The 72089-nt window shown below is 33.7% G+C and overlaps 1 long non-coding RNA gene across 1 annotated transcript; it reads right to left on the bottom strand.

Moving 5' to 3' along the window:
* Positions 1 to 25295: 25295 nt before the first annotated feature.
* Positions 25296 to 28865, bottom strand: LOC105377385 (uncharacterized). Its single transcript, XR_939098.1, has 3 exons — positions 28817 to 28865; positions 28576 to 28690; positions 25296 to 25450 (listed from the first exon to the last, which is right to left on the bottom strand). It is a non-coding gene; the product is annotated as an uncharacterized LOC105377385 (long non-coding RNA).
* Positions 28866 to 72089: the final 43224 nt, after the last annotated feature.

Here is a 72089-nt window from a genome sequence, read left to right as displayed (position 1 = left end):
ATGCTCAACTGGCATGTTTTGTCATTCAAGCCTTTTGCCTTCTATTGATGGCTAAAAAATATTGATAAACTCATTAATAAAAAAGCAAAAAATAAATAAAATATATTTCTGAAAATGTTCACAATTGCACATGCCTTACAATCTAAATATATTGTCTTGAGTATTTTTAAGCATATGAAATTGCATTGGTTTAACTGATATCTTCTAAGAAAATATTTATTTCAAATAGCAACTTAGCATGTTTACTGTTGTGGGTTTGTGATGAGTAGTTAAGTGTCTATTGAAATTCTTATACAATTTGGTTTATGTAAGTCATAGACAAGAAAACTGTTGTAAAAAAAAATGGGGTTTATTCAGTCGAACAATATAAGTTGCCTGAATGAAGATGTGTAGTTAGAAAAGATGTGGAGATCTTATAATATTCAGATATGTTAGCTCAAGGGGGAAGCTATTCTAGACCTGAAGCACCATGACTCTAGATAAAGATATGCAGATAAGTCAGCACTAGGTACATTAATTTAAAGATTAAGAAGCATTAGTTCACATAAAATTTTAAATGTATCTCCCATCCATTCTTTCTTAATTTGCTCCTTCTTCTGTTCCTATTTCCATGGATAAATGAATTTGCTTGCTCTGCTTTATTGAATTAGGATAAAAAAGTTAAGGGAGATAAGTGTCAAGTTACATTGGAAAGAGAATCCAGTCTACTTTACTAGAATCTATTACTAAATATAATGTTTGTGTGCTCACAACTACATATCCAGAACCAATTCTAGAAGTCTGTGGCTGTTAACTGATAAATTTATCAGGAAGAATTGTTTATTTTCAAATATCTTACCTAAAAGGTTGCCATTTCAAACTGATTTTAATGAGCAAATAAACTGACCATTTATAATATTGATATCTTGGAAGAAGGCTACATGCCAGTTTCTCACACCTTAATGCTGATCAACAGATTGCTACTTTTTTTAAGTGGTAGACAAATTCAATTGAGGGAAATGTGTTATAGTGAAATATTTAAAATATTTTATATGAACATGATGTACATAGACTGAAATAATCTATCTTGGAAACCTTTGGACAGCTCAAAAGCAGTATGAGATCCTGGATATATGGCAGGACACGTATTAAAGTAAAAGCAGCAAAATTCTCCAAACTTATTGATCTGTCTCAGACACTTTGTTACACAGCTTATAAATATATTTTGAAATGTATCACAGTGTCATAAAATAATATGGAGGTTATTATTTACTCTTTCCTTGGTGACATAAATCTGTGAGTAAATCCAATTAATCAAAACTAAAATATTGAATATCTAGTATTAAGATTAGAAAGAAATTTTAGGAAACTTAGGTCAGAGGAAGCAGAAAAATATTAAAGTCTGCAACATGGTATCATATAAATAAGAAATCCAAAAGTACAAATCTAGAATAGTGAACAAGGCTGGAAATGTATATATGTGCATACTTATATGTTGGTTCACTCTCCTTGCTATACTCAAACCCAGGATTTAAACAAAACAAAACATTAATTTCATAGAATTACAGTTAATTTCCAAGTTTGATTCATTTATATTTAATACATAAATTGTTCAATTTTTGTGAGGTTTCAGTTTTGAGAATTTTCTATTTCTTTTAGTCTGAAAGGTTTTATTCCATTGTGTCTTTGATTTTTTTTTTCCTACTGGAACACTAATCATTTTTTGTTTTAAGGGTGTTTACGTCGTTACTTTTATACTTTTAATCTCTGCATATTCTAAAATATTCTTGTTTTTTTCTTAACAATATGAACCTATTTTAATGCATTTTACTTCAGTTTTTACTCATACCAATGATGATTTAAAACCATAAAAATTTTACATATCTTTTTCTTTATCTTGGTCAAGTCTAAATGAATAAAAGCCTACCTTATAGGCTAGACGTCAAAATTTTATTAAAATGATATCATGCTTACAAATGTGTGTCAAGGGTACTGAAATTTTTCTATTTTAATTTGACAGATGTACACACATATATATGCTTTATGCATTGTAAATATATATAAATACGCTTTATTTGGATTTAATTTACATATAATAAAATTCACTCAGGGTGTAATGATTCTTAGTATTTCACAGAGTTAATCAATAATCATATTCAATTTTAGAATGTTTCACCACACCGAAACATAACCTTCTACCCCTTAAGCATCATACCCTCTTCCCTATCTCCTGCTTTAAGTAATCACTAATCCTCTATTGACTATTTTAGATACTTCATGTAAGTGAGTTCATTAAAAATGTGTTTTTTATAGTTGAATATGTTAATTGAGCATAATGTTACTTTTATATAGATTTATTCTCTCTTCCCACTTTTGTACCATTGCTGTTATACACGTTACATGTAAATGTCTTACAACTCCAACGATACTTTGTTATAATTGTTACTTCATTTAATTTCAGGCCTGTTAAAGAAGCTGAGGGAAAAAAATGAAAGCAAGTATATATTTATAGAGTTTTTATATTAATTTTCTTATTTACCATTTCTACTTCTCTTCACTTGTTCTTATGAATTTGAGTAACCATCTGATGTTATTTCCCTATGGAACTACAACTTAATTTCCACCTACCTCCTTTGTGTTGTAATTGTCAAATATTACATTTTTATTGATAGAGACCTAATAGTAAGAATACTGGCTTTAATTCTTTTTAAATTAGTTAATAGAAGAAAAAAAATTTGCATTTATGCTATGTCATATCGTTAAATTACATTTACCGTTACTCTGTTTCTTTGTGTGTCGATTTAAATTGTCATCTTGGGTCATTTGCTTTATACCTTTAGAACTTCTTTTATTAATTCTTATAAGGCTCTGCAGCTAGCAGTGAATTCTCTCAGTTTTTATTTGGAATTAACTTTTTTCCTCTTTCAATTGTAAATATAAGTTTGTTTATGTAACATTTTTGGTGGTGGTTCTTTATTTTCCTTCAGCACTTTGGATATGTCACGTCATTGCTTTCTGGGCTCTATTAACTTCAGTAAACTGTTAATCTTATTGAGGTTCACTTTGTTTGATAAGTTATTTTTTTCTCTTTTTGCTTACAAAATTTTCTCTTTCTCTTTCAACATTTTTACTATGCTATGTGGTTGTGGACCTCATTTTATTTATTCTATTTAGAGTTCATTTGGTTTTTCATATATGTGTGTGTGTGTATGAATATATGTGTATATATGTATGTGTGTATATATCAATATATTATTACTTTTAATGATAAAAACTGCAATTACTTTTGCACCAACCTACTATATATAAATATATGCATATACTGTATAATGTGTATGCATATATATGAATATATATATGAATATATGTGTGTAAACATATGCACATATGCACACACATATAGTCATAAATATACACACGCATATTCATATATATTCATATGCACATACACACACTTTTTCACCAATTTGTAATCTGTAAAACCATTATTTCTTTAAATATTTTTTCTCCTTTTCTCCTCTTTATGACTATTTGCATTACAAGTACATTGCACATTTAGTAATATCCCACATTTCTTTGAGTCACTTTTTATTATTTTTTTCTGTTATTCGGAGTGCAAAATTTCAATTGATTTTTTCTTAAAGTTTTCTGTTTCTTTTGCCAGTTCAAATCTACTGTTGACTCACCATAATTTTTTTTTTATTTTATCTACTGTATCTCCAAACTCTAGCATTTCCATTTGTTTCTTTTTGTTGGAATCAACACCAAAAATAACCACTTTTCTTTTTCAGTCATTTCAATAATGTCTTCTCGCAGGCATTATACCACAAGACTTTCTTTAAATATAATCCATTAATTGTAATATTAAAAGGACGTTGTCATATAACAAAGTTTTTTACTGGCATTTGTCTCCAGTGTTGGATAGGGAATTACCCAGGTGAAAAAAGTGTCTTCGTTATTCATGAACAAATTGGATCATGACTCAGTATACACTAATGAAGTGACTTATGCTGAGTCCCTAGATAGCTATAGAATGTGGTTTTATCAACAGATAAACAATGATTGGAGGGCTGGGACTTTTAGCCAGCTCAGGCTCTGTGGAAGGAAAGGGCTGGAGATTGAGTTCAATCATGTGACTAATGATTCAGTCAACCATGCCTAGGTAATAAGACCTCAGTGACAACTTTGGACACTGATTCTCAATGAGGCTTCCTCATTCTTCTGCATTGGTGAGCACAGTGATGTACCAAGAGGGTGATACATTCTGATTCCAGAGAGAGAACACACAGAAGTTCTATATCTGAGACCCTCAAAGTTCTTGTCTAATGCGACTGTTCATTTGGCTGTTCCTGAGTTGTATCCTTTATAATAAAACTGTAATCATATGTATGGTGTTTTTCTGAGTTTTATTAGTCATTTAATGAATTATTAAACCTGAGAGAGGTCTGGAAACCTAAATTGATAGCCAGTCAGTGAGAAAAGCAGGTGGCATGGGGATCCTACTTAAAGATGTTGTTCAAAGTGAAGTTAATCTTGTAGTGAAATGGATTCTTCACTTGTGAGCTCTGCAATAACTCTGGATGGCTAACGCCCAAACTGAATCATGGTAAACCAGTTGGGGTTGATGTCAGAATAGAAGCATTCACAGGTTTCCCCCCTTCTATTGCCTCCTAGTGACACAGCCAGTGGGGAGGGGGTACCTGGAGAAACTCCAAAAAGCCTGCCCACCTGGGTGGAGCCTCAAGAAGTTCAGGATGTTTGTAGTAGGGAGGAGCCTGGCCCCTCCTTTTCCTGTGTGGAACCTGGGATTCCGTTTTTTTTTTTTTTTTTTTTTTTTTTGAGAACTGTTAGAGTATTTTTATTTTTATTTTTATTTATTTTTTTATTATACTTTAAGTTTTAGGGTACATGTGCACATTGTGCAGGTTAGTTACATATGTATGCATGTGCCATGCTGGTGCACTGCACCCACTAACTCGTCATCTAGCATTAGGTATATCTCCCAATGCTATCCCTCCCCCCTCCCCCCACCCCACAACAGTCCCCAGAGTGTGATATTCCCCTTCCTGTGTCCATGTGATCTCATTGTTCAATTCCCACCTATGAGTGAGCATATGTGGTGTTTGGTTTTTTGTTCTTGCAATAGTTTACTGAGAATGATGATTTCCAATTTCATCCATGTCCCTACAAAGGACATGAACTCATCATTTTTTATGGCTGCATAGTATTCCATGGTGTATATGTGCCACATTTTCTTAATCCAGTCTATCATTGTTGGACATTTGGGTTGGTTCCAAGTCTTTGCTATTGTGAATAATGCCGCAATAAACATACGTATGCATGTGTCTTTATAGCAGCATGATTTATAGTCCTTTGGGTATATACCCAGTAATGGGATGGCTGGGTCAAATGGTATTTCCAGTTCTAGATCCCTGAGGAATTGCCACACTGACTTCCACAATGGTTGAACTAGTTTATAGTCCCACCAACAGTGTAAAAGTGTTCCTATTTCTCCACATCCTCTCCAGCACCTGTTGTTTCCTGACTTTTGAATGATTGCCATTCTAACTGGTGTGAGATGGTATCTCACTGTGGTTTTGATTTACATTTCTCTGATGTCCAGTGATGATGAGCATTTTTTCATGTGTTTTTTGGCTGCATAAATGTCTTCTTTTGAGAAGTGTCTGTTCATGTCCTTTGCCCACTTTTTGATGGGGTTGTTTGTTTTTTTCTTGTAAATGTGTTTGAGTTCGTCATAGATTCTGGATATTAGCCCTTTGTCAGATGAGTAGGTTGCAAAAATTTTCTCCCATTTTGTAGGTTGCCTGTTCACTCTGATGGTAGTTTCTTTTGCTGTGCAGAAGCTCTTTAGTTTAATTAGATCCCATCTGTCAATTTTGGCTTTTGTTGCCATTGCTTTTGGTGTTTTAGACATGAAGTCCTTGCCCATGCCTATGTCCTGAATGGTAATGCCTAGGTTTTCTTCTAGGGTTTTTATGGTTTTAGGTCTAACATTTAAGTCTTTAATCCATCTTGAATTGATTTTTGTATAAGGTGTAAGGAAGGGATCCAGTTTCAGCTTTCTACATATGGCTAGCCAGTTTTCCCAACACCATTTATTAAATAGGGAATCCTTTCCCCATTGCTTGTTTTTCTCAGGTTTGTCAAAGATCAGATAGTTGTAGATATGCGGCGTTATTTCTGAGGGCTCTGTTCTGTTCCATTGATCTATATCTCTGTTTTGGTACCAGTACCATGCTGTTTTGGTTACTGTAGCCTTGTAGTATAGTTTGAAGTCAGGTAGTGTGATGCCTCCAGCTTTGTTCTTTTGGCTTAGGATTGACTTGGCGATGCGGGCTCTTTTTTGGTTCCATATGAACTTTAAAGTAGTTTTTTCCAATTCTGTGAAGAAAGTCATTGGTAGCTTGATGGGGATGGCATTGATGGCCAGAAGGGAAGCACTCTAGCAGGGACTCTGGCGTGGTGATAGTCCCTGTTTCCCCCTTATTTTTCCCCTTTGTACTCAATAAGAGAGAGTTCGAGACCAGCCTGGCCAGCATGGTGAAACCCCATCTCTACTAAAAATGCAAAAATCAGACAGACCTGGTGGCAGGTTCCTGTAATTCCAGCTACTCGGGAGGCTGAGGCAGGAGAATCCCTTGAGCCCAGGAGGTGGAGGTTACAGCAAGCCAAGAACATGCCACTGTGCTCCAGCCTGGGCGACAGAGCAAGACTCTGTCTTAGGAAAAAAAACAAAAACAAATACAAAAAATCCTTGTCTTACTCACCATTCAAATTTGTCTGAGAGCCTGAATTTTCAAGGCCATGGGACGAAGAACCCCATCTTTAGCTGAACTAAAGAAAAGTCTGGCAACACTAGTCAGAGTTTGTTGTTTGCATTACTGATAAGGTATTTATTTACTGAGAAGGCAAAAAATCAAAGAGTAGAAAGTGGTCACTCTATGTTAAAAAGGCTATTTAAAAATGAATGAAAAAGTATTTTGAGGGAAATGGGTGATAAGACAATAGCCAGCAGGACTTGGGAAAGTTGAGACATTTGTATAATGAATGAGATGATAAAAGAATATTATAAAATTGGCAAGGATGTGAGACTCTAGAAACAAGGTATTTAGAATTGTTGCCACTTTTTGGGTAATAGAATTTCCCCTTTAAAATATACCTCTCAAAAACACATCAAAATATTTAGAATTCTATTTTTAATTCTTTGGAGAAACTTACTAAAAGAGGCTATATTAAAACCCAAACCTCATTTCAGGAAGTGAATCAGGATCTACAAATCAACTAACAATTTCTTTGTGAATTCACTGTTCATATTCTTCACTCCTTCACCCCTCATGTATTTTGGACAGTCTAATTTAGAAGATGACTGAAAGTTTTCTCTCAATTCTCTGGATATTCTTGTATGAATATCATGAAAACAGGCTATATTAATCCCTTTCTACTTAAATTTAGCATCTCTCTAATAAAAATAAAATAATAATTAGTCTATGCTAATTTTTATTACAGTTGATAATGCATATGAAAAACTTTTTGTATTTTATAAATTATCATATAAAAATGTTTTTGTTTTTTATGTTTAATGGGAAGTTGCCACAGTCTTTGAGCCAAAAAGATAGTCAATATATTTAACATTAACATTAAAAACTGTCTGCATTTTACTATTTATTCACATTGAGTTATTTTATAATTTGCATTTGGAAACTGATCTTACATCATGATGTGGTAATAATAAAATGGGTATTGAACTATGGATTCAGGAGAAATAAGTTCTAGTGTTGGCGCTTTTACTGCGTGACTTTGGGAAAGTTACTTTCTTGTCTGAGCTCCATTTTTCTCATGTCTTTAAACAGACAAGAACTTGATAGACAAGATATTTATATATATAACAAGCACATTGAACATGACTCAGAATATGATTAGAACAAAAATTTATTTTTGGTCTCTCACTATTCTTCAAAAATATATTCAACAGAGGAAAGGTGTTTCTTTATCACAGTAGGATTCTGACACCCCTCGAAAGATTGTTCCAAGGGAGAACACATTCTTGCAACACAGCCTCCAGTACCTTATATAGCATCATCTTTGTAAGAGGATGCCCATCATACTTCATTTAGACTTCAATGTCTCAGCACTGGACAGCCTTCATAGGCAAGCACTTTCCATAATGTTCATATGCTTTGACCTCATACCATGTGCCACTCCCTCCTGCATCTACACCTTCATCACTTTGCTAAAACTTGGATTACTATCACTGGCCCAGTCTCTCATATTGAGGTCCTCTCTAAGTGACTCATGCTCCAACACCACATGGCAGGCTGCCACACTATCGGGATGCCCTCCTCTTCTCTTCAGTATGCAACATCCACATCTGGGTGCCCTCCTGGACACAGGCCTTCCTCATCCCACACAGGTGCTGAAGCCCCATCCCAACTACCACCCATTCTTTCCTCACTTAGGCACAGATGCTCACTATTGTTATACTTACCTAAACGTTGTTGAATATAATTTTTCAGGACTGGAGGAAAATAGAAAAAAAAAAAGAAAGACGAGTAGAATGAGAAAGAATAACAGGATAATCTGGCAAATACATTTTAATTATTTCAATCAAATAAAATTTAAGTCTTGTTTATTTACCCAAACATTTACCAGTTCTTACTGTTGTTCATTTCTGTATATGCAAGCTTATATCTGTAAGCATTTTTCTTCAGGTTGATTATTGTTTTACCATTATTCTCTGGACCTTTAAAGTTGGCATTGCATCATTATCTGTCTCCATTGTTTCTAATACAAAGTCAGTCACAATTCATATTACTGTGATTCTATGGGCAATGCACATTTTTTCTCTTTCTTCTTTCAGTGAGTTCTGTTTATCTTTGATTGTAGATATTTTGATTATGTTGTAGCAGGATTTTTTAATGTACCTGGAGTTTTGTTGAGCTTATTGGACTTGTAATGGCATATAGGCAGAACGTAAAATTTGATTTTTTTCCACCAAAATTGGAAAAATAATTAACATTATTTATTTATCTGCACCATTGCCTTTCTCTTTATTTTATATTGAATCCAATGGTATGTAAGTCAGACTGCTTGATATTATGCAAAAGTAAGATATTTGTGTGTGTGAACTACTTGTTTTCTTTCATATTCTTTACATAGTTTCATTTCAATAGATCTGTCTCTCATTTCAAGCTTTTTCTGCTCTCTCTCATTTGTGGTAAGCCCATCTCTTTATTTTTTCATTGTGTTTATTGCATTTTTTCATTCTAGACTTTCCATTTTTACTTTACTTTTTTTTTTACTTCCTATTTTTATAGATAACTACCTTTTAGTCAACAATTATGGCCTCATTTCCTATTAGGACACTAAATATTTATGAAGATCACCTCAGATTTATATTCTCTCAGTGGCTATTTCTTTCAAATAAGGAACTTTTCCCCATTCCTTTGTATATAAGAAAATGATTGATTTTCTGGCTTCCTTTATCTTCTTCTTAACTGTGTTGATCTTTGTTCCAGTAGCCGAATAATTTTTGAACTCCGAAACCAAAAGATGCATTTTGCAACAGCTATAGCTGTTCAGCTCCTGCAGTCTTTTGCTGTGGCATTTTACTGAGAACCTTAGAATTTTTCATAGGCATGGACAGTTTAGGTGTAATCTAAGGATTTGTGCAGAGCTTACATGTATACTTTGGGGATCCTTCAGCTAGAGCTCCTTTCTCTATGGGATTTCTTATCTCAAAACCCAGCCTTTCTGGCTACTTTCTAACTCCATCTTCTGATACTTCAAGCCATTGTCTGAGGCTTTCTACTTTAGTTATGGGCACTAAGCAACTTGGAATGTAGAGTTCCCATAGAGGACAAGTCGTATTAACAGTAACTCTCACTCACTGTAGCCCCTTGTGTCAAGGGGCACATAACCTCAAGTTTCTGTCTTTTCGTTGTCATTTTCTAGTAATAATGCCGGATAACTATTGTATTTTATATATATTCAGTTCTATAAATATTTTAGCTTCTTTCACCTCTGTTGTTACATGGAGATATGTACAGAACCAATAAAGAAAATAGTTGAAAGATTTTGAAAATCTTTTTTGTATTCTTTTTCATTATGGTGTAAAACAGAGGAGGATAGCAAAAATGACTTTTCTTTAAATCCTAAAATTAAACCAGGGAAGAGGATACACAAAAGCAATAATATAGAATGATCCCCTTCCCCCAAAAAAAACCCTACGCTAGGAATTGAAGAGAAATCATAAACCTATGAGCCTACTGAAGTCTGTGACAACTCCAACGGGAACTTCTTTAAAATATATTTTCATCTTCACCTTCAAATATAATTCTTCTTCCTACCTGGAATCATGAATGATTTGTTTACTTTTCTTTCTTGGGAAGGTTGAAAATTTCAAAAAATGATTCCAATCAATAATGGAAGTTTAAGTTTTTCAACTTTTATTTTAGGTTCTGAGGTACATGTGAAGGTTTGTTACGTAGATAAACACGTGTCATGGGGGTTTGTTGTACATATTATTTCATCACCCAGGTATTAGGCTCAGTAACCAATGGTTATCTTTTTTCTCCTTCCCCTCACTACCATCCTCGACCTCAAGCCGACCCCAGTGTCTATTATTTTCCTCTTTGTGTTCATAAGTTCTTATCGTTTAACTCCTACTTATACATGAGAACATGTGGAAGTACAGGTATGGAAACCACTAATATATTAAAAACACTCAGGGCTTGGGCAAAAAACACCTGTGTTTGAATCTCAGCACCAATAATTTTTTTTTTTTTTTTTTTTTTTTTTGAGACAGAGTCTCGCTCTGTCGCCCAGGCTAGAGTGCAGTGGCGCCATCTCAGCTCACTGCAAGCTCCGCCTCCCGGGTTCACCTCATTCTCCTGCCACATCCTCCTGAATACCTGGGACTACAGGTGCCCGCCACCACGCCCGGCTAATTTTTTGTATTTTTAGTAGAGACGGGGTTTCACCGTGTTAGCCAGGATGGTCTTGATCTCCTGACCTCGCGATCTGCCTGCCTCGGCCTCCCAAAGTGCTGGGATTACAGGCGTGAGCCACCGTGCCCGACCAGCACTAATATATATTTTTTTGTTGCTCTCGGAAAGTCACTTAGCCAGTCTGGGTCTGTTTTCTGTCTTTCTGGGTTTATATAATGAGGATTGTTATTATTTACCTTGCAGGGCCACTTTGAGCATTAAGTGTGATACATAACATGTAATAAATAGGACCTGTCCAATAAATGTTAGTTACTATCTCTCAAAAATAAAAGAACATGTGGTATTTGGTTTTCCGTTCTTGCATTAGTTTGCTAGGTATAATGGCCTCCAAATCCATCTATGTTCCTGCAAAAGACATGATCTTATTCTTTTTTATGGTTGCATAGTATTCCATGGTGTATATGTACCACATTTTATTTATCCAGTCTATCACTGATTGTCATTTAGGTTGATTCCATGTCTTTTCTATTGTGAATAGTGCTGCAATAAACATTTGCATGCCTGTGTCTTTATGGTATAATGATTTATATTCCTCTGGGTATAAACCCAGTAATGGGATTGCTGAGTCAAATGATAGTTCTGCTTTTTAAAAAAAATTAGTTTTTACTAAATGAGCAGTTTTTAAATTTTTTTTTATTTCAATCGATTTTTAGGGAGCAGGTGGTGTTTGGTTACATTAATAACTTCTTATTGGGGATTTGTGAGATTTTGGTGCACCCATCACCCAAGCAGTGTACACTGTACCCAATATGCCCAATGCATAGTCTTTTATCCCTCATCCCCACAAGTCCTTTCCTCTAAGTCCCCAAAGTCCAATGTATTCTTATGCCTTTGCTTCCTGATAGCTTAGCTCCCACTTGTGAGTGGGACTGAGTTACTTCACTTAGAATAATAGTCTCCAATTCCATCCAGGTTGCTGCAAATGCCATTAACTCTTTGAGGAATCACCATACTGCTTTCCACAATGGTTGAAATAATTTACACTCTCATCAACAGTGTACAACTGTTCTGTTTCCTCTGCAACCTCACTAGCATCTGTTATTTTTTGACTTTAATAATAGCCATTCTGACTGGTGTGAGATAGTGTCTCATTGTGGTTTTGATTTTCATTTCTCTAGTGATCAGTGATATTGAACTTTTATTTCATATGCTTGTTGACCACATTTATGTCTTCTTTTGAGAAGTATCTGTTCATGCCCTTTGTCCACTTTTTAATGGGGTTGTTTGGTTTTCTCTTATAAATTTGGTTAAGTTCCTGATAGATGCTGGATAACAGACCTTTGTCAGGTGCATAGTTTGCAATAATTTTTCCCCATTCTGTAGGTTGTCTGTGTACTATGTTGATAGTTTCTTGTGCTGTGCAAAAGCTTTTTAGTTTAATTATATTCCATTTGTCAATTTTTGCTTTGGTTGCGATTGCTTTTGGTGTCTATTTATGAAATATTTGCCTGTTTCCTATGTCCAGGATGTTATTACGTAGGTTGTCTTCTAGGGTTCTAACACCTTTTGGTTTAATATTTACGTCTTTAACAGCACCTTGAAAATTACTATATTCTCAGAACATACTTTTATGCTTATACAGCTGTGAGAAACATAGGTAGGATTGGTTGTTTTATAGTTACAGTTTTCACTATTTTAGAATTCCTAAATTGAATATATCACTAAATAAAATGTATACAAGATGGAAAGCTTATTTAAATTGCTTTATTGAGCTCTGCATGTAGTATTCATTCTCTCTAAATTTAAATAAAGCATCTATCTGTTCTTTTATTCAGATATCTCTGACTAAATCCTCACACAAAATACAGATAAACACAATAGATGCATGCAAGTTATAAAAGTTCAATTAAAAGTCCACCTTCTATTCAAAGGTGATATTGAAGTTGAAGCATATTACTCAAGAGGTTTTTTTTTCACAACCACAGGATGTGATTCTGTTTAAGTTTAGAGCAGATGTTTTCTGATTCTAAGCGTTACAGGGGACTAATCTGTATTTATGGGACTATAGTGTTTGTTATTGTCCACTACATATTGTTCTGAAAATCTTATTTTTTTAAGTAGCAATCCAGAAGGAATTCATTGTGGTTAAAGCATTTGATTTTGTGATTTTTAAGGATTTTCTGAATTTCAGGACTGTTAATTTTGTTCATATTTTTCCATTTAAAATATTCACATGCTCAAAAGTAACTTAAAATGAAAATGTATATTGTCCTTTTTTATCTTTTAGAAAGCATCTCCAGGAAGGTATGCTCTCTGGGAAATGATCTTACTGTTTTCAATCATCTTTATTTGAGAGAATTATTTTCAAATGATTAATTACTTTTAAAAATCAATAAAGTAACCATAATAATAACATATGCAATTTTTAAGCCCTTACTTTAATATTTAGTTAACGTATTTTCTCTCATTCTTACAAAGTAAATCTGCCATAAAGTGTATATGTCAATTTTACAGGAGATATAAATAAACTTACAGAGAGCATGTAACTGTCCCAAAGTCTCATAATTTAAAAGTTGTTTAAGTAGAATTTAAACTCGGACCCATTCAAATTCAAAGGCAAAGGTCCCTTCCATGAATTCATACTAGATCACATATGAAGCACAATTCCAACCTTTGGCAGATTAAGTATGAGCAGCACACCAAAGAAATTAAAAACTGGTTGCTCTTGTAACATTGTTCTCCTCTACAATGTTTTATAGGTTTCTCCTGTTATTATTTCTGTTGAATAGTGAAATGGAGAAAACAGAAAGAGGCAGAGCCTAGATTTCTGAGTACTTGCCTGAGTACTTTTCTTGATTATGGAGATAGGTATCTGACAGTATTTTTTATGAAAATACCAGTGATGTATTTTTTTTCGTCACTGATAGAACCTGACTCTCACTGACATCACCTGACAGAGAGTTGAAAATTATCTAGATGCATCCTTGAAAATGAGAAGATGATATGATGTCATGGCAATTTTGGCACTGTCCCTAACCTGAGTGGCATGCCCTGCAAATTGCATCCTGTAAGAGAACAGGATGTTTGTTTTTGTTGTTGTTTGTGTGTGGATACTAAAATGCAACTATGTGGTACCTGTGATTTATTTTTACTATTGGAGATTTGTGTAAGGAAACAACATTTTAAAAGATGATCATGGAATAGGAGAAGTAGAATACATGCAAAGTTACATGTTACTATAAGTAAATAAAACAAATTTCATAGTATCTATCTATCTATCTATCTATCTATCTATGAATGGGTTTTGTATTTGTATTGTAGAGTTAACCCCAAAATGGAGCCACCTGTCGACATTATTGAATGGTCTTAAACAGCATTATACTGTTCTTAATTTTTTCTTCCTTTTATGACAAAAAATAGCATCATTATTTCTTTTTAATTTTTATGGGTACATAATAGTTGTAAGGCATCATTATTTCTGATCTATGCCTTAATCTTCAGGATTAATTCTTTAAAAAATGGCTTTAAAAATCAAATTACATAACAAATGATAATAATGTTTTGAAGAACATATAATAGTTCCTCCATAGTCATTTCTATACCTTCACATATAATGATAAGATGTCACTATGGACAGACTAGAAGTTCTGTGTTAAACTTGACCATTAATTTTTGGTTCTAGCATTAACTTGAACAATCTATGATAAATTTTTTATAAAGGCAGCTGACGCTCTGAAATAATTTTTCTATTTTTCTAAGTCACAGAGTGCCTTCTCTGCCAGGAAATATGTATCTACATAGCTCAATTAAAAATTTAACACCCCCTTATTCCTCAGAGTGATGCTTTTGTTAAATTCTCTTTAACTGTTATCCTTAAACTTAATGGTTCTTTTTTTCACTCTTATCAGTTACACAATGTCACTATTCTTTCACAGCTAACTGATTCCTCACCCAGTCTTGCTTTTTCCCTGAGGCACTGATATGGGAAGATCATAAATTCTCTCAATGTAAGGAATTAATTGGCTAAACAATACATCCAGCCTAGAAAACTCACCTGCCCAGCTCTGCTCCTGTTTGCATATGAGAGTTAAGACCACTGTAGAGAGGAAGTAGAGAACGGCGTTTCTGTTCTTAGTGAAGTCTAGCCTTGTTAGTTTTGAGACTTCAAATAAGTTAATGATCTGGACAATATCTGTTTCCTCATGTGTGTAGACTGAATATAGCATTTATCTATGTATTCGGAGTCATTAAATATGATTATATGTGTAAAGTGTTTAGCACATATTTGTCACATTCATTGTTTAATAAATATTAGATGACATCATTGTTGCTGTTATCTTATATCAAGTTCCAAAGGGAACTTGTATCCTAAGAACCCTCTGGGATACATCCCAAATTTACTGAAAGTCTTCTGTAACTTAAGATACTGAACTAAATAATATGATGCAATTGTTTTCTATAATTTAACGTTAAATATTTTCTGAAGTTCTGGTTCTTTTTCTAGAGTCTGTATGTTTACTATTGGCTTAAATGTGTTTTTTCATAATTGCAGAATTTAAAAATATATCATATATTTAAAGGAATAAGTTTATTATGATATAGCCAACTACAAACACACCTACATACAAAATCACAGATACGTTTTGTTTTTTGAGATGTGCTAGCACTGGTTCTGCCTTCAAACAGGGAAGAAAATAAGATAGTATCAGAGGTTCTGCCAGCACTGAACACATAAACACGTGCAACTTCTATAAACTAATAAGCAGTACATCTTGTTTAAATGCATTGCAAGAGCAAACAGGCATTTTGTTTACTTACTGAGATTTGAATGATGAATGTTTTGAATGCTTCGGGACACACTCTAATTACATCTCTATTCCTTCCTGAAGAGCAAGATAGAATATATGGGGATGTTGAATTATAACATTTAAATTAATAGCAAAATTATTAATATATTGTAAAAAAATATTTATCATAGTAAATATACAAACATAGCAAAAGGGCAATTTCTCCCTATTCTGAGCTGACCAATGATCACTGGAAATGGAAATGGCCTCAGGCTTGTCACCCCTTCTTTCTCCATGTAGGGGGTCATTTTATCTTCTCTTGATGCATATAGGTTACATGAAGGAAAGTGTGAACACCTGGACAAAACAGACTTCCCGGTAGAAAGGAGAAAGAATGGATACTGATAGGCACACAGTAAGATACTTACATACACAATATGCTCATATGTTTACAAAAAATATATATTAGATCTCTTGTTTTGTTGGGTTTTGTTTTTCTTTGATAATATAGCATTAAAAATGCCCAATATCATTTTTTAATATGTTCACTTTAGAGCTACAAATGCTTTAGATGAGATCCAGTATTAAAATTTCCTGCCAGTTTAATTGTTGTTTTTAAATTTCTAACTATTTATTTATCTAGGTACCTCTTAGTTACCAAAAAGTGAGTGTGCAAAAGATGTCATTCAATTTAAGCACTAAGGCTCTCTACTTGATTTAGCATGATTTCCTCCTCTCTTGTAATGATTCCAATCAATCAATAAGTATGTAGATATGGGCACCCAAAAAGTATATTCAAAGGCATGCTGTCTATGTATGAGTGTTTTGCCGGATCCACAGTAGGGCAATCAAATTTGCTCTTTCAGAAATTTGTGACTTAAACTATAATAAAATGCTTTGCATTGAGGTAGATTAATGGTAATGTCCTAGAGAAACATAGGTAAGCTTTTTTCCTCCTAAGGACTCTGGAAGTTCTAAGACTGGTGGCATTCTCAAGTCTGTGGTTTAATTATATCTTCTTTTCTATGAAGTAATACTGTATCCTTCAAAAATTTTTCCTCTGTTCTACAGATCCAATGTCAGTATTTCTCACTTGAAAGGAAAAGCAATTTAGCTCCAACAATAAGAAAATGTGAAATTTTATTGTGGTTGAAATGGCAGGAAAATAAAGCCATCAATATCACCCTTCCTCTCTTAATCATTTCAGACATGAATTTGGGCACCAGTGCATGTAGCCACCAAATAATCTCTTCTGAATGAGTGGAAACGGTCAGTTATATAAAAGCTTTAAAAGTGCAGGTCTGTAAAAAGTATAAACCCATAATGACACCAACTATTCTTCCCTGATTCTCCAATGCTGGAAAAACAGATGAGGAGACAGACTCCATCTGTGAAGGAATGTTGTAAAGGAAAAACATATTGTTAATTTCACTTGAACTGCATTGTTTTTAGCTGAACCTCTGCGACTTTTTTTTTTTTTTTAAACATTTTGGAAACGTGTTTCCTGCTAGTATTTTCTCCTACTGCTTGAATTTAATATGGACATCAAGTTGTGTAGCCTAAAGCAAATATTTGTGTACTGAAGGTTATTGTGTAACTTGTAAGATAATTAATATTCCTGTTTTACACTTGACACTTAACATGTAGTGACATTTACATCTGTATATTCCAGTGAGCACATACTCTACAAATCCAAATCAAGATGAAATTCCTCATTGCAGTATTGACTGTTTCAATAAAAGATATCAGAGGAAGCATATTACTCTTTATATAGATATTTTCATTTTTAAATTGTATAGTTTTTGCAGGCTGTATTATGTTGTAAATTAATTACAAAGATGAAGGAAATTACTAAACCAATCATGTATGGGATAGACTTTTCCTACAAATATGGCTTTATTCTAAGAGATTGTGTTATAATTACCGAGCAAAGTACTCTTTGTTGTGGCTTCAACCAATTTTCTCTTGTTTGATTTCCAGTTTGGTGACGTCTTTATGTGTAATAAACTATAAAATTTACACTAATATAAACAGATTATTTCTATCTGTTCTTTTTAAACACTTCTGTCACTTTGCCATAGACGAAGAATACATAGTTACTTAAACAAATAGTGAATTTAATTGATCACATTGTGTGTGTGTATGTGTGTGTGCATGTGTGTCTATGTATTGCCCATTTGTGCATATACAATTCTGGACTAGGGCTATAAGATATAATATAGGGCTTCATGAGTTTGTTTGGAAAGTAAAATATATACATATGTATATATAAAAGACAGTAGCTATATATATGCAATGCATATGTATACACACATATCTGTATATCTATATTAACAGACATATAGACATGTGGACACATATATAGATAAATAGATAAAGGTATACTACAGAAGATAATACTTGGTAACAGAATATGAACTGCATAATGCTTGAGGCATTGCGAAGGTGCGTCACAATGAAGAGTTTTCCTGCAGGTAACTGTGGTACTAGGCTCAGAAATATTTTCACGCAGAAGAGAAATAGAGGGAGAAAAATGTTGAGAAAGTGTGAGATAAAATAACATGGCAATGAGCATTATATTCTGTATTGTAGCACTATGTTAAATGTATTACATAGTTTTTATTTCATTCTTGTTCGTCTTATTTAAGACAGAAAACAGACAAGAAGATAGATATAGCTTTGTTTAACAAGTCAGGCTGAATTCTACCCATTTGCAGAATGTGATTTATTCAAGATGATATATCTCTGTTGACTTTTAGCATAACATACAGGATTTCAGTTTTAAAAATAGTAATAACTTTAAAAATATGAGCATTCTACAATTCTCTTTTAGATTTAGTGTTCTCTGCAACTATTTGGAAATTCATTTAAAATATCTATTAAAATATTTATTTCAGCAAGTCATTACTTCAACAAACATCATTTTGCATCAAATAATTAGTACATCTTTGTTTAAATAAGGTTCTCCATTTACTTGCGTAAAAATGAGAGATTAAGAAGACCTGCTGTAAATTACACAATGTGACACTAGGAAACCCAATGGGAATACCTTTTAACATAGGCTTTCCAAAAAAAAAAAAAACATATGATTTGTTGAAAGTAAAAGCTTTAAGCTCTAATAAATTTTAACTGATGTCTGTGGTGTTACATTGTTGGGTATTTATTTTAAAGTATTGACTTATTTGTGTACTCATTTTAAGATTCTTGTCTAAGAATTAACATTGTTGCCTTATAAAGCATGTTAAACTTGACAAAGTAATTTCATCAACATGTTTTTTTTTTCTACCGTCTTCCCCCTGAAGTATCCCTGATAATGTAAGAAAACTAAGTGAAGAGGCTAACAAATTTAAGTGGAAAAGAGCAGCATAAAAAGAAGAAACGGCTGGGCGCGGTGGCTCACGCCTGTAATCCCAGCACTTTGGGAGGCCGTGATGGGCGGATCACGAGGTCAGGAGATCGAGACCATCCTGGCTAACATGGTGAAACCCCATCTCTACTAAAAATACAAAAAATTAGCCAGGCAAGGTGGCGGGCACCTGTAGTCCCAGCTACTTGGGAGGCTGAGGCAGGAGAATGGCGTGAACCCGGGAGGAGGAGCTTGCAGTGAGCTGAGATCGCACCACTGCACTCCAGCCTGGGCGACAGAGCGAGACTCCATCTCAAAAAAAAAAAAAAAAAGAAAAGAAAAAAAAGAAGAAGAAGAAACACAGCATCTCTGTTGGACAGTCCATAAAGCTTTAAGCAAGGAGAGTAATGATTGGGTAGAATTCCAAGACGTTTCCTGTAAGGGTAGAAGTTGTGCTTCATTTTGCTAAGTATCATAAGAACTTTGAGGAGTGATAAAGAGTCTTTGAACAGAGTTTCTTTAATTCACATCCAGCCCAGGTTTAATCCACTTCTAACCTAGAAATGTCTGTTAGAATTTATTTTTGTTATTTTATAACTAAGGGAGCAAGCGCCTCTTATCTTACTTCAGTAAAACATCATTGCCTGCAGATGAGGTCTATGTATGCCTTGCATAGTAGTTGATGCTCACTTTCACAATAACAAATAATCTGTGTTTGAGCTATATATTTAGATTCTAATTTACTTTTGAACAGTTTTCACTAAGTTATCCACTGGAACAAGAAGTCCTGTTTAAACACTGTGAGCTTTTCAGGATAGGGCTAAGTTATTTTCATATTATCCATCAATAGATAATAAATGTTATTTTCATCTCAAAATTATAAGTTGATAATCCATTGAATTTTCCATTTTAAATATTGTCTTACATCATTCCTAAGACAATCTCAAGGATATTGCTTCCTTGACATTCCAGAATACAGATTTTGAAAAACTATTCAAGTGTTTAAACAGAAAAGAAGACAGTTTATGGTAGTGGAAAACGTCAACACCTCTAACAGGATTTCTACCCATATATTTTACCTTAAAGAAAATAGGTGTCAACTTGAAAACAATAAAAATGTTAAGGATTGGCCGGGCGCGATGGCTCACACCTGTAATCCCAGCACTTTAGGAGGCCGAGGCGGGCAGATCTCGAGGTCAAGAGATCGAGACCATCTTGGCCAACATGGTGAAACCCCGTCTCTACTAAAAATACAAGAAATTAACCGGGCATGGTGGCAGGCGCCTGTTATCCCAGCTACTTGGGAGGCTGAGGCAGGAGAATCGCTTTAACCTGGGAGGCAGAGATTGCAGTGAGCCGAGATCGCGCCGTTGCACTCCAGCCTGGGCAAAAAGAGCGAAACTATGTCTCAATAAAAAAATAAATAAATAATAATAAAAATGTTAAGGATTTGCTGATATTTTAATTTTTAAAAAATGTCATGAAGATCAACAATTTGATTTTCTCTTCTTTGTACTTTTACTAGGCTGGAAACATTTAAATTGTTTACCAACTTTTCCCAAGTAGTATCATATCTATGATTAATTTAAAAACTCATTTGCTTATGTATTCAGTTATAAGCTTCCTATAAAAGACTGTTACAGCTTTTCTGTTAAACTCATACAGTTAAACTATCTGACCGAAAGTGTATTTTTTCTGTTTTTGTAATATTTACTAATTGTTAGACAATTCTTGATAAGGGTAATTACTCCTCTTCAATACACCACTCATGGTTTAAAGTTACTTAAATAAACCTTACTATGCTACAGATATCTTAATAAATCATAAGGACAAGCTTGGTCACAGTGACTTGTTTCTTGATTACCTCAAGGCATACTGGGTGAATTCTGACCATTCTAGCAACTTTCTATATGAACACATTTGATTTCTACAATTAAATGCCTATTTATACTCCAGATCTTGTGATTTGTCACAGCTGACTTCCTGGCTGATTTCTTCATTTTCTGGACATGAATATGTTACATTCAGATACTGCAGTTTTTTCTCCATCTTCCTTATAGCTGTTCCTTTGGGACAGGCATGGAAAACAAAACATCTCACCTTACAGTCTCACATTTTTATGGGCATTATAATGTTATCTTAACACACACTACTTTTACTGAAAATGATGAGTTTCATCTTCGTGCCTCATTATTTTTTGTCTTTGACTTGTTAGGAATTGTGAGGTCTAAAGCAAATCTTCTGACTAGGGCACTATTTTTCCTAAAATTGCATTAGTGAAACAGAAAATCAGGCTTTTCTTGCATACCACACCGCATCTTCTAATTTCATATGACTTAAAAAGCATGTAGAGAATTTTAACATGTGTAATATGTAATTTTAGGTACTGACAATCCAGAGATGAGCAAGATCATCTCAGTCCCAGGATGATAACCCTGGTCTGGCAGATGAGAAATTACTGGCTGAAGAGTCATCTCTCTTAATCATGCCAGCTTCTCCACAGTAACCATTATTATCTTAGAAAACTAGCCAATATTTATTTTAATTAGACAATAAATAATATGTATCTAACTTACCTAGTGAAAGCGTCTTGTCTTCCATGGACCTTAAAGATAATTAGCTGGCTGATTTTATCTGAGATTCAGTTTTGGGGTGGGTCCTGATGAGAGGAAGGTACTAAATATATGATTTTTCATTGACTGTTATAGGAATAATTAAATAAGAAACAATAAGAAGCTTGAAAAATGAATAATGAAATATTATTTTTACATTAAAAATGTAATTAACTTCTGATTTTATTTATAGCAATAGATAGTAAAAATGATAAAGGCAAAAAATGAACATTAAAAGTATATTATAATTATGTGCTTATGCTAAAAATGATTGTCTCTGATATTCAGAACATTCATACAATTCAAATTTTAAAACACATCCTCCCCTAGATAAGCAGGAAATATGTGCATCATTTACATTCTTCCTCCTTCTTCATGTTCCACATTTTACTGTTCCTCCAGCTTTTTTTTTTCTAGTGGGAGAAGATTAAGATTCTTTTCTTCAGATATTTTTCCCCAAGTCATTTAATTTGAGCTTCAAAAGTGAATTAAAACCCAAACCATTTCATCTCTCTGCTGCTCCATAAAAAAAAAAAAGTATGTATTTTTTTTTCTTGGCAGATTTCACTTAGTATAAGAGTGAACATGAAGAATCACATCAACAAAAGGGCTAACAAAGTACAAAATCTACATTTTTAAACCTGATAAATTATCTGCCCTCCAAAACTATTTTTTTCATTTACCATTAGAACACCTCAAATAAAATTTAGAGTTTCTGAAACCGAACTAATGTTTTACCCTTTTGTTGTGTACAAGAATAACAAGAGAAGTTTGGTTAATCATTTTAAGATTCTAAATGTAGGTAATGTGGGACCTTAGATGTGTTATCCTGGTTTTAACTTTTCAGCTATGGTTTCTCTATCTGGATAAAGAAAAAACAATACCTGATTTACAGTAAAAACCTAAAAACGCTTTTCTAAGGAATAAATGAAGTAATGCATGTGCTTGGTAATTAAAACATCTGATGTAAGTAAAAAATATTCTTATTTGCATATAGAAGCAACAGGAGAAATCAATTTAAAGGACAATAAATGTGCTAAAGATTCTGTAATTAATACTGTTAGTAACCATTTACAAAAATAAACTTTATATTTTAGAGCAATTTAGGTTCATAGAAAATTGAGTAGAAATTACAGAGAGTTTCTCTATAGCAACTGTCCCTACACACAGACTGCTTTCCCAACTATGCCTGCTCCACACCACAGTTGTATATTCATTACAATTAATGAGTCTTATTGAATATGGCATATACTCAACATTACAGTATCATATAGACAAGTTTCACTGCCATGAAAATCTTTTGTGCTCTGGCTATTCATCTCTTCCTCCACTAAACTCTAGCAACCACTGACTTTTTACTGTTTCCATCATATTGCTTTTTCCAGAATGTCATATAATCATACACTATATAGCCGGGGACATACTTGCATGCTTCCAGATAGGCTTTCATTAGGCTTCTTTAGATTAGGAATATGCATTTAAATTTCCTCCATGTCTTATCATGAGAGCTCATTTCTTTTTAGTAATGAATAATATTCCATTGTCTGCACATACCACTGTTTATCCATTCACATTAAAAAAGACGTGTTTGTTGCTTCCAAGTTTGGCAATTATGAATAAATCTGTTGTAAACATCCATATGCAAGTTTTTGTATGGACATAATTCTTCAGTGCATTTGGATAAATATCAAGGAGTGTGGTTTCTGGACCACATAGTAAGACTATAATTATTTTGTAAGAAACCAAGAGTTTTTTTAGGGTAGATGTACCATTTTGCATTTCTACCTACAATGTGTGAGAAATCCCATTGCTCTGCACACTTGTTGGCATTTGGTGTTGTCAGTGTTTTTTATCTTGGCCATTCTAATAGATGTGCGATGGTATCTCATTGTTGCCTTAATTTGCAATTCTTTAATGACATATGATGTTAAAAAAAAACAACTTTGCATGTACTTACTTGCCATATGCATATCTTCTTTGGTCAAGGATATGTTAAAGAAGTATTTGAGTCATGTTTTAATCTGGCCTTTCATTTTCCTACTGCTGAATTTAAAGAGTTCTTTATATATTGTTGGTAACAGTTCTTTATCAGATGTGTCCCTTGAAAATAGTGTCCCCCCAACCTGTGTCTTGTATTTTCATTACCTTGACATTGTCTTATACAGAGCAAAGTTTTTAAATTTTAATTAAGCCAAGCTTATCAATTTTTTCCTTAATGTATTGTGCCATTGGTGTTGTGTCTAAAAAGTCATCACTATACCTCAGTTACCAAGTTTGCCCTTCTGTTATCTTCTAGGACTTTTAGTGTTTTGCATTTTACATTTAACTCTATTATATATTTAGAAATAATTTGTATGAAGGGTTTAAGGTCTGTGTATAGGTTCTTTTTTTGCACATGTATGTCCAGTTGTTCTTCTACCATTTGTTGAAAAGAATATATTTTCTCCATTATATTGCCTTTGTCAAAGAGCAATTGAAGACAGTTACATGGATCTGTGTCTGGGCTCTCTATTCTCTTCCCTTGGTTGTCTCATTCCCACCTCTAAAGAAGTACATCTAACTGACATTAGGATAAGGATAAGGATAAAGATAAGGATAAGGATAAGGATAAGGATAAATATGACAATAAGGAGCAGGAGTGGGAGCAGCAGAAGAGAGAGAAGGAGGAGGAGGAGGAGGAGGAGAAGGATGAAGACGAATCTTAACTCCTTCCTGCTGACAGGGGGCGCTGTTTTAGGGAAAAGGCAGTTAGATCTCCCTCAGAGAACTATCTAAGGGTCCCCAGCAGAAAATGCCCTCTGTCCAAGACTTTGGTTGCATGACTGTTTGGAGTTTGATGGCCTGAAGGCAAGAAGAGATCAAACTAGTTATTAGAAAACATGTCTCAAAACAAGAAAAGGAAGGGTAAAGACAGCTCAAAAATCCTGAGGCCTTTTATCGGTTTGCACAGGGAGAGGGAGGCCAAAATCCTGACTTGTCAAAAACTTTAACCTTTTGCTGGCATGTTGGGCTTCTGAGTTCCCTTTCCCTGTGCCCAATCATAAGCCAACCAGTCTGAGTTTTGGGAAATTAACTCTTCCCTGTCTGGAGGATGCACCTGAGGGTAGTATGCTATAGTACAGAGACACAATTACCTACCAACAAAGAGAGGACAGAGGAGGAGAAATAAAAAAAGAAGACATTTTTTCAAAGCAGTCCTAGTAGTTCAGGATGCATTTGAAAGGGATACAGGGATGAATGGTTATTCATCTAGAAAAAGGGGAACAAGCATCCTTGGTTCCTTCACTTCCTAACAAATACCCAGGGTATGTGAGGGAGCGAAGGAAGAGCATCCTCTTTCCCTCTTCTGTCCTTGGATCCCTGAGCACCAGTGACCTTGGCAGGTGCCAGCCATTGGTGTCAAAGTGGCTTGCATCCATGAAACAGGGAGCACTTAGAGAATAAGAATGATCTACTCTCACCTATTCAAGTAGGGAATACCCCCTATGTTCAGTAGTTTTGAAGTTCCCTAGACCTCATTTATGCCATGGATACTAGTATGACCTTTAGCCATGAAACGGGAGGCTTGGTTTAATCAGCAGAAATTAGCCATGCTCACCTGTGCCATGCCTTTTAACCTCTGTTATCATCTTCCTCTGGATCTTCCTCAGATAAATCCTATTAAAGCTGAGCCCAGCCATGGGTTTGTATCCTCAGATATCTGTGAGTTGGGTGATCCTTTCCTCTTAAGGTCCCAAGACAAAGTTGGAGCTCCTGGGCCTGTTAGAAAGTGGCATTCTTTACTGACCACGGGTCAGAAATCCTGTGCAGGGACTGCATAGGCAAGGGTATTAGGCCAGATTTTTCCCAAGGTGCTTTTGTCAGCTCTGCAAGTCAAGCTCAATTCCTTAAAGGGAAGAACACCCTTCTAGTCTTTTTTATAAGCTTTGGTAAAACAACCAATTTCTCCAATTATGTCCTGTTGCAAAGCAAAATGGATTCTTATTGCACTGATGCAAACAACTATATTGCTGTAAGTTGAGAAAACTCATAGATAGTTTTCAAATTCTATGGGAACCAGGCAGAGAGAAACAAAAATGCTCCAGATTTTATTCAAAGGTGTATACTATACTCAATTATCAAAGACTGTAAATAGTTCAAAATAAATTTCCTTGATTCTGAAAAACAAAACAAGGATTAGCAATATTCCATCCAAAAGTCCAAAAGTTTACTTCAGTTTCCTGAGTTCATTCAATTACCTCTTGTTTTGCTTTATATTTCTGAACCTTTTAGCTCTTCATGAGTCCTGTACATTTTTCCTTTATTCCAATATTACAAACTCCAAAGTTATCAGAAACCTGTATTTGAGAGCACCTTCAATGCTCCATAGCTTATTATAAATTATCTTTTGAGAAGGATTAAAATAAGACAACAGTTCTCTGTGAATAACAAAATGTCCAGGACAGTTACAGTTAGAAACACAATTGACAAAGACATTTGGTTATCCCTGCGGTTTACAATAACTTAACAAAACCTTAATTATCATTGATAGTCTATGCTTAGACATTCGAATTTTAGAAATCCCATGCAATTTTGGAACAAATTAGTACTATTCAACAAAATATAAACTAAAAAAGATTGAATATCATTTTGGCAACCTCATGTAACTAAATATGTCAAATAATTCTGTTTACCTCTTTTCTGCATGTTCCAAGGGCTTTCTGAACCATCCAAAAAGCCAGGCATCAGGAAAGACAATTTTGAAACTGAAGTTTGATTTGGGGAAGCCTGATAAATATGTTAAATATTTAAAATACTTGATGTTATGAAATAGAATTCCAGATTGCCATAATTTATTTATTTTGTCAAAGTGATGACTCAAAAACTTAAAAAGCGAAAAATCATTTATAATCCTTTATAAATTTTGCCAAAGAGCATATTAGTATCTTAAGAGTACCTTGTTGTGTTTTTATTTCAATGCTCAATTTACATAAAAACCATATAATACCCTTTTGCATTTAGTCAACATGTTTATACATGGAATTTTTGCAAGGCTAATTTTTACAATTCTTCCACCACTAGTTTGAACTTTTAGCTTTATCTTATCTAATTTAAGACAATTCTTTAACCCTTGGCAAGAATTTACATTTTTATGCCTTCTGACATGGTTTGGCTGTGTGCCTACCAAAATCTCATCTTGAATTCCCATGTGGCATGGGAGGGACCCAGTGGGAGGTAATTGAGTCATGGGAGCAAGTCTTTCTCATGTTGTTCTCATGACAATGAGTAAATCTCATGAGATCTGACGGTTTTAAAAAAGGGCAGTTTCCCTGCCCTTTTTTTGTCTTTTGCTTTGTCTTTGTCTTTTGCTTTTGCTTTGTCTTTGTCTTTTGCTTTTGCTTTGTCTGCTGCCACCCGTGTAAGACATGACTTGCTCCTTTTTGCCTTCCACCATGATTGTGAGGCTTCCCCAGCCAGGTGGATCTGTAAGTCTAATAAACTTCTTGCTTTGGTAAATTGCCCAGTCTCAGGTATGTCTTAATCGGTAGCTTGAAAATGAACTAATGCACTTCTTATAACCTTTTGCTAAGAAAACATTTTACTGTTCTTACACACCTTGCATGTAAATCTATTTCTAGTATCTCAGTTATCTGTCATAAGGGTAACCTTTAGCAATTTTTAACTTTAATGTAAAACCTGGTAAGTTGTTTTGATTATGTGTTAGGTGCAGCCAAGGTCTGACTCCTTCCAGCATTGGTAAGGGTGTGGTTAGTTCCATATGTTCCCCAGGTCTTACTAAGTTGAACCGTTCTCAAAAAGCAAAAAGCAATTTATAACCTCAAAACATTTAGCAAACCTTGCACCTGACCTGCATAATTTAGTTCACCTATTTACATTTTGATAACATCTGCATTTTACCAATAACCTTTAAGGCTGTTTTTTATTTCCCAAGGATTAAAGTCATGTGAACTGAAAGGTACCATAGCTTTTATCTTCCCTTTTAAAAAGTACCTGATCCAAGTGCTTATCTTCCTTTAGGCCAATTAATCAGCACTCTTTTATAGACATCACATACAACATATACATAATGACACAGACAAGCAGAAGAAAGCCCAGTCACTGGGTGGAGCCCTTTAAGGAACAGGGCTAGGAAAACATGCAGATATCAAACCAGAGAGGACTCATTTCCTAAGCCAGGATTGAATCCAGGCCCTGTGGAAGCTAAACAAAGCCTTGCCACAGGGTTACAGGCCATGCCCCTAGGACATAAAACAAGATGGAGGCCTGAAGCAGAGTTTTCTGGGGACCATACAAAAAGACATGCAAAGCACACCAGAGTGGCTACAGCTTAAGACTAGCCTCACAAATCCTTTTTCACAAAACTCTACGGAGAATATAAACAGTGATCCTTATCATTCCTAGCCCAGTAAAACATCTTCTGGAAAAAAAAAAAAAAGATCATTTAAAAGTCAACTTCTGACCCAATAAAAGAAAGGAAGGAAAAAAAAATCTATTAAAAAAAAAAAACACACACAGTTTAAAAATGCTGCCTGGGGAAGAACCTCTTATTCTTACCCAAATGATTTCTCTAACCTGGAGAGAAGCTTAATTGCTGTGGGACAAAGTTGGATTCCCTGGCAGGGGTGGTGGGGTACAAGGAGGGGAATGTGCATAAGTGCATGGCAGGGAATGCCACCCAGCCTGCTGTTGGGCACCCTTGAGCCATGCATTCTAGCCCTGGCCAGGAGGGGAGCAAGGAGCTGCCATTTCCCAGTCTGTCCCACGCGCAGCTACAGCCCTTGGGGCACAGTTTTTTCTACCTTCAGATGTCTGAGGAGGAAAAGGCTTAGAAGCAAAAGTAAAAAGGTTTTCTCTCTTTTTTTTTTTTTTTGCAGCTCACTTACCTTCTCTCATGCCCCATGTCTGGACTCCAAAAAATGTTGTAGGACTTTCTCCTTAGTTCAGCAGCTAAAGATGAGATTCTTGTCACACTACCATGAAAGATTAGGCTTGTAGACACTTTGAAGGATGAGAAGGGCAGGTTTTATTTGATGAAAAGGAGAAAAAAAAAGGAAACAGGGACACTCATCAAAGCAAGAGTCCTGCTAGCTGGCTTCCCATCTATTAGATTAAATCCCTGGTTACCACTCAGGAACAAGAAGGTCCAGGCTCCTTTCCCCAGCTAATGATGCAAACTTCCACGGCTCCACCCTGCTCTCCCAGTGCGCAGGCCAATTGGAGGTTCTCTGGGGACCCCTTTATAGTTAGCTGTCTCAATTACACACCGATTAGAATGGTAAAATTCTAGAATCCTGACAGCATTGAATAGTGGCAAGAATGTGGGGCAACAGGAGCTCTCATTCATTGCAAGTAGCAAGGCTAAATGGCACAGCACAGCGACTGCCCCCACTCCCGCAAAATTTGTTGGTTTCTTACAAAAATAAGCACACTCTTATCATATAATTAAGCAACCACAGTCTTTGATATTTATCCAAGTGAGCTGAAAACTTAGGTTCATACAGACTCTTACACATGGATGTTTATAGTGGGTTCATTCGTAATCGCTAAACTTGGAAGCAACCAAAATGTCCTTCAGTAGTTAAACAGATAAATAAAATATGGTATGTCCAGACAATGGAAGGCTATTCACTGCTAAAGAAATGAGCTATCATCGTATTTTAAAAACTGATGAAACATAAATGCATATCACTAATCTAAATAAGTTTATCTCAAAGTTTATCTGGAATCACACAGTATGTATGATTCCAACTGTATAGCATTCTGGAAAAACCAGTGCTATGGAGACATTAAAAAGATCAGTGATAGCAAGGGTTTAGTGCAAAGGAAGAGATAAATAGGCAGAGTACAGAAGATTTTTATGGCTTTGAAACTACTCTGGATGATACTAATGGTGAATGTACATCATTACATGTTTGTTGAAACCCATAGGATGTACACCAAGAATTAACCCTTAATAAGCTATGGAGTTTGGATGATAATGATGAATTAATGTAGGTTCATCAGTTGTAACAAATGTACCACTCTGATGGGGTATGTTAATAACGGGGAAGGCTGTGCATGTGTGGGGGTACGGTATAATGGGAAATCTCTGTACCATTCACTCAATTTGCTGTGAACCTAAAACTGTTCTAAAAATGAAGAAAAAATAAATTATGTTTTCTCCCAATTGCTGAGAATGTTTTTGCATGTCATAGGTCTTCAATTAATGTTTGATAGTAAATAAAACAAAATTGAATAAGGCATTCTTGTTTTTCTATATGTGGAATATTGGTGTTTTCATAGAAGACAAAGAGAAGCAAAATTTATTTGCCTGTAACTCTTGTGTTTGGGGAAAATCAGGCCAATATAGATAATAGATGGTGATTTTTATAACTCCACATGAATCGCTGGTGGAAAAATGTAAGGGATATGGCCTAACAGAACCACTGGGTAGAAATGTGCAGTGCTTCTCTGACTACGCACCTCTCTTAAAAATAATAAAAATGAAAACTAATGAAAAGAAAAGGACGTTTGTGTAAATAGGACATCATTTTTGCTTTCCTCTCTTGAAACATGTTAATATGACTAAGAGAAACCTTAGTTCTTTATAATTCCAGGGTGGCTCATCCTGAAAGAAATAACACTGAAGGAAATCAAGATAGGAGGAAAAGCAGTATATAATTTAACTTGATTTATTTTTCTATCCTTTTCATTTATTAAAGAACAAATACACATTCAACTTGCAAATACTCATATTATACTCTTAATAAAAATCGAATTTTTCCTGTAGGAGAATAATTGAATGAGAGAAAATATGGAAATATCTGATGTGCCAGATATCCATCCCATTTATTCCTGCAAGTCAAAAGACTGTTGTTGTTTTTTTTTTGCCAGAAATACTATGTTGAGACCAAGTACATTATTAATGATTAGTTAAAAATAATTGTACAGCAATGGTTTCCCTGCTAAATACCATTCTCTGCTTTGCTATATGAATTACCTCAAATATTTTCCACTTGCTAAAACATAGAACTCTTTTCTTACAAAGTTTGGAAGTAAATTTTAAAGACAGTGAATGGAATTGCGCACACGTGCACGCGCGCGCGCACACACACACACACACACATACACACACACTCAGAGTGGAAAGTCCTGAATAAAAATGTTAGTCATTGTGATGAAACCTGACTTTCATGTTCAACTGTATATAGAAGCAATGGATGATATGACCCTAGGTGATTGCTAAAGCGGGAGGTCATTGGTCATTTCAGGTGAGCAAAATCATTGATTTGATATACTATTTCTTACCTAATGAATGTCTAATTCCCAATTCTCTGATAGCTCCACATCTCTCATTTCTTTCAGAATATGAAGCAAGAGATGATAATGTGTCAATTTCTAATGCAACAAGCAGATATTGCAGCTCAGCCTCTTTTACGTAAGAATCACAATATTGCATTGGTTCTAACTTCTCCATGAGGTTACTGATTTTATGTTACTAGCCAGACAGGTGAGCTCAGTGCTCTAAGAGAGGTTTTTGTTTTTTTGTTTTATTGTTTTTCCTGTACAGCTAAAATTAAAACTAGTATCCAAGTACAACTACTGTTCTACCAAATGGTTTATATACATACCTAGTTTTAACGTGAGGATAAAAATCTTATGCTGAGCATTATTGGCTAATAAATATCAGGATTTGGTTCCAAATAAACTCAACTTCACATGCCCATAACTCTTTGGTATTCACTTTTTTTTTCAATTTTACTTTAAGTTCCAGGATACATATGCAGAGTGTGCAGGTTTGTTACATAGGTATACATGTGCCATGGTGGTTTGCTACACCTAAAAACCCATCGTCTAGGTTTTCAGCCTTACATGGATTAGGTATTTGTCCTAATTCTCTCCCGCCCATTGCCTTCCACCCCCTGAAAAGCCCTGGTGTGTATTGTTCCCCTCCCTGTGTTCGTGCGTTCTCATAGTTCTACTCCCGCTTATGATTGAGAACATGCAGTGTTTGGTTTTCTGTTCCTGTGTTAGTTTGCTGAGGATGATGGCTTCCAGCTTCATCGATGTCCCTGCAAAGGACATGATCTCATTCTTTTTTATGACTGCATAGTATTCCATGGTGTATATGTACCACATTTTCTTGAACCAGTCTATCATTGACGAGCATTTGGGTTGATTCCATGACTTTGCTAATAGTGCTGCAATAAACAAAATTGTGCATGTCTTTATAGTGGAATGATTTATATTCCTTTGGGTATATACCCAGTAATGAGATTGCTGGGTCAAATGGTATTTCTGGTTCTAGATCCTTGAGGAATCACCACACCATCTTCCACAATAGTTGAACTAATTTACAATCCCATCAAAAGCATAAAAGCTTTCCTATTTCTCCACAGCATCACCAGCATCTATTGTTCCCATACTTTTTAATAATCACCATTCTTACTGGTGTGAGATCGTATCTCATTGTGGCTTTTATCTGCCTTTCTCTAATGATCAGTTATGATGAGCTTTTTTTTTCAATATGTTTGTTGGCCACGTGAATGTTTTCTTTTGAGAAGTGTCTGTTCATATCCTTTGCCCACTTTTTGATGAGGTTGTTTTTTTTTCTTGTAAATTTGTTTAAGTTCCTTGTAAATTCTGGATATTAGACCTTTGTCAGATGAATAGATTGAAAAAATTTCCTCCTATTCTGTAGGTTGCCTGTTCACTCTAATGTCAGTTTCATTTGCTGTACAGGAGCTCTTTCATTTAATTAGATGCCAATGGGTCAATTTTGGCTTTTGTTGCAATTGCTTTTGGTGTTTTAGTTATGAAGTCTTTGCCCATGCCTATAACCTGAATGGTATTGCCTAGGTTTTCTTCTAGGGTTTTTATGGTTTTGGGTTTTACATTTAAGTCTTTAATTCATCTTGAGTTAATTTTTATATAAGGTGTAAGGAAGGGGTCCAGTTTCAGTTTTCTGCATATGGCGACCCAGTTTTCCCAGTGCCACTTATCAAATAGGGAATCCTTTCCCCATTGCTTGTTTTTGTCAGGTTTGTAGAGAAGATCATATTGTTGTAGATGTGGTGGTGTTATTTCTGAGGTCTGTGTTTGTTCCATTGGTCTATATGTCTGTTTTGGTAGCAGTACCATGCTGTTTTGATTACTGTAGCCTTGTACTATAGTTTGATGTCAGGTAGTGTGACTCCTCTAGCTTTGTTCTTTTTGCTTTGGATTGTCTTGGCTATATGGGCTCATTTTTGGTTTGATATGAAATTTAAAGTAGTGATCTTCTAATTCTGTGAAGAAAGTCAGTGGTAGTTCAATGGGAATAGCATTGAATCTATGTATTGCATTTGGCAGTATGGCCATTTTCATGATACTGATTCTCCCTATCCATGAGCAGGGAATGTTTTTCCATTTGTTTGTGTCCTCCCTTATTTCCTTAATCAGTAGCTTGTAGTTCTCCTTGAAGAGGTCCTTCACATCCCTTGTATGCTTTGTTCCTAGATATTTTATTCTCTTTGTAGCAGTTGTGAAAGGAAGTTCACTCATGATATGGCTCTCTGCTTGTCTATTGTTGGTGTATAGAAATTCTTGTGACTTTTGCATGTTGATTTTGTATCCTGAGACTTTACTGAAGTTGCTTATAAGCTTAAGGAGTTTTTGGGCTCAGATGCTATGGTTTTCTAAACACAGAATCACATCAAATGCAAACAGAGACAATTTGATCTCATCTATTCCTATTTGAATACCATTTATTTCTTTCTCTTGCCTGATTGTCCTGGCCAGAAATTCCCAAACATTGTTGAATGGGAGTGGTGAGAGAGAGGATCTTTATCTTGTGCCGGTTTTCAAAGGGAATGCTTCCAGCTTTTGCCCAATCAGTATGATGTTGACTATGGGTTTGTCATAAATAGCTTTTATTTTATTGAGATATGTTCCATCAATACCTTGTTTATTGAGAGTTTTTAACAAGAAGGGATGTTGAATTTAATCAAAGGCTTTTTATGTGTCTATTAAGATAATTATGCAGTTTTTGTCATTGGTTTTGTTTAAGTGATGGATTACCTTTATTGATTTGCTTATGTAGAACCAACCTTGCATCCCAGAGATGAAGCCTACTTGTTCATGGTGGATAAACTTTTTGATGTGCTGCTGGATTCAATTTACTAGTATTTTTTGAGGATTTTCACATTGATATTCATCAGGGATATTGGTCTAAAGTTTTCTCTTTTTGTTGTGTCTCTGCCAGGTTTTGGTATCAAGAAGATGCTGGCCTCATAAAATGAGTTAGGGAAAAGTCTCTATCAATTTTTTGGAATAGTTTCAGAAGGAATGGTACCAGCTCCTCTTTGTACCTCTAGAATTTGGCTGTGAATCTGTCTGGTCCTGGGAATTTTTTTGTTGGTAGGCCAATAATTACTGTCTCAATTTCAGAACTTGCTATTGGTCTATTCAGGGATTTGACTTCTTCCTGGTTTAGTCTTTGGATGGTATATGTGTCCAGGAATTTATCCATTTCTTCAGGTTTTCTAGTTTATTTACATAGAGGTGTTTATGGTATTCTCTGATGGTATTTTGTATTTCTGTGGGATCAGTGGTGATATACCCTTTATTATTTTTTAGTGTGTCTTTTTTATTTTTCTGTCTTTCTTTATTGCGTCTTTTTGACTTTTTGGTCTTTCTTTATTGTGTCTTTTTGATTTTTCTGTCTTTCTTCTTTATTAGTCTAGCTAGTGATCTATCTATTTTTTACATTTTTTCAAAGAACCAGCCCCTGGATTCATTGATTTTTTTAAGGATTTTTCATGTCTCTATCTCCTTCAGTTTTGCTCTGATCTTAGTTATTTCTTGTCTTCTGCTAGCTTTTGCATGTGTTTGCTCTTGCTTCTCTAGTTCTTTTAATTGTTATGTTAGGGTGTTGATTTGAGATCTTTCCAGCTTTCTGATGTGGCCAATTAGTGCTATAAATTTCCCTCTAACACTACTTCAGCTGTGTCCCAGAGATTCTGGTACATTGTCTCTTTGTTCTTATTGGTTTCAAAGAACTTCTTGATTTCTGTCTTAATGCTATTATTACCCAGGAGTCTTTACACATGAGATAGGTCTCCTCGATTCAGCACATCGATAGGTCTTGACTCTGTCCAATTTTCCAGGCTGTGTCTTTTAACTGGGGCATTTAGCCCATTTACATTAAGGTTAATATTGTTATGTGTGAATTTGATTTTGTCATCATGATGCTAGCTGGTTATTTTGCACATTAGTTGATGCAGTTTCTTCATAGCGTCATTGGTCTTTATATTTTGGTGTGTTTTTGCAGTGGCTGGTACTGGTTTTTCCTTTCCATATTTAATGCTTCCTTTAGGAGCTATTGTAAGGCACGCCTGGTGGTGACAAGATCCCTCAGCATTTGCCTGTCTGGAAAGGATTTTATATCTCCTTCATTTATGAAGCATTGTTTGGCTGGATATAAAATTCGGTTTGAAAATTACTTTACTTAAGAATGTTGAATATTGGTCTCCATTCTCTTCTGACTTGTAGGATTTCTGCTGGGAGATCCACTGGCATAGGTTACTATGCATCAAAGAAAGTAAAACCTTATTGAAAGTGAAGCTGACAGGTTGCTCTTTAATTGACTAACTAATGAGGCATATTTTCTTGGTGAGAGAGAAAATTTAGAAAGAATCTTTTAAATATTTAAATCACTGACAAGCCAACAACAAATGTTGTGTTACGTTAGTGTAACTAATTTAATTTGTTTTTTGCAATTAAAGAGAATTTCATCTACTGCACAAAAAGTTTTAGATCACCAGCTTTACTTTTTTTTTGTAGTCCAGTAGCCCTTATTTAGCACTTTTTGTCTATCCATGCACTTTTAAGTTAATTCATTAATAGAAAGTGGACACAATATATGTAACAAATGAATTGGAGGCAAAGAAGCAGCTGATTGTATAACACACATTATGTAACTTGTTAATAAGTGAAGGGAAGTTAATTGCATGTGATGGAATTAGACTAGCAATAGTATGATTTCAGAGGTATTGGTGAAGGTATGACATTAATTCTGGGAGGTGGAGATTCATGTAGGTATCATCTGGTTTCTAGCACTGATGCAGAACTATGCTGTCACACATTTTCTAGAATTCATTTCAACATTTATTTCTCCATTTAAAAGAGTGAATTTTACTATTGTGCTGGCTTATTTAACTTGAAATTCAGTTGAAAGAAGTAAGACTCCTTCGATATTGAATGGTTTTCTTTCCTCTCAAAATTGATTTTCAGAAATGGGAAACGGAAAAATAGCCAACAACAACTCATAACTAAAAAAACTATAATGAAATAATTTTGAAGTTTGTATGACACGGCAGCCCAACGTTTTTCATTGTCTTCTTGCTTCATGGGCAACTAGTCACAGGCCCATTAGCATATAAAAACAATATTGATATGCATTGCTACATAGTTTTCTCTACAGTTAAGTGTCATATGCATAAATTCACTCATGTATACTGACATCATTTGAATATTAATGTTAAATGTAGATGCTCATTTTCAATTGTAATGTGGGTTAATATTTTGTAAATCTATTTTCTCAGATATTAATGAATTTTATACAAAACTTAGTGTTCTTTGGCAAATGTGTGAACTTAGTTGTAAATGCTGCAATCTGCTCAAATATCTTATTTGAAAAAGTTTGCATGTGCTTTTTTTTTCCTTTTTTTGTTTTTACAGAAAAATAGCTTACCTGCTGTCTATTTTGGGTTTGATTTTAAAGTAGTTTCCTCTCCTGAAAATGATATTTTAGTCATAGATAATAATGTGAATGAGCTACAAGTTCACTTCTAATTCACCAGTCTTAGCTTCTCTTTGTAACTGTCCTTTTGCAAATGAGAAATTGAAATATTGGTAGTGATAATAGAAATGACAATGACAGCTAAACAATTCTGAATGTTCACTCTTGGTCATCTGTGTCACTATGCTATTTACATATATTAAATAATATTTAAAATGACTAGATAAAGGAGGCGTTATTATTTGACAAATTTTACAGATGAAATGGAGGTTTGAAAAGTCAGGCTTCATAGATTTAGAATTGAGACAGTTCAGATGCTTAATCTACCATTCAACCTCTGGACACAAGTTTTATGTTGCAAAATGGAAATCATAATGACTGTGTCATAAAGTCATTGCAATGATAAAATATATTTTGTGACTGGTGAAGGATAAACATTTAATAAAGGGTTATTTTTATTATAGAGTATAAACCTTCTATCCATGATTTTGAACTTATTTTCTTCCATCTTCAGAACCTGGCTCTATTATTTCTGTCTCCTTTCATTTAAATCAGCAAATTTGGTCTATCCACTGGAATTTCTATTTTACAAATTTATTTTCATCTACTTTATAGTAAAACAAAAAAATATGTATTCTCAAAGCAACCCTGAATATTGCTCCACACCTCAAGTTATTCCACTTTTTCTTAACTACTAAATTATTAGGGTATCTTACCAAAGTAATTTACAATAACAGATAACACTTTCTCACTACCCATTCACTGAAGAAGTGCATTGCAGTTATCAAAATAATACATGTGTTAAACTTAAATGATACTAAGAGCATAAGATCAATACTAATATTGATTAAAACAAAAATCTTCAGCCAGCCCACTCCAAGCTCCAGCCAGTGGAGGTCTGTGCCACACAGGTAAACTCATTTAAATTACTTACTGATTTATTCTTGTATTTACTGCCATTTTGCCAAATAATATAATGCTATTATTGATTATGTCTCATAAATAATTATCTATTTATTTCATACTGTTTTATGAGTATACTGTTGTCTAATTCTACCCCATGCACAGTCATTTTTACCTTCCTTCATTTTCTCAATATATTAAAAGACACTGAAAAAGCCTTTTCATCCCAGTTAAAAAACAGAAACAAAAACAAATAATCTATCTGCTTTATCTCCTTTTGAAGCTGCTTCCATCTGTCCTGGGTGAACTCTAACCAGCTGCACATCCCAAGACGGAGGCATTTCCTCACCAACATCCATCTTCTAGTCTTCATCTTCTGGTGTTGGGTTCCTAGTTTTCTGTATTTTATGTCTTTGTAATTTAAACTTACTTTCCCTTTTGTAGGATGCTTAGCTTGCAGTAGTTTCTTGAGAAAGCCTACATGGAAAGTAAGGTTTTTGTAAAGCCCTGCAAAGAGAAAAATAATTGTTGTCTCAATCGTGGTCGTCTCTTCGTTATGGAGTTCTAAATTGATAATTGATTGTTATCAGCATTCTGAAGGCATAAACTAATGATGTTATGTCTCAGTATTAATCTTAAGTAGTCTGGAAATATTCCATTCCATTGCATGAAATCTGGTTTTTGTTTTTTCTCTTTGCTGCTTTTACAATTATTTTCTTTATTCCCATTGTTTCTAAAATTTTAGAATTATAGTCTTTGAATGAATCACCTTTTTATTTGTGATAATAGACACTTGGTGGAATCTTTTAATTTGGGCACAAATATTAATGATTTGGGATTTTAAAAAATAATATTCTCCTATTTATTTTATCTGCTCACACTTTCACACTTTCTTTTCTTTTTTCCCTTTTTTTTTTGAGACAGAGTCTTGCTCTGTCACCCAGGTTAGAGTACAGTGGCACAATCTCAGCTCACTGCAGCCTCCGCCTCCCAGGTTCAAGTGATTCTACTGCTTTAGCCTCCCAAGAAGCTAGAATTACAAGCGTGTGCCACCATATCCTGCTATTTTTTTTTTTTTTTTTTTTTTTTTAGAAGAGAAGGGTTTTCACCATGTTGGCCAGACTGATCTCGAACTCCTGACCTCAAGTGATCCACCTGCCTCAGTCTCCCAAAGTGCTGGGATTACAGGCATGAGCCACCGCGCCTGGATATGCTCACACTTCCTAAAATACATATAGTTGGAAATTGGATTTCCTACTATAATAGTTTATTTTTCTTTTCTATTTTCTATTTCTTCCTTTCCCCTTTTTACTTCCTAGGAGATATCTCAACATCATTATGTTGTAGGCTTTCATAAAATGTCTATTAATCCTTGGCTGTTGATTCACAATTTAGAGTGAAACATTAAAAGCTTAGTGGGACTCTATGTTTATTTATGTGTATAGATGGATGAAAGGGCTTGTTGAACGATGGACTTCTTTCATAATGAAGTTCTATTGTGGAACACCAAATTGTTTATTAGTGTAGTTTTTGTTTCGGTTATTTTTTATTTTTTGTTTTTTCACTTTGTTGGTTTGTTTTTAATCTTTTTAAGCCAGCCAGTTTCTACAGAGATGAATTTTCAAATCTCTGGCCTTGTTCTATATATCTGTATGCATTATTACTGATTTTTGAAGAAAAAGAGTCAGAGCTGTAATATATAATGTGTAGTTTTATGTCCTTTCTGATGGTCACGACAGTTTTTGCCCTCACTCTCGCCCTCAGCACTCAACACTGCTATCTCCAGTGTTCTTGAAACTAGGATTACTTTAACTCAATTTTTGCTGAGAACAACATTCCTCAATCACCTTTCCAAGAAGGGATATTCATATATCTATATGGTTTGGAAAGGGTATTTGGATAATAACTCCTCCTTCAGTAAAATGTTAACAACTAAATCTTAATCCCATCTTCTTGAGGTACTTGGCATTTCTATTCCAGGAAACATCCAGTGGGTTTCTGTTGCACAGACATCTTGCTTCTTCATGTCATCCTCCTATGCAGGCACTTAACTCTCAGCTTTCTCTATGCTATAGGTAATTACCCCTCATCTTTCTTTCTGTCTCTGGAAAACTTGTTACACTTCTCACCCACTGTCATCTCCTCTTTAGTATTCTATGTAGTTTTAGGTTTATACATTTATATTTTATCACTGTCATTTCAAATTATGAGAAGAATCAGAGAAAAGTACATATTCCAATTTTCATGCTTAATGATTCCCCTCAATTCTTGACCATTGTCTTCATGAAATCTCCCTTTGCTGTCTCACACAAGGCCTACTGATGACCAAGTCTAATGATCTCATTTAAGCTTGTTTCTCCTCAAATTAATTATATTTGCCAAATTTTCATTTATTTCCTGAAAGTCTTCCCCCCCACCCCTTGGTTTTCATGGTGGTATTCTCTATGTTTTTCTCAAAAATCTGCTTCTCTCCAATTACATCTTAAATTTGTTGACAGGACAGGAATAGAAAGACTTTAGCCTATTTGTAATCCCAATGTATCTATGCTGTATTATTAAATCTCCATGAGGGTTTGGCATTGCTACTCTTTAAAACCAGCCCAATCCTCCAAGGAGAGATAATTATTGATCTATATGCACTGTTCCTTGGGTTCTAGTTGGTAAAATTTAGAGATAAACTTTATAGTAATCCTTCTATAGTTATCTCATTTCTATGATTCCAAAATAACTCTACCTCATTTGTAATGTTTCTGACAGTGAGACAATTTTCCAATTCAGTAACATTCATACTTCTGGATTAGAAAAGAATAAATCAACCCATTTTCTTTAATGAGAGCAAAACTTTGAAACTGTCCTGAAGTAGAAAGAAGAAATTCCAGGCCATTACAATATCACAAGAATAACATAATAACTATAAAATGTGAATTAGGAAATAACAAAAAATTTGAATACCTAGACAACTCTGTCTACTGCTTCAGAAAAAAAAATGTTTGGTGATATTTGCCTCAAAATTTTCATTCTCTCAATTATTGTCATTGTTAGTTAATTTAAATATCTGTGGAGAGTGGACGTAAAACAAGCTAAATTAACCTAAGAAACATAAGCCAACTTTTGAATCAAAATTGCTTTGCTTTGCAATGTCTGTAAAATTGTGTATTTGTCTGACAATTTTTGGTAAATACATGTTTAAAACATAAAAAACCTTTTATAAATATGTCCATTTCAATTAATTTATTCTTATATCATCTGAAATATGCAATATTTGACAGATGTTAAATTACAGATACAACATGCATTTAAGACATTTAAGACTTCTACTTATATATTTTAAATAACTACATCATACCTAACCTGAACAGTACATAGAATAATGTGTTTCACAGAAAATGTATGATGGTGTTATAAGTTCATAATACTAACTGGTAATTGCTTTTTTGCTGTAAAAGTAAATAAAAATGTATGACTAAGCTATGGTTATTTAAATAATAATGCAGTGTTTTTTATCGTGTGACTGTTTTTAGAATTTGTTGTAAATGTAAACATACGTCAGATTTTTAAAGGTAGTTTCAGAACTACGCTCATTATGTGGATGCATTTGATATAAGCTGTAACATACAGCTTGATTATTAGAGAGAATGATTTGGCATTTTGTTTTCAGAACGGATTTATTTGACCAGAGAAATAGTGTCTGTGTTGGATTGTCTTCTTTTGCTGGTGGGGTTGTATTACCTGCAAAGAGATAAGAAAAATGCAGAAATATCTCTTTCTGTCCATTTAAGTCACATCAAGTACAAGAACATTTTGTAACTATAGAGGTACATTTTTTTACCATGTGAACAAATAAAATAAGTGTTTTAGACAAATTTATATTTATGTAAGCTCCTTGGAAATATTACTATCGCAGCCTTCATAGAAGGCCTGCAATTTGTTATATTTCTAATACATGACTCATGGTTTAGTTTATGGTTTGATACTTGTTATGGATAAAATGCATTTTTTGAAACAGAAAAGCTTTTTTATATGGAGTGTGTTTAGATGTCATGGTAGATAGATGGATGTCAAAGCCTGTTCACATACCTACTATCCATGAAGGAGAAAAGAAAAGAAGAAATCCCTTGCTGGCCATTACTTTTCATTTCTTTTTTTTCAGCTATTTTTCTACATCTTCTTTTCTTTTCAGTCTCTATTTCAGCTCCTTATCTTCTTACTCTGGAGTCCAACTGTCCATCCCTGTCCCTGAAATGTCATCTCTGAAGCCTCTTTTAATTGGCCCCCGGGCCCCAAGATATCAGAGCTGCCACCTCTTCATCTCATGATTCCTCTCTCAGCTTTCAGAAATAGTAGCATGTCCTTTATGCCCTATTCCTGATGATTTTCCACATTCTGTGGTCTGATAGGTGACTCCACAACTTCTGCAGACCTGTTCTCACCAAGGTCACCAGTGACTTCTAGCTGAGATATGCAGGGACTCTGTCTCTCTCTCCCCCTCCCTCGTTCCCTCCCTCTCTCTTTCTGTCTGTAACATTTGGTGACATTAATTATTTTCTTTGGAAACTCTATGATATCATACTAGTCTATTATTCTTTCCTACTTCTGTACCTAAATCATCAAATGCCACTTTTCAGTCAACTTTCCTGCTGGGATACACTCTTTATGGATTGGCATTCACTAAGTTACTGTTTTAGTCCCTCTTTTTTCTTTTTGTATTCATTTCTTTCATTCTCCTTCATTCTCCTAGTTGTTCACAAATATTTCTTAAATTGCTACATTATTCTACGTACTTAGTTATGGTAGATAAAAATATGGCATTGCCTTCAAGGGGTCATAGTCTAATGAAGAAGGCAAACAATACAAAGATACAATATTGTGTGATAAGTGTTAGCATTATGCATGTATATCCAGGAGGATTTATTTAAATTGTATTCCAGTTAACTCAATAAGAGTGACATCTGGGCCTAAGTTCAAAGAGTAGAGAAATAAATTACCAAATGAAACAGAATTAGAGTGACTGGATACAAGAGGAAAGCATTATACAAAGGTTGGTTGTACATGTGTAAATAACAGGATACTTTTTGTAACTACAAGTGGATTAATATTATTATACCATTGACCACATGTAAGAGTGATGTGAGAGATAAAAATTTAAGAGATAAGAAAAGATTAGAATATAAAAGTCCATTTATGCCATCACAAATAGTTTGGATTTTATCCCAGCGATGATTAATAACAACCTAACATTGTCAGGGTCAGCACTGATATTAGCTGATATTAAGTTATTGTTCTGGAGGGTATATTCTTTTTTTTTTTTTTGAGATGAAGTCTCACTCCGTTGCCCAGGCTGGAGTGCATTGGTACAATCTTGGCTCACTGCAATCTCCTCCTCCCAAGCTGGAGCGTATTGGAATGCAGTGAGACTAGATTTAGAAAGGCCAGCTTGAACTATTTCCATAGCCCAACCTGAAAAACGGCAGTGCGAGCAAACATAGAGTGGGGGCAATGGATTAAGGAAGACAGAATTTTCCAGGATTAACTGACCAGATTGTTCAGTGAGGAAATGTTCTAAAATAATTTCCAGATGTCTTGTTTTGCAGGTAGTAAGAAAATGCTGCATTCATTGGCAAATTAAAAACAGAACACAACGACTATGGCAGGTGTGTATGTGTGTGTGTGTGTACATTTGTGTGTGTTTCTCCTATTATTTTCCTTTTGTTCTCCACATATGGTCAAAGGTATTATGTATAGAGTGAATAAACTCCTTGTCTCTCACGAGTGATGAATCGGGAGTACCAAGTGTATTTATTTTGCATGTATCTTTAAATACTTCATGCCAAGGACTATCAGTATTCTCCACACTATTAGAAATAGAGTCCTTAGCATTTTTGAGGTCTGATTATATTAAGCAGCCAACTCCAGAAACCCCCAAACCAACAAAAGAATGCCATACTTAATATTCTGTTTCTCTAGAACCACTCTGGTTCCAACATCTGTATTAATCAGGGTTCTCTAGAGGGACAGAACTAATGGAATACATATATATATGAGTTTATTAATCAAGCATTAACTCACATGATCACAAGGTCTCCCAACAGGCTGTCTGCAGGCTGAGCAGCAAAGAGAGCCAGTCCGAGTTCCAAAACTGAAGAACTTGGAGTCCGATTTTTGAGGGCAGGAAGCATCCAGCACGGGAGAAAGATGTAGACTGGGAGACTAGGCCAGTCTCTCTTTACACATTTCTCTGCCTGCTGAGCACTAAAAGTGACTAATTTGTCACTTTGATCTTACATGAAAATTCTCCTACACTAAAAATTTCTATTTATTTGCCTTCTAGAAAATTACATTAAAAGTTATTCAAAAATAAGTCAAGAGGATTAACAGTAATTTTTAAGATACTTTGATTACAGAGTTGCCTTTAGAACTGATTCTCAATTTTTATGACTCTAAACTGAATTTCACTAAAATAATTTTAGTTATTATTTTTGCTCGTTGTTTGGGTAAAATTGTGACTGTCTATGATTTTGCATAAAATTAGTCTTAGTTATTAGCATTTGAATTTTAATTTCATTAAACTCAAGATAAATATACAAGAAAATATTCATTTTCTTATATCTTCACCAAATGGGATTCTACCTCTGTTTATAAAGTGCAGTTCATTCTGAATGCCATTCGTAATTTTATTTTATAATGGCAGAACTAGTTTTTTCTTTTTATAACCTTTAAAACAGATGTGTTATGGTAACAAAGTAACCATTTCTGCATTAGTCAAGACTATTATCACAGCAGATAACAGAAACCCAGCTCAAGTTGGTATATCACATACCTGGTAAATTGAGTTGGGGGACTTAGGCAAAGCTAGATGCAGAGTTTTGAATGATGACATCAGACTTTTGTATACTGCTGTGTTCACTTTTATTTTCTCCCTCTCTCTCTTTTTGTTCCTTCCCTTTATTTGCTTTCTTACCTATACCACATTTTATAAAAGGATATCCTCTCTTTTTGTGGTAGCAAGGTGGCTATGATTCTAGGGCAGTACAGATTATCCCTCTAAAGAGCACTCCCAAAATTTCTAGGGAGGAATTTGACTAGCTGTTTTAATTATATGATAGTTGTAAGATAACCACGTGCCCTGATTTGAGCCACGTGGTCATTTTGTGATGTGCAGTGGGCAGAGGTGATTCTAATTCAAATCAAAAGGGTTGAGAAGAATTAGCATGTCATGAGATAAACATAGTCCTTCAAAGGAAAATATGTCCATCACCACCTTTGAAGCAAGTCTGTTTCTCTTATGTCACATACCTTTCCATCTCATCTTTAGCTGTATATCTATGCAGGGTATAATGTTTAAGGGATCACTTGTTTAAACACATACGCACACACACACACACACACACATACACACACACACTACTTAGGCATTTATTTTCAATTTGTGTTTGCAATAAAAGCAGATCTAAATTAATATGTCTAGTTTTTGGCATCTACTATTAAATTTGGAAAAATAAAAGAAAAGAGAGAGAGAGATGGAGAGAGAGAGAAAGAGGTATACAGAATGAAAGGGAGGAAGAATTGATAGACAGCCACTTAAAATGATATTGAGAGTTTGGTTTAGAAATACTTCACAAGACTGATTTATCGTTGCATTTTTTGGCCAGAGGTATCAATATCTGAGATATCCAATTAAATATTTTTTAGAAAAAGTTTTGACTTAAATTTTTTTATATTAATAAAATTTTGTATGTAATACTTTTAATCAAATTCTACCCAAATTAAAATCTAGAAAACAATGTATACCTCAACACTTATAGTTTTGTTAATGCTAACATAATATGTAATTCTTCTTTCTAAATATTTTAATTACCCATCACTGTTAAATTTTCAGATTTGTGCCACTAAAAAAATATATATATCACGTGCACATTGTCTTAGAAGTACCGCGCGCTAACCAATTGCGCCACTGGAGCCACGCACATTGTCTGTTGATACATCTGCACTTATGTAGTCATAATGCATGTTTACTGGTTCATAACTACATCAGTTTCCCAATGTTCCTCATGTTTCTAATATTTCCTAATGTTCCTGATGGAAAAAATAGCATACCATTAGTGGTTTAAAACAAAATAAAATTGTTATCATACAGTTATCAGAATTAGAAGGCTTAAATGAGTCTTAAAGGACTAAAGTCAAGGTGTCTTCAGAGGTGCATTCATGTTAGAGGCTCTAAAAACCTAATCTGTACTAGAAGTTTCCAGCTTCAAGAGGCTGCCAGCATTTCTTGGCTCACAGTCACATCACTCATTCCTGTGGGTACGTTGTCACACCTCCTTTGTCCCTGGCCTCCTTCAATTTGATTACCTCAGGAACAGTGGAAAAATCCAAGATAAAACTTATCTCAAGATTCAAAATCTTAATCAAACCTGCAAAGTCCCTTTTGACAATTAAGGTAAAATAATTGTCACAGGTTCTGTTATTAGGACTTAAACACTAATAGGGATTGTTATTCTGCTTATTATAATAGCTAGTGCAAATCAAGTACTTTTGGCTACCTTAGAATTGCAAATATAAATTTCATCTGCAGAGTGAAGTACTAGTTTTACACATGTTGACGTTATAAACCTGACACCATAGCCTGCACTACAAATGAATTCCCAAATTGTTTGTTTTGATAAGTATTTATTGACCTCTCACTGTTTGCTATCAATTGTGCTATGTCATTTCAACTTCTCTCTTCTTTATTATTTCTTTCTTTATACTAATTTTGAATTTGGTTTATTCTTGATTTTCTAGGTCTTTGAGGTATATTGTTAGGTTGTTTACTTGAAGTCTTTCTAGGATTTTTAAAAATATAAGTGCTAATAACTATAAACTTCCCTCCTAATACTGTTTTTGCTATATCCCAGAAATTTTGGTATGTTGTGTTTCCGTTTTCATTTGTTTTAATACATTTTCAAAATTTCCTTTTAAATTTCTTTATGTACCTGTTGTTCATTTAGGAGCATGTTGTTTAATTTCTGTGTGTTTGTGTAGTTTCCAAGGTTCCCGTTCTTATTGAGTTCTGTTTATTCCGTTGTGGTTAGGAAATATACTTGATATGATTTTTTCTTCTTTTAATTTTTTTGACTTGTTTTAAGACCTAAGATATAATCTATTTGTGAAAATGTTTTATGTGCTGATAAAAAGAATGAATATTCTTCAGCAATTTGGTAAAATGTTCTGTCAATGTTAGTTAGATTTATATGGTCTAGTGTGTAGTTTAACCTTGATGGTTCTTTGTTGATTTTTCTGTCTGGATGATCTGTCCATTACTGAGAGTAGAGTGTTGATGTCCCCTACTAGTCTTGTATTACAGTCTATTTCTACTAATGTTTGCTTTATATACTCAGGTGCTCCAGTATTGGGTGCATCAATATTCATAATTGTCATACCTTCTTGCTGAATTGACCCCTGTATCATTATATGGTGATCTCTTTTGTCTATTTTTAGTCTTTGACTTTCATCAGTTATAAGTATAGCTACTCCTGTTGTTTTCTCATTTCCACTTGCATGAAATATCTTTTTCCATCCTTTCACTTTTAGTCTATGTACATCTTTGTAGGTGAAGAGGGTTTCTTGTAGGCAGTGTATAGTTGGGTCATGTTTCTTTATTATCAATTTGACCACTTTATATCTTTTAATTGGAAAATTGAGTCCATGTACATTCAGTGTTATTATTGATAAATAGCACTTTATACTGTTATTTTGTTGTTTGCTTTCTGGTTGCTTTGTAATTCCTTTTTTCATTTATGTTTTTCTTTGTAGTTAAGCTATGTTTCTCCAATATCATGTTTAATCATCTCTCTCAATATCAAAGCTCCCCAGATCCCTAGGGTAGAGCCAAAATGCTGTGAATCTCTTTGCATAGCAAGCATAACCTTTAGTGTAGTTCTCAAGATGTTCCTCATCTCCATCTGAGACCACTTCAGCCTGCACTTCATTGTCCATATCACTATCAGCATTTTGGTCAAAACCATTCAACAAGTCTCTAGGAAGTTTCAAACTTTCCAACATCTTCCTGTCTTCTGAGCACTCCAAGTCTCTAGGAGGTTCCAAACTTTCCCACATTTTCCTATCTTCTAACTGTTCCAACCTCTGCCTGTTACCCAGTTGCAAAATAGCTTCCACATTTTCTGGTATCCTTATAACAGTACCCCACTCTCTGCAGTACCAATTCACTGTATTAGTCTGTTCTCACACTGCTCATAAAGACATACCTGAGATTGGGTAATTTATATAGAAAAGAGGTTTAATTGACTCACAGTTCAGTATGGCTTGGGAAGCCTCAAGAAACTTAAAATCCTTGTGGAAAGGGAAGTAAACAGGTCCTTCTTCACAGGGTGGCAGTGAGGAGAAGTGCCAAGCCAAAGGGTAAAAGCCCCTTATAAAACCATTAGATCTCGTAAGAACTCACTCACTATTATGATAACAGCATGTAAGTAACTGGCTCCATGATTCAATTACCTCCCACCAGTCCCTCCCATGACATGTTGGAATTATGGGAACTACAATTCAATATGAGACTTGGGTGGGGACACAGCCAAACCACATCAGAAGGGGTCTTGCTATATTGCCAAGGCTGGTCTCAAACTCCTGGGCTCAAGTTATTCTTCCAACCTTGGCTTCTTGACAGACAGGGATTACAGGTATGATCCACATCTCTTGGAAAATAGAACTAATTTTTAATAAGTTTTCTACAGTGTGCCAGAAGGAATCAGTAACTGGCTGGTATGAAATGATCAATTATAACCATGTTGATCAAAAGTGTTTTTTTTTCAATTTTGTAATTTATCTATTTAAGCCTACTGTGGAATTCAGAAATCTAATAGCCAGTATAACTCTGTGAACATCAAATATCCATAATTTTTTACTCTCAAGGGCACTGAATCCACAGTGGCAAAATATCAAGGGGTAAACCAGAGTAAAAGATAATGGAATTTCCATCACCACTCTCTAATAGCAAAGATATGTAACAACACTAAAATAGGTATAAACATTATGAAGTTTAACCTAAAATATATAGAATATAGCTCACAAGTATGTTATCTACATTTGGACTGTCTGGTGTAGAATGATTAGGTGCAGGACAAATCAGAGAAAGAAGACACCAGTGGGGGGTTTCGTAGAAAGCCAGGGAGAGGTGGGATAGGTAAGGCCATGATTTGGCTGTAAAGAAAATAGAAGAATAAAGGAGAAAGGAAAACATGGGCAGAGAGCATCTCAGGGCAAAGAGAGACAGAATAGTGTCAAAACCAGGCCACTTTGACATACCTGAATCCAAGTAGCTCTATCAAAAAAAGTATAAATCTCTGAGTTTTTACTTTTGTTTTTAAAAAAATATTTTAAAGACTTTATTTTCTTATAGCAGTTTTTGGTTCACAGAAAAATTGAGAGGGTACAGAGATTTCTCAAACAACCCCTGCCTCCACACATGCATAGACTCCTTCATCATCAACATCCCCAACCTCAGTGGTACATTTGTTACAATTGATGAATTTTATTGACACATCATAATCACTCAAAGTCCAAAGTTTACATTAGGGTTTACTCTTGGTGTTGTGTACTCTGTGTGCAATGTATAATGTTATGCATCCAGCATTAGAGTATCTTACAAACTATTTTTACATCTCCCATAATCCTCTGTACTCTGCCTGTTCATTCCTTTCCACTTCCAATCCTTGGCAATCACTGATCCTTTTACTGTCTCCACAGTTTTGCCTTTTCCAGAATTTCATATAGTTGGAATCATATGGTAGGTAGGTAGCCTTTTTAGATAGGCTTATTTTGTTTAGTGATATGTATGTATCTATGTTCATTTGGAATAAAACGAATATTGATTTCTCAAAGTTCATTTGGAATAAAAATAAATAATGAAATAGCTTATTATATTTTAGTGCTAAATAATATTCCATTCTCTGGATGTACCACAGTTTATTTACTCATTTGCCTACTGGAGGACATCTCTTGGTTGCTTTCAAGTTTTGGCAATTACAAATAAAGCTGCTATGAACAGAAATATGCAGGATTTTGTGTTGACGTAAGTTTTCAGCTCCTCTGGGTAGATACCAATTGCTGGATCATATGATAAAAGTGTATTTCATTTTGCAAGTAACTGCCAAATTATCTTGCGAAGTGGCTGCATCATTCTGCGTACCTGTAAGTAATGAATGAGACTTCCTGTTGCCTCACATCTTTATCAGCATTTGCTGTTGTTAGTTTTCTGGATTTTAACCACCCTGGCTAGTTACTACAATTTTGAAAAATATTTAGGCTATATGTAGTAAGGATTTGTCTGCAGGCTTTCACTGCCTGCAAACAGATATTATTATTCGTTTCACTAATAATAACAAATAAATATTATTATCTATTTGTAATTTTATTTGACATACCTTCATAGTTATAGATTGGATCTATTGCTTCATTATAAACTAATACTTTAGAAATTTGAAGAGAATATTTTTATTAACTTATGTATTTTTACTATGAGTGTAATATATGCTTAGTAAGAATTAAACTACATCACAGAATCTCATAAAAATAAAAATTTGACATATTTCTGTTGCTTTTAAATTATTTATATTAAGATTTTAATATATATCTTTCTAAAGTATATGCATATATATTAAATATAGTATATACACACTAGGGTATCAATTTAAAATATTAAAAATGTTCCTTATTTTATATTGATATTGTAAGAAATATTACTTTTCATTATAAAATATGTAAAATTTATTCATAAAATAAATCAACTGTATTTAATGAATCACTTTATGTTAAATATTATTTTGTTTTCAGTTTTTATATTAAAGATTGAACTCTCAAATCTCAAAGTTCAAAATTGGAAAGGATCCAAAATCTGAAACTTTTTAAGCACTGACATGACACTCAAAGGATTGCATTACATTGATGCTCAAAGGATTGTATTTATGTATTGATAACACCTAGGCTCTGTATGTTTTATGTATTAATAATACTTTAATATCTGGTAGTCAACCTTATTTTTCTGTTTCAGAAATTTTGAGGATAATCTCTCATGTCAACTCTGTCTCATCACTTTGAGATGGTGCACTTGTTTTTAAGTGGAAATGAAAGTTTCAGAGACAATGTCAGTTTAATTACACACACTCTCCACTTACATTAATAAATATTCAGTTATCATTGTGATATTTCTAATATTCTGGAATAAAATATAAAATTTTACAGAAAAATAAAGTGGATATTTGGCAAACTTTATTTTCTTTTATATATGCTAGATACACAAAGTGTGGATTTACGCATGGGTTTTTATACCTTGAAAGTCTAGGTTTCCTAACAATGTTATGCATCTATATTTTCATTTTTCTTAGCTATTTTCTTTCTTTCCTTTATTTAACATATCTACAAAATGAATAATGCATGTTATGTAATCCTTATACAAATAAAAATGGTTTTACTTGCCATAAAATAATTATATTTTAATTAAATTATTACTTTAAAATACATTTAAAATGTAATGAAAGCTTAGCTAAAAACAAATTGAATATATCCATAATAAGCACTGAAACCTATAAATCAAAATATTTTATATAGGTAAAATAAATTGAGTAATAATTATGTTTTGAAGTGAAACATCTTTAATACCAGAGGTAAGTTTCAGAAAGCAATTCTATAAAGATAGATTTTTTTAAATTATTGAATTCAAGTTTGGTCACTTAGCTGTTTCTATTTGTAATATATTGTGTGTGTTTGGTTTTTTTTAAAAAGATTTCTTCTTCTGAGGTAAAAATATCATTGGCACATTTTACCACAGATTAAGTGGGAAAGTGAATATTTCCCAGACACATTGAAAGAAATTTTTAAATGCAATTTATTTGATTCAAATAATCACACATTCAAATTATGTTTATGTAGTATATCTTGGTTATTCATATTCCCTATGAGCTTTGTATTCACTGTGGTCAAGCTCCACATTGGCCAACTCCTTCTGTATAGCTTACTCTTTTCTTCTCATTGTAGCCCAGGAGCTAACAAATAGGTTATCACACATTAAAAAGTTAACTTTACATATTAAAATAAAATTAATGTTGTAGTGATTGGCTCCTCCTAGGATAAAAAAAATCACTTATGAAGTACATGCATTGTAGCAATATTATGAATATGTATTTTTATTTGTTCTCATATTTTACATTCTGTTCTCTGAGCAGGAAGGACACAGGCTGCTATTTTTATTTCAGATGGTGCTGGTGGGTGACCTACAGTATGCTCAGAATCCAAATAAAGGGAAACATCAAAAAGGATTTTTTTATGAACCAATGGATCTACTTTTATTTTCTTCTGTCAAAACATCTTTTATCAGGGGTCCTTTCCACTGATAACTTTGAGATGCCAGTCTCTAGAGTTCTAATCATTTCAACAAGCATTTCAGAGTGAGGCAGAAGACTCCGCACACTACCAAGCTTGGTGAAGAATCCAAATTATAAATAAATTTCTGAATAGTGTTTAATGACATGTCTAACTATATCTCCAAGGAAGAATAAAATATCCTTTTATGTTTGCTGTAAAAACAAAGTCAAAATGCTTTTAAAGGCATTTTCAATTATGCTATTCCATGGTCTGTAATAAAATATTTTTAAGTAAAATAGTAAGAAAATCCTTGCTTCTCACAGGGAAACGTTATTCTTCTCAAATTCACAAGGTCTTTGTGATTGATCTTGTTTCTCCCACCTTTTCTTGTCTTAATTACTAGAACAATAAGAGACAAATTTAAAATCAAACAAAGTAAATATTTTGACCCCTATAATTGTATTTTCATCTTGAGCACTGTTTTTATCTCTAATAAGCTTTATAATCTAATTGTGGTTTTCATTTGTTTTAACCTATTTTAAAATTTTTTTGAAAAGAGATAACATGTGAGTAAACAAATGAACAAAAAACAATGCCATGTTTAAACCTTAGATTTTTATATCTTAATGCATTTTGGGTAAGACCCTTTATTATTATTATAATCAAGATGGATGACTATAGAGACACAATAAAATTGGGAAAATATTTTAAAAATACTGCTTAATTAAGCAGTTTTATTTTCTATCTCTAAAAATATTATTTTAAAAATATTACTATTATATATACAATAGGTTATACAATTTTTTAAAAAATTACATATATATAAAATTACAAATTTACAATAGTTATCAAAGTTTTTCCAACATTTCCAAGAAAATAGGGGAGAACTCTAGTGGTTGTGTTGCCATATACCACAAACTGTGTTAGGCATTTATTTTCTTGGTGCCTGTAGAAATGCAAATGAATAATTTGAGGACTTTCAAAGTGAAGAAATTTAGTGTACTATAAAATAAAATTACATGTCATTTTCATAGAGGTGAGACATCATAGATACCTGTTACTGCAACATCAATATGAATATGGCATAGTCAATTGGCCTTGAATTTTGACGACATAAATTTGTGAAAAATGTGGCCTTTTTTGGTCCTCAAACTTCTACAGAGAGATTTTATAAAAATATCTGAAAATATGTGTGTATAGCTGAAAGGAAAAAGAGAATGGTATTCATTAACTTAGACTAATGTTAGCAGGAAAAGTGTGATAAGCAATGCCATATTATCATGAGACTGAGTTTCTAAGGTTACTGCGAGACTAGAATCAAGATTATAACAAGTAAACATTAGGCAATAATTATTCCATAGAGAACGATGCATATTTCCAAAATAAAGGATTGCTGCAAGCTTAACAGATATGTACTAGCTGTAAAGCCAAAATAATTTGTTGAACCATGAAAATAGTAAAGATGATTATCATTATTGCAGTAGTTGAATTTCTTAACATATACTCATTTTATAAGATGCATATGCACCCATCATAAATTATGATTCTGAAAATGAAACCAAGTTCATTAAAGTGCTCATTTTGTAGTTACAGGAACATAGATAAGGGTAGATGACCCTTCTCTGTTTCTATGTTTTTTTTTTCTGATATAATTTGTGGACCGCTATTAATAATAGCTGCCCTCTGATTTCACTCTAAGAAATTAAGGCACACCAGATGCTGACAGAGAAAATGGTGTCAAAAACAATATTTTGCTCTCAACATAAATGATCCAGACGCTGCTTCAAGTGAAAACGAAAATGATTTTTGGCTGCTGATAGACATTTTCTGTGTTTCTTCTATCAGACAGTTCTACTAAGGGTGGACCAGACAATGGATGTGTGTGCCCCTTAGATCTAATAATCATCCTCCCCTGGGAGGAAAGGATGCTGGGACAATAGGATAATGATTATGGTAACTTTTTGCATTCTTGAATCCTAAAAGTATTTTTAAATTATTTTCAGCCAAAAATTTTCTAGTTTCTTTTCAAATTTGTATAATTCCTTATCATAACACTCTAATCAAATTTATGAAGCTTGTTGTTTTAAAACTTGGTAACATTTTTACTAAAATTTCCTTTAGATAGAATCTTAACAAGGACATTAACATTTTAAATATAGTTAGCATTAAGAAGGGTTATTGCAAATAAGTGATTGGAAATATTTGTGACATCAAAGCTTTAAATCTTCAAGTCTCATATGTCTGGGGACAGACAGCCTCATCTAATCAGTTTGACTGTGCCTCCCAGGAAAACATAACCCCTGCAGAGCCCTAGGCTGTGTAGACAAGGACCTAACAGCTCCTCTGCAGAGCTGGTCTTAACAAGTATGGAGGAAGATGGGATGTGCAGATATTTAACACAGGACTTTTGGAGAAATAAATTCAGTGATAAAGCAGGTGATTTTATTGGAAAATGATAGATTTATTATATAATTGATACAGAGACAAGTATAATAACTTACAGTTCATATTACACAATAATATTTCTCTATAAAAATTAAAAGATGGCCACTGTGCTTTTTTTAAAAATTAACCACAGGGGTTGCTTTTGAGAATATTTAATAATTAATAGCTTTTACACCAATCTTTAGAACTTGCTTCCTGAAGAAAAGGACCTGCTAAATTTACCACAAAAATATATGGTGAAGACATGAAATTCCTTTAATAAATAGATTTGGATTAATATGCATGAGTGTTTTTTATTTTTCTTTAAACTCCCTGACATTTTACAGAATTGTGCTTGAAATCTGAACAACCTGAAATCTGTCTCCATGGAAATGAGGATTCAAAGTATTAAAAGTATTTCAAACTTAAAAAGTAGTGACCATGGAGTCTGTGATCCCTATATATTTGGCATGTTAGTTGTGTTGAGAAGACTGCACCATTCTGCTAAGTTTCCTTATGTTCATATATTCACTAACTAAATTCTACTTGTTTTCTTATGCAAACTGCAATCTCTTTGAGGGCTTGTCTTTCCATTGTTCTCCTCCTGTACAATTAGGGTGTGGCTTTCTACCTTGCAAATGCACAAAGATTATATGCTTGATGAATTAACTAAATCCAGAAATTTTAAAACTCCAAATGGAGATGATATGGGTGCAACAATATTAATAAATTATTGAAATTACTTGACTAACAGACAGAGATAACAAATTTCATCTCTGCCCCACACTCATCTACAAATGGGAGATACATGGGATTCATTTTTCAACCACATTGAGACCAGTCACTAATTAAGTGTAATTCATTCTCTGCATCTTCTTTTCTATGTCATAATTGTCATAATCTTTTAAATACTACTTTCAAGTATTACTGCTTTAAGTAATACTTCTTTCAAGTAATACTACTATAGAGAAAAATTTCAACTAAAGGTTAAATCTTTTCATCAGATTTTGACTTTGGTCAAGAGAAATGAATTGTCTTAATAATTATAAACTCTAAGTAATGTGTATTACACATTAGCTATACATGAAAAGAATGAAAGTTAAAGACTACAGAATTTTATTCAAGACAATATCTTTGAAGGAGAACCTTAAACACTTTTTGAAACAAAGAAATAAGACAATAGAGAATAACTGTGTAACATGTTTTTTTTTTCTTCTGAAGCTAATAATGGGAAAAATAAGAAGGAATATTTTGGGTAAATGTCATTAAACACATGCAATACAGTCTTTTGCTAAAGGCATGACATTTGGAGTCAGATGGCCTTTTTGTCATTTTCTGGCTCTGTCACTCATCAGCTATATGACCTTGGGCAAATTATTAAATTACTTATACCTTAGGTTTTCCATACTAATAATGAGGATGATGAAAATAATATTTTCTACATCATAGCATTTTTTTCTGACGATTCACTGAGTTAATTTATAAAACACAGTCCAGAGTTGCAGCCCAGCAGATAGCAAACACTTGGTGAATGAGAGCTATTATTCTCTCTCTGTTTCACTCTCACTTCCCCTTTCTCTGCCTTGAATGCCTATTATATATTGGCTTTACTTGGATTTCCTCTTTAAATTGAAGGTGAATATAATGTCTTTACTTTTTGGGTTATTGGCTCTGTAGATGTTCCTCTTCAGTTGCAAGGGACAGAAACCAATCTATTTTTCCTGACAACCTCTGAAATAAAAGTATGGAAAAGTTAAATGGCTTTAATATAAGTTCTTCAGGAACTTGATTGGAGGCCATTTCTATATTGTACCTTATTTATGTGCACCTGCTCCCAAACTGGCAGCTTGAAATGACACATCTGACAAAAGTTTAGATTCTCATCTGATGTTGCCTTTATCCTGACAGATAATGCTAGCCTGTCTGAGCTTTCTATTCTTATCTTAAACACATCTTTAACTATAATCATAAATAAGCATCACAATTATTTTTCCATCAAGAGTATTTTTCTATTATACATATGTAGAGAAACTGCGGTATTTAAAATTCTTGTTAGAGGGCTTAGGGTTTCTAAAAAACATTTTCAGTAGCTTTAATGTATTGCACTTAGGGTATCTTCGTCCACTAAAATGGCTTTCTATTGTTCTTATAGCTAATTCAATGCCCATTGACTACTAGTAATATAACAGAATGCTGACAGAAGATTTTATCATAGACAATATAAAATCAAGTTATTCAACATGAAATTTTAACGGTTAAAACAAATCTTGGGAGTGAGAGGGGCAGGGGCAATAGGGACCAGGGCAGATTTTTCTGAGGGCTTGAAAATTGTGAGATCATACCTGTATGACATCAGAGCATTAAGAAGTCACACTCCATTTATAATGTAATGAGGTCACAGTACAATTCTATAACTGGATTTAAACTTCAGCTTCTTGTTTTGTTTATTGTAGAGCCAGCAATGAATGGGTAACAAAGATTCTCTACCGCTTTAAAATTATTATTTGTAATCCTGCCCTTTTAAGGAGCTTCTTATCATACTTTATAATATGAAATAAATAACTAGGTCTCTTTAGTCACACTTGAAAATTTTCCGTGATCCTGCTTGTGTACATGCCATTGGCATTTCCCTGTACTGAATGAAAATTGCAATCTGTGAATATGGCTTACTTGACTAATATTTGTGTTTATTTGCTTATTGGTACTTGATCTGGATTCTTGGTTTTAATTACCTTCATTTAAAAGTTTATTGTTTTGTTGTGTATTTAAATGTTTTTACATTTTCTTTGATATAGTTTAGAAATTGGCTTGGATTGGGGTTGAGAGTGTTATTATTGAGTAAAGAGGGAATAAATTTGTTATTACAGAATAGATCTCATTTTACATTCCAATTTCCTCATAGTGATTATATATAAATTCAAGTTAATTGCAATTTCTTACTATGGACTTTCATTCTAGACAACAAGGAACGTTAATTTTATTTAATAAAACATATAAATTCAGACACACAATAGAAAAATTCTGCAATTTGCAAGAAAACAAGACTGACAAGAATATCTTCTTAACTACTCAAATTACTTTATCATCAACAAATTAATTTAAACACAGATTTTAAGATGTATGTAATTTTTAAAGGAGATACACTTCAATATATTTTTGTACTTTATAAATACAAGGGAATTCTTTGTTTAAACTTTTCTTTCTCTGTAAATTAATCATTTATTAAATATATATTTTATGTTTAAATATAAAGTAAGGAGTTGAGTAATTCATATCATTTTGATGACACAAATTAAAAAACATTATAAAATTGCTTATAGCACACATTATTGAGAATTGATGACCAACTTACATGCTTTCTTATATGACAAAAGAAAAAATATTAGCTTGAAATAAACCTTTCAATATCTCTGAGAACAATATTTCCTGAGTCTATTGACAGAGTTCTCAAAAAATGTAATAGAGTAAAAAGTACATTTTAGCATTCAAAGTAAATATGACTTTGTTAATTAAGCTAAGCATACAAGCAAAATAACTTATTTTTCTATATTAAAAAATGTTGAGGCAAAAATTCCTTTGAGTTCTTGAAATTAAAAAGAAATAAAAGCAGTTAAAATTTTTCCGTCTTTCAGTTCCTTACTCTGCTATGCATCTTAAGCTTTTGTGACAAGTGAAAGTCTAGGTGCTTGCAAAAATGAAAACCTGGGTTACTTAGATGAAAGATAACCCTAGATATGTCATCAGTTATAATTTCATTGAAGGAATATAACATTTCATATATAAATTTAAGTTTACCATATATTTGGTGCAATTGCATTTTAGGAATGTAACATGAGGTAGAATCTTGAAGTAAAAATATAATTGAAATGTCAATATGTTTATAAAGATATTTAAAAAACAATTTTTGGGTTATTCAAATATATACTTTAAATCCTTCCTGCCAGTTATACATTAGGTCATCATGAAGTGAGGGTTATTTGATAAGTTTTAAATCAGGAGCCTTCTTTATTTTGCAAAGACTATGTAATTCTTGACATTGTAGGTGGTGACTTGGAAGTTACTCTAGAGAGTTGTTCTTGTCCAGCAATTATAAAGTGGGTCTGGTTGTTCAGGTCTCTAATTAAAAATTCCGGGGAGGGGAACAATTCAATGAAAATCCAAATGACTTTATAAGAAAATTATACAGATTTTTAAAATATAATTAATTTAGCAACAAGTATAACAAACTATAGTTTGTACTGCACAAACATATTTCTTTATAAAATTCAATATTTACTCACTATGCTTTTGTGATATCTTGACATAAGAAGCAAACCTTGTTACTGGTCAGCAGTGCCTTTACTTGTGTTGTCTTATTTTTGGTTTACATGCTCATCTTTGTAAAGTTTTTGTGTTGTTTTGTGCAGCAAATCTATGGCCTTGTGAAATTTGCAAAATGCAAGGCCTTCTGGCTTTACTTTTCTAAGACTCAATTTTCTTGTCATTAAAACAGGGGTAAAAATAGTAAATGATACCATTTAAATAAGGCATTTCTTTAGCCTTAGATTTTAAAATGTTAGTGATTCTTCTAATGTCGATGATTCTAGCCTTTTTTGACACTTTAAATGATTACTGATCATCATCTCAGGTGTAGTGCATTAAAATACTAAATGGTCTGGTCAGGAAACTTATGTTGCTGTCCTTTAATAATGATATATTCTGTTTAGACTATTACTTGTGCCACTAATTACTGACATGCCATTTTGTGATTTTCGTATTATATTGCTTTTCATATATTCTTTACAAAGTTGAGTTTTTCCAACTTATCTAACTCAAAAATAAGTCTTAGATTTCCTGCTCTAGCAAGGACCTCTCTCCCTATACAATCTCAATTCACATGATTTTCTTGGATATTTTGTTAGCCACAATTTCTACATTAAGCAACTCTACCTCTGCTCTTTCTCTGGGTCTTTGTGATTCTCCTAATTTCTTCAGACTCTGCTCTACAGTGATTGTCTGGTCTCTTTTCTCTGCACAGTGGAAAATCATAGTCATCTTGTCTGTATAAAGGAAGTAATATCTGAGCATTTGTCTCTAGGAAGAGTGTTCTTGGAGCCTTATATTTCTTTATTTCTAACCATTTCTCCTGTGGAGTGAGTCACAGTCCTGCTCCACTACCAAAATAGAAACTAGTCTATCATATTAATTATTTTCTTTTAACACTTAAGACAGCAGCCAAACTATGGAGCTTGTATATGAAATATTGAATCCCTGCTTTTTTGAGTATTTTACAATTATAAAAGTTTTTATCTCTAGATATGAATTATAAATGATGTAAAACTTTCTGAGAAACGAAGGCATTTAAGGTTTAGTTTAAGTTCTCAGTATGTTTGACCCTAGCACACCCAGCATGCCCCACATCTCCTCCTTTTCCTCAATATAACAATGATATCCTTTCAAATGTTCTTTTTCACCTATTTCTATGCTTTATGTCTGGATATTCTTACAAAGAAATGGCGCAAAAATGTGTTGTCAGTTTCATTACATTTCAGTAAATAGCTTCCCATATGTATATAGTGGATAAAGTAGCACATGAACTCCTTAATTCAATGGCTTCCAAATCCAGAAATGAGCATAATTATGAGTTAAAAAAATAATAACATTAACACTAAGTTATGAAGGTGTGCCTCAGAATTAGTATTTTTAAACAACTCCCCTTTAGTATTTCTGGTTACAAACTAAGTTTAGCAAATGCTAATCTCAGAATCTTTCCACTTTGGCCTCTTTTATTTCTGCCCACATTCCCTAATTTTTGCTCATTTTGGCAGCTATTCCCACGATCTTCTGTCCAAAGCTTGCTCACATGATGCTTTCAGTCTCCCAAGTTAATTCGTCCCCTCCTCTCAAACCCCGTACTTCTCAATCTTTACTTTAAACCTATGATCAGCTGTTGCTTATTTGCTCAGAGCCACACTCCTTGTGCTTTTCAGAGCACCAATTATTAATCTAATAAATGAATATTTTGGCCCACTAATGGATAAAGAATAGAGGGGACTCATATTTTCATTATACACCTGGCAAGAGTGGAGTGTCCTTATTATGAAATGCCCAGTCACAGTTTACTTTGAAGCTTTTACTTTAATGAGCCTTCTGGGAAGATGATTTATTACTGGAGGAAGGCTTTCTTGTTACAGAAAAAATATCAAAATCTGATTTTCTAAAAAAATGCAGCTTGAATTCAGTCCAACTAAAACAGATTATGCACATTCTGCTCTCTAGGATAGTAACTAAACAGGATGATGATTTTATTATGCTGGCAAGTGATTAAATTTAGACCAAGAGTTTATGTAACTATTTTGGACTAGTTATGAACATCTATTTCTCCCCACTAGAGAATAAACTATCAATTGCTTTTATAGGTGGACAACCTTACTGTTATACAGATTTCAAAAATAATTCATGAAAAATATGCTACTATGAACATTTGATACCAGCACAGTGGCCATATATATGAGTTTACTTGTTTCATGCTCACATATTTCTAGGTAAAGGAGTTCACAATAAGTCCTGTTAAAGTCTCTGAAACCTGTTTTTGGTAGAACATTGCCAGGATTAATAACGTATAGCTGAAAGGGTATTTTATCATATGACAGATGCATAGAGTGAGTTTAGCATCTTTCTACTACAGTTCAGACCTCATAAAGCAATAAATGCTGATTCTCAGCACACTGTGCTTCCTTCGGGCTCTATATCTGTCCTTGGGCTTTATGATCATTTTACATCCAGAACCAGTATTAAATCAGAGTCACAAAATTCCATACTTTTTCTATGTTACTAGAGGATTGAAGCAGAATATCAGGTAGTACAGATACCTCTGCTAAAATTATTCTTTTTAGTTTGTTTTGACTGAGGATGTTTAATCTTTGGAATATTACAACTGGGACTATAGGTGCCAAAAGCAAAGTTAGCAAGAATATTTGCATTAACACCTTTACAATATTGTTGAATAGTTCTGCCACACAAATCAAAGAAAGTGATTGTTTTTTATTATGTGTCCTTAGGCTTACTACATACCTTCAGTTAAAAACCCTTCAATTTTTTATTTGAATTACAAAGTTAATGCTTTACACTGAAAACTTATTCTCAGACAAAAAGAGCAAAACAAATTCTGCTTCACACATTCATTTAATCTTCATCTTTTTATATTGTCAATGAATTACTAGGAATCTTGATGAAAAAACTTGTAAACAGAAAACCTTGATTTTGTAAAAATAAAATTCAAACTCAATTTTGCATTTAGATTTATCATATCAATCTATCATAAATTAAAAAATAAAAATTACACAAATGATTCAAAGCTCTTACTATAGGACTAGGGTTGTCACCCTACATTGTTTTTTTGGATTTTTTTTTCTGGAAGAAAGTGTTTGTATAAATATAAAAGTGCATGTTCCATGGATATGGCAAGTAAGGGAGTGATATTTAGAAAATAAGAAAAAACTAACTTGGGAAAGTCCATACATGTAAATTGTTTTTATGTTAATCAATGATGAAACTCTTTACGCAAGTCAAGGTCATTTTCATTATGGCACTTGATAGTATTTTGAAGCGCTAAATAATACTAAACACATATATCTTAAGGCTTATTTATTTAAAAACATGAATAGTCCTACCTGTCTTGTTCCTTTGGAGACCTAGGGAAATGTCTTTTTCTATGGAAGGAATCCATAGGACTACTGGCTAAGTGAAGGTTGAAATCAGTGGAAATACAGTGGAACACAAGACTTGAATAGAAAGTGGTAGTTGTAACATTTCAGTAATTGGTAGTGGTTTTGATAGTGAAATATGGAAGGGTTTAGATGAAATCTAAATTCCAAAAGCTGGGTCAAAGCAGGAAAAAACATCCAACATAATAGCAAAAATCAAAGCAGATTGCAAAGAAAAGAGGAGGAAGTTTTTAGGAAAATTGCAAACACCAAGGATGTTTCAAGTTCATGTTTGACAGCCAAATAGAGTCCTGTAGTCACAGCGTCTAGGTTTAAATTTTGACTCTAGTATTTGCCAGCTCTGTGGTATCAGGCAGGATAACCCTTACATAACATTTCTTTTCTTTCTTTTTTTTTTTTTTTTTGAGATGTAGTCTTGCTCTGTCGCCCAGGCTGGAGTGCAGTGGAGCGATCTAGGCTCACTGCAACCTCTACCTCCCAGGTTCAAGTGATTCTCCTGCCTCAGTCTCCTGAGTAGCTGGGACTACAGGTGTATGCCACTACGCCTGGCTAATTTTCTGTATTTTTAGTAGAGACTGAGTTTCACCATGTTAGCCAGGTTGGTCTGGATCTCCTGGCCTCGTGATCCGCCTACCCTGGCCTCCCAAAGTGCTGGGATTACAGGCATGAGACACCGTGCCCGGCCAGTACTTATTTTCTAAAAGTAAAATGGGAGTAAAAGTCTTATCAGCTTTATAAACTGCTGTGAGGATTAGAAAAGGTATTAAATATAATATCTTAGAAAAAGATTTTAGAATAATGCATGGCACATTCCCAAGGTTTCAATACATTTTAACAAGGTATGGCATATTAAGAAGTTCTAAAAGTGTTTTAGTTTTTATAATAACTATTTTGCTTATTAGGTAAATAAAATAAAATATTAACATATATAAAATAAAATATTAACTTATGTTTTATGCCTTAAGCTAGCTTTACTCTTTGTAATAACCTAAAATATATAATCCTTCTGTATAGAGCCAAAGTTATCAATTTCTCAAGTGATAAATGCCTTCTCCAAGGTCACATACTGAAAAATAGAAGAATGGGATTGAAAATGACTTCCCTTTGACTTTCAATATGCTAGTGATCTTTCTGGTACACCTCACAGCTTCTGTGACACATTCCAGTTGGATTTTACATGGAGAAATTAATTGTCTCTGAAAAGGAGAGAAGGTGTGAGCAAAATCAGTATGGAAAAATAAACTCAGAAAAAATGGTGAATTTTTTATTGGTTCTTGGATAAAAATGAATAAAAATTCACAAGCCAAGAATAGTAAAAGTAAAAAGATGCAAAGCAGACAGACTGTGTGCACAGGTGTGGAGGATGGTAGTGATCAGTATTTAAAGGTATGCAGGAGGAGGAAGAGGTGGATGGAGATAGAAGATGATATGTTTCCTTAATCTCCATTCATTTCTGCCTTTGTCTAATTCTGCCTCTTGTATGTTTTTTTTAATATATGAATAAATTTAAGTGTGAGCCTTGCCATTTTCACTTATTTCTTTGTACCCTTTCTCCTTCAGGATTATGGCTTCTGAAGTCCTGGTTGCTTCATCACTTCTTAAATATCTTCCAATCTATCTCTATATCTACACAAATACACAAATATACATGTACATATATATGTGTTTGTCTATATACCTATGTATGTGCACCTATATAGAGATATAGATACAGACGAATGCTTTTCTAGTTATTTTAATGGGAACTATTTTTTCTGTTCAAAGCTCTTTGATCCTACTGGAATATAGAAGTCTCAAGAGACAGTATGTTTTCCTATAAATTATTAGGAGAGTTTTTCATAAGGAAAATGTAGCTGTGTTTGGCTTAATCTAACCTGAATTTATTTCAGTCAAAACACTGAAAGTATAAAAAGTAAATGATTACGATCTAGATAAGTAAACTTCCTTAGTCAGAAGTCAATTTTAGTTTGTGTATCTTTTTCTAATCATTTCTAATGTACTTTACCCAACATACTTGAAAATATTGCCTGAATGACTTTTCTTTCCTGCTCTCTCTCCTTTTCTGTCTAGGAACTAACCATCTCATTTCATCCATGAGTGTTGGCACATGTCTGTCATTTCTCTACACAAGTAGCTTTATAGACCTGCCCTATATTAGGTTTTCACTCCCAACATGTCAAAGCAGACTGTGAGTCGATGACACTTCCATAAAATCTTATCACTCCTTGTCAAAATCCCCAAACCATCTTGTCATATTTAATTTATCACAAAATTATTTTCCACTTTTGCACTTACCAATAATGTGAAGTTACCGAACACTTTTCATAAATCTACTCTGAGTAATTATATTGAGATTGTTTTAATACCTTAGAATAGAAAAAGGTAGATGTATTAAGATAAAAGTTGAAGCATCATATCTCTTTTATCAATGAAGACAGGCATTTCAAGTGGAGTTCTTAACAGCTATTTGCAACTGAAAAGATTGTGTCATTGTTGACAGCTTTCTCATTAGCCTAAAGTTTGTTTACTTAATTGATGACAGATCTTAACCAGGTATTTTAACACATATTTAGAATACATAACAGAATTGCAAGATTTAAGCTTTAATATCTATGTCCAGTTGGAGGATACAGAAAGCACATATTCCCTTTCTTCTCTATTCAAGAATTCCTTTTATTCTTTCTGCAGGAGAGAAGGTATTATTTAAGAGATTTTGTTTTTACTTAATTTTGCACAAAGTATGTTACTGTTTGTTTGCAATAACTGTTCCTCTCAGGATTATATTAACTTGGATTAAATAAATTGTAAATATACTCCATTATGTTTGATAATATAATTGGCAGTCATATCACAAGTGCAACCTTTGAATTTCTCAAAAATTTGAAAATAATCTTAATTTTTTATTTCTTGATAATAATGCACTCATGTAAATGCACTACATAATACAATAACAATAATTCACATATACAAAAATATACACAGCACATCATTTATCTTACAAATAAAAGCTAAGATTAAAAATTACTAACAAATCAACAAGGAAAACAAACAACTCCATGAAAAAATGGGCAAAGGTTATAAACAGCTACTCCTCAAAAGAAGATACAAAAGAGGACAGCAAGTATGAAAAAATGCTCAGCATCACTAATCATCAGAGAAATGCAAATCAAAACCACAATGAGATATCATCTCACCATCTCACCAGTCAGAATGGTTGTTACTAAACAGTCAAAAAATAACAGATGTTAGCGAGGCTGCAGGGAAAAGGGAATGCTTGCACACTGTTGGTGGGAATGTAAATTAGTTCAGCCACTGTGAAAAACAGTTTGAAGATTTCTCAAATAACTTAAAACAGAACTACTGTTAATCTCAGCAATCCCAATACTGAGTATATACCCAAAGGAAAATAAATCCTTCTACCAAAAGGACATGTGTACCCATATGTTCATCATGGCACTGTTCACAATAGCAAAGATATGGAACCAACTCAGGTGCCTATCAACAGTGGATTAGATTTAAAAAATGTGGTATGTATACAACACAGAATACTACCCAGCCATAAGAAAAAGTGAAATCATGTGCTTTGCAGCAACATGGATGCAGCTGGAGGCCAACATCCTAAATGACTTAACACACAAACAGAAAACCAAATACTGCATGATCTTGCTTATAACTGGGGGTCAAACTTTGGTTACACATGGACATAAAGATGGGAACAATAGGTGCTGGGGAATACAAGATGGGTAAGTGGAAAAGGAGGCAAGAGTTGCATAACTACCTATTGAGTACTATGCTCACTAACTGTGCCAGGAGTTCAATCATACCGCAAACCTCAGCATCACACAATATATCCTTGTAACAAACCTGCACAGGTACCTCCTGAAGCTAGAATGAAAGTGGAATTTAAAAAAAAATCTGTATAAACAGCTAGTGCTACTATTTTTATATGGAACTAACTAGTTGGTTGTGAACTGACAGGTCCTAGTTAACCAAAGTGTATACAGATTTTGAACTGAAATATATCACTTATCTGAAATATAACAATTATCCTTTTGGGAAAAAAACTCTGAACTCCTGAATTTTATATAATCATTTTATGAATCTGATATTTTGATCGTTGAAAAACTGCATGCACAATCAAAATACACATCAATAAATAGCTATATAGTTCTTTTCTTTTTTTTACTTTTTTCTTGGAGCGTGAGGGATGATATGTATCCTAATAGAAAGATATCTTTTGATTAGTAATATGATATGGCTTTTGTCATCAAACACTCTCCTAATAACAAAAGCAGTTTCTGTGAAGGGCGGTACAATATAGTGATTACAAGCAACACGTTTGTAACTGCAGCCCTAGTGTTTGTATTTTGGCTCCATCATTTATTGGCATTATGACCCTGAGCAAGTTATCTATCATCTCACAATAGCTAAATATATTAAAATACACTGAACCTTGGAAGGGACGCCTGGAACATAGTACTGCATGCACATTAACTGTTGATATAAAAGCTATCCCTGAGGGAAATTCTGACTATGGAGTCATGAAAATAAAAGTAAGAAGGGGTTCTATCTAATTAATTTGTTAATTAAATACATGTCCATGTCACAGTAGATGAATACATATTATTTGGAGACAGAGAAAGTGAATGAAAATGAAGACAAATTAAAAACTAAATTAGGGCATGGTGGCTCACACCTGTAATGCCATGCCTTTGGGATGCTGAAGCAAGAGGATCACTTGAGTCCAGGAGTTCGAGACCAGCCTGGGCAACATAGTGAGACCTTATCTCTACAAAAAATAATAATTATAAAATCCGGGCATGGTGATGTAAGCCTGTGGTCTCACCTACTTGGAAGGCTGTGATGGGAGGATTGCTTGTACCTGGGAGATCAAGGCTACAGTGAGACATGATCACACGACTGCACTCCAGCCTGGGAGACAATGTAAGACCCAGTCTCAAAACAAAAGAAAACTAAACTAATAATTAGTAGCCCTTAGATAAAGTTAAGGAGATAATATGTGTATACATGTATCTCAAATTACTATAAATAATAATCTTAGAAAAAATAAATATACTTGGAAATTTTTAAAAAGTATATTTGTTAAAATAAAGAATTTAAAGTGCTAAATATTAGAAAAAAGGAAGCTAAAGGCTCAATTATTGATGAGCACCCAATCTGTAATCCAAAAAATAAAACTACAAAAAAAATCTAAAAATGTAGTGAAAAAAGTAAAACTACAATTATTTAAAAAAATGTAAAGGTCCACAGTTGAGCTAGATAAGTAATAATATTTGTGTATAAATGTTGTTTCAGATAAGAGTGTTTGTAAAGGGGAAAATACATAGTCTACTTGGAACAAAAGGAATTAAAGGGAGAAATACATGATATTGAAAATAAACAGTTGAATAATACAGGAGAATGACAAAACATACACACATTCTTAAGTGTACATACACTCAAATGATGTCACAACTAAGATTCAAATGTCCAATTCTATTGGTTTTTTACAGCAATTTGTTAAATTAGTTCACAAGTAAATTCAGGACTGCATGAGTGGAAAATTAATATTATTATTCAAATAACAATACTAGGAAATTAGGCATTCTTAATCATGGGAAGAAGATAAAAGAAGTAACAAAGGGGAGGCATTAGAAATACTAGGAAAAATGAAAGCTATTAAAAAAGACCTCTTTCGTATTTTAAACTGCCAAATCTATGCCTAACTTTTGCAAAAATAAGCACTTTTTGGAAATACTACTAATGATGTAGTTTAGAGAGTGAAACAACTTATTTCTCTAAATGTATTTAAAATCTCTTGGGATATCTAGTTGATAGTAATTATAATCATTTTCTTATGATTATCTGTTTTATCCTGAAATTGAGAAATCAATGTTTCCTTTTGTAGAAGTAGAGAATTATAAACCCAATTACTGTGACTCTCATTGTTTAAATCTGTGCTAAAATTTTAGGTTCCAAATCTCACTCAATAACACGTGGGAGCCCATGTTCACAGATCAAAAAGAGTCCAGTAAAGTGGCTCTTAATTTCACTGAAGTAACAGGGCTAGCTTGAAAGTGACCAGTGTTAAATGAGAACTCTTATGTGATAATGAGGAATGTTGACCCAACTGCCTTTTAAAATACAAAGCAAAAAGAGTTACCCCTTTTGTTCAAGAATACCTATAAATTTGTTCTCATAAACACACCCACAAAAAATACATCAGCACTCACAACAATACTTACACAGTCAGGTAGATACTCTTATTTTTTATTTTTTTCAGATGGAGTCTCATTCTGTTGCCCAGGCCGGAGTGCAGTGGCAGGATCTTGGCTCACTGCAATCTCTGCTTGCTGGGTTCAAGCAATTCTCCAGCCTCAGCCTCCTGAGTAGCTGGGATTACAGCCGACCGCCATCACGCCCAGCTCATTTTTGTATTTTTAGTAGAGATGGGGTTTCACCATGTTGGCCAGGATAGTCTGGAACTCCTGATCACAGGTGATCCGCCTGCCTTGACCTCCCAAAGTGCTGGGATTACAGGCGTCAGCCAGCCACCGTGCCAGGCCCAGATACATTCTCTTAAGCTGCCATTTTTATACAAGATAAGCAAAATTACATCCAGGTAATCTACCCAAAGACAACTTATTTTTGTCTACCACTAAAATCATTTTTCTTAAGCTCTTCTTGTTTGTTTATGCATGAATTCGAATCCATTAAAATCTATTAATTATGTTAAATTATGATTACACTTCAAATACTTCTGACTGATTCTCAAATATGACACTTTCTGGAAATTACATTCCATTTATGTTCAGACTGGCATAAGTTTCATGGGGCATATTCTTTTCTACATATCAATATTTCTTCTTTCTCTATCACATGCTGGTGAAGGTGGGACATGTGTCATCCATCATGGCAAGTCACAGAAGTAAGGAAAGGTGTAAATACGGTGTAAATATTCAGTTGTTAATTACATAGTTTGGATTTTTAATGAACATTTTTTCTAGTTATTTGAATATATTTTCTAATGTAAATTTTATGGTTTTTTAAAGTTAGATTAAATAGAAAAGGAAGTACCTGTCTAATTTTCTAAAGATCCTTTGTGTCTCAGTATTAACCAAAAATATATGGATAATTTGTGCATTATCAGAATGTTTAAAATAAACACTCTGGCTTTTCATTGTCATTGTTTTGTTAATTCTTCTTAATGAGATCACTGTGCCCCATTTTCTGGCTCATATTTCCCTGCAGATTTCTCACTGATCTGGCTCATCCCATGAGGAGGCATCACGTGCTCTTCACCCCCACCACTTCCGCAGCTTGACCATCTGAGTTTTGTACGTAAAATTTCCTGGGACACTACTTGCTTTAATGCGGAGCCTGTTGGGTTTTCTGCATTAAATTGCTTTCTAAATTTATAGGGAAGTATTATATTTACTGTTATATAATATATTTTAAGATCTTTAAAGCAAACTTTTATTATATGACAATTAATAAAATTAATAATGCCTTTTGTTTTAGACACATTCTGGGCCTAAAATTCAAGGATGACTTTCAAATGGAAAAATAATATCAGTGAGAAAAAACCATTCCCCAAGTCTCTATGGAGGCTTCTGTGTTTAAATGATTTAATGTAACTGCGGAGTGGCCATATCTGGGCCTCTTCTCCGAGATCTCCATAAACTCTCTTTCCTGATACCATAAATTCAGAAAGAAAAAATGTTATGTTAGAAGCTAGAAAATCATACTTTTACTTTATTTAACTGAGGCTTTAAGAAAAACTTAAACATACAAACTAGCACTTGCTTATGGTAAATTTTTGACTACTGAAAGTTGTTGCCTTAAGTGAGAAAAAGTGATGCCATGACTAAATAGGAAAACAAGAGTAAGTGTGCATGAATTCAAATATTTTATCTATATTCAGAAAGTTACAAAAATGGAAAAAATATTTCTATAATCACCAGCTGAGATCACAGGGTAATATGTTTATAATACATAGTGATAATAAACCTCTCATGGTTTGGGTGTTTGACAACATATAGAGAGTCACCCTATCATTTTGAGTAAAAATAATCACAAATATTACAGAGCAACTAGAATTAACAAGAGGAATTTTTCTTATTCTTTCCTTTCATAATGTTTCAACAATTTTTTTCTAAGGTTGTAGTTTAAACATAATAATGGCTGTTAAAATATCCAGCATTTGATGACACGAACAAAATCAGAACTTTCAATTAAGGAGCATCCTTAAGTGAGAGATTTACCTAAAAAATTATTTATATGATGTTAAAACCCTGTATTTTGCAAGAAAGACACAAACAATGTAAGTGAATTTCTAACGTTCCAACAACTAATGAGTATCATTAGTTAAATCATTAGATAAATTATTCTTAATGGTTAGATCTAGTTGAAAATTAACTAGATAAATTCAATATCTTGGGCCATCACTAGGTTTTGTCATCTTAAAATGATCTCTAACTCTGTTAGAGTATGAAATGAGTATCAAAACCAGAGTACACGTTTCCTAAATAGTTTTCCAAATCCCAGACCCATGCTCCTTTCATGCTGCACACTCCTGTCATATACTTGTTTCAAAAGATCAATTTCAGATGGACACATACATTTCAAGTGCGCATTTATTGCATTGAAGTGGATCTGTGAGGTATGTTTGTATTTTTTTGTCCACTACTGTGAACTCAACAGGAAACAAGAAGCATCAGCTAACACAGTACCTAATTTTAGACAGATGTGAAATGATGCTGAATTGGTGAATGAATGCATCACAAACCTTGTGTCTGTTTTTGAATAGTCTTCATTGAAATAATTCATTATCATGTATATGTATATACAGAAACATCTTTTTTGTGTTTTCATTCTTTCATCGATGAGAGAAAATGAACATTAAGCAGTCAAATAATAGATCCAGAATATAAACAGGTAGTAATAATTCAGTTTCTAATATTTTGTTTAAAAATGAGCTACTCAAGCTCAAGGAGATATCCCTAAACTGAGGATGGCTTGAAAAATCACAACTTTACATAAAATTTTAAATCATCCACACAAATGAGATCATATTGCTGTTTACATTGTCAGGTGTCTTAACTCATGTCACCGATAAGTAGAAAATGGGTATAAGTGCTGGCACTGACTAAGTCAATAAAAATGAACTTATGTGAATTACTTAAATATTGTAAGATATGAAAACATTTTATAATTACCCAGACTTTAAATATTTGTGTGTTTCATTTAAAGGTCATATGTGTATTGCTATGTTTTTGCACAGAGCTGGGAACACATGAGTGGACACGGTTTTAAAATAGTTCAGTATCTTTCATTCAGAAATTAGACACACTAATGACTTTCAAGTGTGACTATGGAATAATTATTTGTTTTATAACTGCAGTGCTCCTTTCACTCATTTATGAATTGCTTTTTTTTTATGCTCCTGAATTTTAAATTTTTTGCTAGAAGCCTGGATTCTCATTGAGCACTCATCAAGGAAGTGTCCTGATGCAATGTTCTTCTTTTTCATATATACCCACAAACGAAGATTTCGTAGAAAAGAAGCCTATAGAAATAAAAGGCATTATGTGTGTTTATTATGAGAAGTAGAAAAAGGACAAACGTGGAGGGCATATTTGAGGAGTCTAATTTGTCCATAGGCAATACAACCATGTCTGTTCTGGCTGACAAACTCAACTATTCATTTGTTCAAGAGCAAAAGAGTCTAATTGTTTTAAGGACACTTAGCAATTCGTGGGGCCATTGTCCTTCAGCAGTTTATTCTAAGATCGATATTTGTAGCAGAGTCAGAGCTTGGGAAGTGACTCTGTTAATAAATAGATAAAGCCCACAAGCAATGACTGTGAAGATAATAAGGAAGGAGATGTGTTTCTTCCACAAACGTCAGTTGCATCATTTCTGAAAGCTATCAAGGATAACAATGAAAATAAGCACTAAAATTATTTATCTTCAACTATTAAATATATTAAATATATTCTTTTATTCTTCTCTTTTTTTTTGAGGCAGAGTCTTGCTCTGTCACCTAGGCTGGAGTGCAGTGGTGTGATCTTGGCTCACTGCAACCTCTCCGCCTCCCGGGTTCAAGTGATTCTCCTGCCTCAGCCTCCCGAGTAGCTGGGATTACAGGCTTGTGCCACCAGGCCCAGCTTATTTTTGTGTTTTAAGTAGAGATGGGGTTTCTCCATGTTGGTCAGGCTGGTCTCAAACTCCCGACCTCAGATGATCCACC

The sequence above is a fragment of the Homo sapiens genome, chromosome 4 (assembly GCF_000001405.40).
Source record: "Homo sapiens chromosome 4, GRCh38.p14 Primary Assembly".
Classification (NCBI taxonomy): Eukaryota; Metazoa; Chordata; class Mammalia; order Primates; family Hominidae; genus Homo; species Homo sapiens.
The sequence above is the reverse complement of the archived record's forward strand: the minus strand, read 5'-3'. Positions and strand labels throughout refer to the sequence as shown.